At 40.8% G+C, this 72,089-nt stretch overlaps 1 protein-coding gene and 1 pseudogene across 1 annotated transcript; one reads left to right on the plus strand and one right to left on the minus strand.

The window, feature by feature from the left end:
- Positions 1 to 22,244: 22,244 nt before the first annotated feature.
- On the plus strand, positions 22,245 to 22,916 carry LOC145003110 (uncharacterized). The gene has a single exon (XM_078962253.1). The coding sequence runs from the start codon at positions 22,245 to 22,247 to the stop codon at positions 22,914 to 22,916; it is 672 nt and encodes a 223-aa protein (XP_078818379.1).
- A 9,141-nt stretch (positions 22,917 to 32,057) lies between these two features.
- Positions 32,058 to 43,705, minus strand: LOC145003112 (inorganic pyrophosphatase TTM1-like; annotated as a pseudogene).
- Positions 43,706 to 72,089: the final 28,384 nt, after the last annotated feature.

Here is a 72,089-nt window from a genome sequence, read left to right on the forward strand (position 1 = left end):
AAAATATTTCCCATGCTAACTTACCACTAGTGAATGCTATGGCTACCCTCGTAGTCTTACAACACTTTCGAAACCGGTTCGAACACGCACTCGACCTAACACATCATTGAACTTGAGTCCTAACTGGAACTCTAACCTGGTTCCCAAAACCTACTATCACGTGACCCCATTGTATCCGTATCGCACTCATGCCCGTGATCAAAGCATCATAGTATACCATGGAATCATCTACACCCTCTAGCAGGTTGAGAATCGGTGCATCGCACAACCGCTGTTTGAGAGTCTCGAAGGCTGCCTACTGCTTAGGCCCCCATCAAAAGGCCATTGATTTCTTGGTCAATCGGGTGAAACGGACCGCAATCTCGGAGAATTCCCCTATAAATCTTCGGTAATATCCCCCTAGACCCAGGAAAATCCGAATCTCAGATGGAGACCTCGGAATCTCCCACTGCATCACGGTCTCTATCTTAGCCGGATCGACTAGAATACCTTTCTGCTTGACAAGGTTCCCAAGAGATTGCACCATGCGCAACCAGAACTAGTATTTGGAGGACTTTATAAAAAAACAACTCCCCTAATTAGATTCAACTAAGTCTTCATGGAACCCGAGAATTGAAGGATTCCCAGTCCTTCTTGCTTTCTAGTATCCTATTGATGACAACCTGTGCTTACCAATGCTAGCGATTAATCACCGGTTATACCTTAAGATCGCCCATACTCGGAAATCTTGAAGAGTACTCTTGAAATCTGGTACATTCTGACACCTCAGTCCATCTCCCATGATGTAAACTGAAGGCCTTAATGTTCACTCTGGCTAACGAATCCTCATTCCCACTTCCAATCTCGCAGTACCACTAAACTCTATCTGTACACAACGCATGCGAAAATACAATTCTCTTGAACATCCGACTACCAACCACTTATACATCTAACACCCGTAGCTGACATCACCATCTTTGTGCTACTAATCCTATCTTATAAATAGTAGTGCCTTGAACTCCAATGTTCATCCATAGACAAATTCGACCATATACGAACAAATGATAGAATCACTAAACTCTGACTTCACTGGAGAACTATCGCTCTAATACTGACCTAATATTCTCTGAATAATACTCCAACACAGATCCCGACAAAGATCTGGCATTAGAACGGTACATGCGGAATCCACCCCGCAAGATACATCCCTCTGTAGGTTCATCAAGGACTTCCGACATGCAGATTAACATATGACAATCCTTGATAACCCAGATAGTGGCAGAAACCCGCTTAATATCTGACTTGTCCAATACTCACTCAAAATTCTGAAGCGTTACAGATTTCCCATATCCAATTAAAGTGGAAAATAATGACATACCCGTGAACATCTGATGAAATCCTGATCTTGATGGTAGGGACCAAATATAGGATCTTCCTTCCAGAAGGATTTTAAGGGTCCAAAGAACTTGGGTTCCAAATGAACCCCTAACTCCCCCTGTGACAAATCGGGCCCGAAAGCCCCTGAGACAACTATCGGGGGCTCCCAAAGTCCTTTCCCTGGCTGAACGAAAGACCTGAAACATCCATTTCCATAACTCCGCAAGTAATCTCCAATGCAATGAACTTGTGCGATTGCGCATCGACTGGTTCAAACCCTTCTCCTTAGCCGGAACCCAAATATGAGTTTCGTTCTTGGGTGCTTAACACCATACCAAATTGAATATACCCAAGAATCGTTATCACGTTTTGCTGACATGACCAACCCTGCCACACCTATACTAACCTAAACCATGTGAGCGACAAACTCCCTTGTGCACTTTCCCGTACGTGCTACATTGAGTCCGACCCTACCGGCCTTTCACCTGTTGATCAAGAATCATGTGTCTCTTCCAGGGACCTTTACTATATGCACCTAGCACTAACCCCTATTCTCAAAGTGCTCCAAATTGATCTCGCATCTGCAACTTCATGGAAATCATATCCCTCAGGGTATGACACCCTGTCACGCTCGCTAGCTCGCTTGCCAATGGCTAAGCTGCAACAACTGGAACATCCTCTATCCCTTAAACCAGGTCATAAACTCCTACCTTAAGCTTCTCAGATTCTCCAAGACTCTCACTGATTCGATTATTGATCAAATGCTTTCAGTACTACGAGCCCAATACTATCTCCCACACCTATCCATATTTTCCTTAGCAATCCCCCCGAATCATCCAAGTCACTTTCTCAAACTGGTACACCCATGTCTCACTGAGCCTCCCTACTAACCCACTGAAACGTATCCTAGGCTCTCCTAGGTTTCCGAACTCACCTAGTCCTTAGCTGTTCAAAGATTCTCAATAATGTCAACTAGCTATTTCATGAATATAGCTAGATCACATTACTAAGAGTCCTACGAAGCACAGAGCAAGCAGCATCCAGACAATGGAAAATCTAACCATCATATTCCAAATCAACCATTCTATCCTCTACCCAGGAGACTGTACATGCAATTCAAAGGCTAATACAAACAGGCATAACCTAAAAAGCTATCCTATTACTGACTGATCAGTACTAGCATGCAAGTCTACAAGCACATATAATAGACATATAAGGTATCGTTCATAGACCCTCAGCCCTAATCTAGCATGTTGTTCTCATAATCATATCATAACATAATATGTATGGGAATCTTGGGGAAAACTTACTTGAGTTTGGCTGATTGCACGCATCACACACCTTGTTCTTTTCAAAGTTCTCTTCCCTTTTCAAACTTCTTTTATAAAATGATTTTTACTTTTGAAAATTTTTATACCAAGTCCTTAGTTTGAGTTCAGACCCACCCGAGAGTGTAACCAAATCCCTCAAACCAAGTATCTGATACCAACTTGTAACATCCTGAAAATACAAGCCAAAAATTTCGTTTTTAATTAATTTATTACATAAAACCACCAGTATAAAAATGCTCATAATAATATCTCATATCAAAACCACAGTGTAAATAATAAACATATAGAATCGTAAAACCATATTAGAGTGTAATCCCAAGGATCCCGTGTGCGGAAAAACTAAAACCATAAGCACAATGCTTAGTGAGTTCCCCTATCATACCACATACCAAACAACGTACGTATTGCAAGGCAATTCTGGGGTGCCTGGCCTACCCATGTCAAGCCATTATGTGGTGTTGACCTACCCATGTCAAGCTATTATGGGGCGCTGGCCAACCCATGTTAGGCCATTCTGGGGTGCCGACTGCCCTCCGGTCTATCTTAACCGACAACGGGGACTATTTCACCCCTACCTCTATCATACAATAACAAAATATAATCATATAGTCAGGCATATCTGGGGTATTGACCTACCCTTCGGTCCTAACGACCAAGTCATGGAAAAGCTATTCCCTGCTACTACCACTAACACACATAGCATATCACATACGCATATCTCATAAGCATATGACATCAACATATCTCATAAGCATATCACATAAGCATATCTCATAAGCATATCACATAAGCAAACCAAGATAATTATAACAAAGACAATTATCTACCAATTACTCTTGTTGGTGGGTCGGCATTGTGGCCTTAGAGCCACCCCTACTAGAAAGTAACTTAACTCACACTGTCGAAGTCCCACAGACACAACCCCAGTTGCTGGATGACAGATTCCCGATCTGTCAACATCAAAATAACACCCAATTAATAATTGGGTTCCAACACATAACCATAAATACATACTTGGGTTAAATACTAATTTACCCCTAAATTAGCTTTATTTAATCCCTAGGCCCAATCCAAAGGCCGAAAAGTCAACTATGAGTCAACACCTAACATATGAAAATTGGACCCAAACCTTTGCATGGCCTCATTCAAAGGCCTAACCAAAAGTTCTGTCCATCATTTGGTATTTTTTTAATGGCCCAACATCTCATAATCACAAAGGCCCAAACTATGGCCCAATTTTCCAAATTGGGCCCAAACCCTCATATCGGTCTTATCCTAAGCCCATCAACATATTCTAGTCCATAAGATTATTCTTGGATGGACCATTAATAATCCAATTACAAAATCTCAATGGAAGGGCCCAACTCAAGGCCTCAGTGAAATTAGGGTTTTACATAAAATGGCGATTAGGGTTAAGTGTTTCTCACCTAACCCATTAAGGATTTAACCCACTAAGGAATTAATACACTAAGTCCAATACTAAGCCTATTAGTCACTTGCTTGGGCTTTTAGGTCCACTAAGCTTCATTGGATCCATTAGGGCTTACAAGGCCCATTAGGGTTTCAAGCATCCCAAACGAAACAATCTCAACGAGGCAAGCACACCGCCACCCGACACGGTGGCCGGTGGCGGCAGCCACCACCCTACGTTGGTGGTTTTCAGTTTTCTTTTCATTAGTTTTTTTTTCACATTTTACAATGATAAAACCCCAAATAATCAAACACACAAATACACTAATAAAACACATAAACATGGCAAGCTAGTGGTGGCCGATAGTGGCACGCAATGGCAGCCACCACCTCATGGTGGTGGCGGTTGGGGTCTTTCTTCGGATATCCAGCCAAGAAATGCTCCTGCAGCCTCATAACACCCCAATACACGAACACAAACACCATGACCGCCCACATCCACTTTTCACAGTGGCTAGTTGCGACAGAAGAGCTTTCCCGGCGACAACCACCATGGTTTCCTGCCATGGCGGTCTACTAGCATTTTCCATCCAACCTTTCACCCAAACTGTAACACTATAAAAATTTGAACAATTTTTCACTTTTGGAAACCATAAAAGATCATTTGTAATCATAAATAAAAACATTGTGTCAACATTGTATCAGTACAAAACCCAAGATCAAAATACATAAACTCCGGTGTGCGTGTGTACGAATCATGCCGGTGCCTTCCCACGATCATCACTCGTACCTGAAACACATAACACATAACACTGTAAGCATAAATACTTAGTGAGTTCCCAATATACCACTCTAACACATAATAGCCACTCAAGGTTGTAACTCTGTTGACCCTCAGGTCTATGTGTCTCAGTGGGGCCCTCCAACCCCAACTTTCTATGGGCCCTCTTGCCCTAACTCTGTGGACACGAATGTCCTAACTCTGTGGACCCGAAGGTCCTAACTCTGTAACTCTGAATCATGCATAGCACATATCACAATAAATCATAGAACATAAATAACATACAATTACACTGGCATATAACTCTAAAATACTCTATCACATAACTCTGTTACCACACTAGGTAAAGTATAGTGAGAAGACTCACCTTGGGTATCTCGGTAATCTCTTACTCGATAACGCTGGTCTAACCTCCGCCTAATCATATAAAATAAATATTCTAATTATTATAACTCTCAAAGGCTAGACTATGTCCTCTTATAACATTCTCAGAAGGGTAAAAAACCATTTTACCCCTCTCACGGCTCAAAAGGTCCCACAATAGACCATACCCTAAAAGTCAACTCAAAAGTCAACTTTCCGGGTTATGCTGCACGTACCAGATGTGTACGCTGAGCGTACCCGGCTGCATCTCAGGATCGGGGAACGCCACCCAGTACGCAACATGTACTGGGATTACGCCCGGCGTACTCCCCAGTTTCAGCGCCTTAGCTCTCGAGGTCTTAAACAGTTAAGACTCACGTCCAATTTCTAGATCTAACCACATTTAAGCCTCTTAATCCATAAAGTTGATGACTTTATGCCTTTGGATGGCTGAACAAGCCACCAACTCCCATAATATTCCATCCTCTAACCCTAGAGGGCTTAATACTCAAGCATGACCTCAAACTAACACTAAAGATGGAAACTTTATGGCTCTAAATCACTAATAGCACAAAATGGGGATAGATCTCCGACCATGGAGCACTTTACACTCATAATGTCTCCACCTTTGGGGTTTTTAGCCATAGCAAAAGCACATGCAACAACAAATCAATAGAAGAGGAAAGTTTTGAACTTTATACCTCTAAGTGTAGTCCCTTTCTCTGTAGATCTCAGATCCAAAATGGCACCTCAAGCTTTAGCTTCCAAGAACTCCTTTCCTTCTTCTTCACTAAGTCACCAAAGCACATTTAGCTCCAATACCACTCACACACACTAAGGACGGTGGGAAGCTCTCTTTTAGGGTTTCACTCACTGATATGGAGGCTGAGAAATGAGCCTTAGCACCCTTTAAATAGTGAAAAAGACGGATTAGGGTTTTGCACCTGGGCCGAGTACGCCCGGCGTAACTCTGGGTATGCCCAGTGTACCTTGGCGACACCGAGCCCAATTTAAGCGCATGAGTACGCGCAGCGTACCCCTCTGGTACGCCCAACGTACTTACTTGCTAAAGATAAACTCCACTCAAGGACTAAACATGACCAATCCACAAAGAACAAGGATGAAATAAATGTACCTGAATCTCAGGGTGTTACAATTCTCCCCCACTAGAACCAGACTTCGCCCCCGAAGTCTCATTACTCGAACAACTGTGGATGCTGCCCTCGCATCTCCGACTCTATCTCCCAAGTCATCTCAGACCCCTTCCGATGTCGCCTCTAAACCAAAACCAAAGGTACTTCCTTGTTCCTCAAAACCTTGATCTTCCGATCCCTGATTGCCACCGGTCTCTCAGCATAATCCAGGCTCGCATCCACCTGAATATCTTCCAATGGCACCACTACCGACTCATCTGTTCTACATTTTCGTAACTGTGGCACGTGAAAGGCGTCATGAATCTTACCCAACTCTGCAGGTAGCTCCAAGCGATATGCTACCCTGCCCACCCTTGCGATCACTCTAAATGGCCCAGTATAATGGGGTCCCAACGTGCCCCTCTTCCTGAATCGGATCACTCCTTTCTAAGGAGATACCTTAAGGAGCACCAAATCAATAACCTAAATTCGAGCTCAGATCGTCGCCTATCAGCATAACTCTTCTGGCGACTCTCAGCGGTCAACAACCTCTGCCTGACCTGCTGGATCTGCTCTGACGTCTAAAGCACTATCTCCGTACAACCCATCACACGCTTCCCCACTTCTCCCCAACAAATGGGGGTCCGACACCTCCTCACATACAACAGCTTAAAGGGTGGCATACCAATGCTCGAATGATGGTTGTTGTTGTAGGAAAACTCCGCCAAGGGTAAGTATGTGTCTCAACTCCCGCCGAAGTCCAACACACATGCCTGGAGCATATCCTCGAGCATCTGAATAGTCCGATCACTCTGTCCGTCAGTCTGGGGGTGGTACGCGGTACTGAAATGCAGTCTAGTACCCAATTCCTCATGGAATTTCTTCCAAAATCTAGAGGTGAACTGCACATCTCGGTTTGAGACAATCGAGATCGGCACTCCATGCCGTGCTACCACTTCCCTCACATACATCTTTCCCAACCTCTCTACGAAAGAGATCTCGCTAATAGCGAGGAAATGAGCGATATTCTTCAACCGGTCTACAATCACCCAAATTGCATCGACGCCCCTCGCAGTCCTCGGCAATTTGGTGATAAAGTCCATGGCAATCTATTCCCACTTCCACTTAGGAATCTCTAACTGCTGCAACTTGTCGTGTGGTCTCTGGTGCTCAACCTTAACCTTACAACAGGTTAGGGACCTCTCCACGAACCATGCAACGTCCCTCTTCATAAAGGGCCACCAATACTCCCTTTTCAGGTCCAAATACATCTTAGTGGCCCTGTGATGGATCGAGAACTTCGATTGATGAGCCTCTTCCATCAAAATGGTACATGTTCCGCCCACATGCGGTACCCAAATCCGACCCTGAAACATCATAAGCCCCCGACCATCGGTAACGAACTCCAATACTTGCCCGATAACCCGCTCTCTCTTCTGGTTTTTTGGTCTAACGGCCTCGGTCTGAGCTCCTCGAATGGTGTCCAACACCGGGGTCATCACTATCAATCTCATACAAATGTCACGCATCGGAACACTCTCCACCCTACGACTTAAGGCATCGGCCACCATGTTGGCTTTCCCCGGGTAGTACAGGATCTCGCAATCATAATCCTTTACCACATCCAGCCATCTCCTCTACCACATATTCAGGTTGGGCTGATCCATCAAGTACTTCAGGCTCTTGTGATCCGTGTATATGGTACACCAGACCCCATATAGATAGTGACGCCAGATCTTGAGGGCGAACACTATTGCCCCCAACTCTAAATCATGGGTAGGATACCTCGCCTCATGAGGCTTCAACTGCCTTGCTGCATACGCTATCACATGGCCTCTCTGCATAACCACTGCTCCCAACCCTGATATCAACGCGTCACAATATACCACAAAATCCTCCATTCCCTCCGGAAGGGCTAACACTGGGGCTTCGCATAATCTCTCGCGAAGTGTCTCGAAGGAGGCCTGCTGCTGTGGACCCTAAGCAAAAACTACACCTTTCCGAGTCAACTTAGTGAGTGGCATGGCAATCTTGGAGAAATCCCTGATGAATCTCCGATAATAGCCTGTGAGTCCTAGAAAACTCCTGATCTCCGTGGGTGACCTTGGCACCTCCCAACTCATCACCGCCTCAATTTTGGCCGGGTCGACCAATATCCCTTTCTGGTTAACGAGATGTCCCAGGAACTGGAACTCTCGTAACCAGAAATCACACTTGGAGAATTTGGCATAACGCCTCTCCGATCTCAAGACCCCTAGGATCTCCCTCAGATGCTCCTCATGCTGCTCTCTAGATCTCGAATACACCAAAATGTCGTCGATGAATACGATCACCGAGCGATCCAACATCGGTCTACACACCTTGTTCATGAGATCCATGAACACCGCTGGTGCGTTGGTGAGCCCGAAAGGCATCACCACGAACTCGTAATGCCCGTAACGAGTCCTAAACGCTATCTTCTGGATATCCTCATCTCGCACCCTCACCTGATGATATCCAAACCTCAAGTCGATCTTGGAAAACCAAGATTCTCCCTATAACTGATCAAACAAATCGTCAATCCTTGGCAACGGGTAACGGTTCTTGACCGTCAATTTGTTCAACTCCCGGTAATCAATGCACATCTGGTGTGAACCCTCCTTTTCTTGACAAAAAGGATAGGAGCTCCCCACGGCGAACTACTCGGCCGAATAAACCCCTTTCCCAGCAGCTCCTGAAACTGCGAGGATAACTCCTGCATCTCTGGAGGCGCAAGGCGATAGGGCACCTTGGTGATAGGCGTAGCCCCCGGAACCAAATCGATACTGAACTCCACATGCCTCATAGGAGGTACGCCCGGCAACTCCTCCGGAAATACATCCGGGAACTCACGCACTATCGGAACCTCTACCACAGACCTCGGTCTCTCCATCTCAACCCTCGCGTCCATCACATACGCTATGAATCCCTTACATCCCTGCTGAAGACTCTGCCTCGCCCTGGCGGCTGAGCAAAATGCTGAACGGGAACGTGTACCCTCTCCGTACACTGTAAGAACTCCCCCATTAGGGTCTCGTATGGTCACCAGCTGTCGCTCGCAGTCGATGATCGTTCCAAATCTGTTCAACCAGTCCATGCCCACGATGACACAGACATCCCCCATAGCAATAGGGACCAAATTTATCGGAAACTCAACCCTGAAAATCTCAAGTACACAACCACGAATCACCTCGGTAGCATACACCACTCTCTCATCCGCTATGGAAATTCTTAGAGGTCGACTCAACGCCTCTCGACTAATACTGATGTGTCGGCTAAAGGCTAACGATACAAAAGATCGACTCGCACTCGAGTCAAATAACACTAGAGCAGGTACAAAATTCACAAGGAAAGTACCTACCCATAACATAATATAAGCACAATATCACAAAATACAAAAGAATGCATGAAAGAGTACATACCGGCCACGACATTGGGCGCTGCGCGGACCTCCTCCGCAGTCAACTGGAAGGCTCTCTCGCGTGCCTTCGGTGCCTCGACCTTCGCAGGCTGAACATTTGCAGCTCCCATCGCAGCAGGGGCTGATCCCGGAAATGCTCCCTGCACTGACCCCCGCAACTGTGGACACTCTGCCTTCCGGTGTCCAGTCTGGTTGCAATGCAAACAGACTGAAAAACCCTTGGGGCAATCCTTGGCCATGTGCCCCTCCTTGCCACACTTGGGTCTCCAACTCTATTTCCCTCTTCCGGGCATTTTCCTGAAGCTCAGAAAATGTCCAGTACGATGAGTTCACCACGAACTCTCGTATATCCCTCCTCAACATGCTCAAATACAGGCTCATACGTGCCTGCTCGGAGGACACGTGCTCTGGGCAGAACATCGCCCTCTCATGGAACTTCCAAGTAATCGTTGTAACCGACTCAGTACCCTGCTTGAGGGTCAGAAACTCATGTTCCAATCACTCCGTCTCCACCGGCGTAACGTACTCATCTCGGAAAATATTAGTGAACCTCTCCCAGGTCACTGCAGCAAGCTCAGCAGGCGTATAGTGCGCTGTTACAAACTTCCACTAGTCCTTCGCTCCCAAGCGAAGCCGGTTCAGTGCAAATCGACCTCTCAAATGCTCAGGGGAGGAGAAGGTAAAGAAACACCCCTCTATGTCTGATATCCATCTCATCGCTGCAATCGGGTCCTGGGTCCCATCAAACTCTGGTTGTTTCGTGTTGCTGAATTCCCTGAACAGCAACGCATCACCACCCTGCAGTCTCGTCGCAGCTTTAGCTGCAGTGGCCGCAGCAACAGCAGCCTCAGAAAGAGTAGCATATTTCTCATCAAATGTATCAATCAGAGTGGTCTTTATAGAACCGAATATCTTTGGTATCTCCGCCCTGATGGCTGCAGCCACCTCCTCCTGAATGATCCTATGGATCTCAGCCTCGCTCATGCTACTGCTCTCTGGTGTGTGGCGTGTCCCAACCATGGTCTGCTTCTGAAATACAAAATAAGAATATTAGAGACCCCTTCGAGTATAATCACACTGGATAACTCCACCCTACTTGTTCCTTAGTGCCCTAAGGATTCTTACTTGGACTGCGCACCAACCCGATATCTTCAGTAGTATGGGCCCAATACTACCGTCCATACCGCATCGGCATTGATCCCAAGTCCTCCTCCTTGAGCCCCAAATCCCAAGTACTCTACTCTCTCTATCATGTGCTACTCACTAGCAAATCTCTCATCAGCACCTCGATGCTATCTAAATCACTCTTAAGCATCTCTAGCAGCAAAACCCCTAGACTATATCAGGCCACTCTAGTCCTAATAAGAATACCTACTCTACTCTAGCATGCATATCATAACTCATCATATAGCATAACATAACATATATGATAATCAATTATTATGAGGGTATTTTGGGAAATCACCGTTCAGGCGCTGGCTGATCGTACACACGGCTCTGCTCTATTTGTCTCAAGACCCTTTTAACTCTTTTTTTTCACAAAAATTTTTTTTTTATTATTAAAAATTTCCTCAAATCCCCAGTTTGAGTTCAGATACGCCCGAAGATGTATCTGAATCCCTCAAACTAAGGCTCTGATACCAACTTGTAACACTGTAAAAATTTTGAACAATTTTTCACTTTTGGAAACCATAAAATATCATTTGTAATCATAAATAAAAACATTATGTCAACATTGTATCACTACAAAACCCAATATCAAAATACATAAACTCCGGTGTGCGTGTGTACGAATAATGTCTGCGCCTTCCCGCGATCATCACTGGTACCTGAAACACATAACACATAACACTGTAAGCATAAATGCTTAGTGAGTTCCCCAATATACCACTCTGACACATAATAGCCACTCGAGGCTATAACTCTGTTGACCCTCAGGTCTATGTGTCTCAATGGGGCCCTCCAGCCCCAACTCTCTATGTGCCCTCTAGCCCTAACTCTGTGGACCTGAAGGTCCTAACTCTGTGGACTCGAAGGTCCTAACTCTATGGACCTGGAGGTCCTAACTCTGTGGACCCGAAGGTCCTAACTTTGTACTCTGAATCACGCATAGCACATATCACAATAAATCATAGCACATAAATAACATGCAATTACACTAGCATATAACTCTAAAATACTCTATCACATAACTCTGTTACCACACTAGGTAAACTATAGTGAGAATACTCACCTTGGGTATCTTGGTAATCTATGACTCGGTAACGCTGGTCTAACCTCCGCCTAATCATGTAAAATAAATATTCTAATTATTATAACTCTCAAAGGCTAGACTATGTCCTCTTATGACACTCTAAGAAGGGTAAAAGACCATTTTACCCCTCTCACAACTCAAAAGGCCCCACAATAGACCATACCCTAAAAGTCAACTTAAAAGTCAACTTTCCGAGTTACGCTGCGCGTACCAGATGTGTACGCTGAGCGTACCCGGCTGCATCTCAGGATCGGGGAACGCCACCCAGTACGCGGCGCGTACTGGGATTACGCCCGACGTACTCCCCAGTTTCAGCCCCTTAGCTCTTGAGGTCTTAAACAGTTAAGACTCACGTCCAATTTCTAGATCTGACCACATCTATGCCTCTTAATCCATAAAGTTGATGACTTTACGCCTTTTCATGGTTGAGCAAGCCACCAACTCCCATAATATTCCATCCTCTAACCCTAGAAGGCTTAATACTCAAGCATGACCTCAAACTAACACTAAAGATGGAAACTTTATGGCTCAAAATCACTAATAGCACTGAATGGGGACAAATCTTGGACCATGGAGCACTTTATAGTCATAAAGTCTCCACCTTTGGGGTTTTTAGTCCTAGCAAAAGCACATGCAACAACAAATCAAAAGCAGAGGAAAGTTTTGAACTTTATACCTCTAAGTGTATTCCCTTGCTCTGTAGATCTCAGATCCAAAATGGCACCTCAAGCTTTAGCTTCCAAGAACTCATTTCCTTCTTCTTCACTAAGTCACCAAAGCACAATTAGCTCCAATAACACTCACACACACTAAGGACGGTGGGAAGCTCTCTTTTAGGGTTTCACTCACTGATAATGAGGCTGAGAAATGAGCCTTATCACCCTTTAAATAGTGCACAAGACGGATTAGGGTTTTGCACCTGGGTCGGGTACGCCCAGTGTACCTTGGCGACACCGTGTCCAATTTAAGCGCATGAGTACGCGCAGCGTACCACTCTGGTACGCCCAGCGCACTCACTTGCTAAAGAAAAACTCCACTCAAGGACTAAACATGACCAATCTACAAAGAACAAGGATGAAAGAAATGTACCTGAGTCTCGTGGTGTTACACAAACACTCCCCGCGGTGATTACTGAAACACGCACAAACATCACCACCAACCTTATGGTGATTTGCGGCGAACAGAAGGGATTTCATCAAAAGGTGATAGCCATTGAGGAAGAGATGGCGACAGATGTGAGAGAAATCGCAGAAGAGAAGTAGAAAGAGAAGGGTTATCATTATCGGAGAAGACAGGGGTATGGAGGCCCTGACGTTCAACATCGACGGACGTTCACAGCTTTATCGAAGGTCTTCAATGGCTCCTTCTCGATGGTCCTCGCTGATGGCTCCCAGCTTTGTCGTGTACAGTGCAGCAACGATATTCGAGTTCTCAATGGAGAGGTGGCAGTTGGAGATTGGCAAGGTGTCGGCTGAAGTTAGAGATAGGATTAGGGTTTGGATTACTTAAATATGGGCACTACACAAGAGGGTGACGGGAGGGAAGGATGGCATCGGGTCTAAACTCGTGTTCATCCAAACTATAGCTCAGTTTTCTAATATTACTCCCTCCACATAATATTGATTTCAATTTAAATCCAAAACTTACACTTTAGCCCCTGCCTCCAAAATATCTTTACAAACTAATCCGAGAATTACATTTTAACCCCCACACTCTCAATTATAATGTTTAACCCCTAAGACTAACTCCTTGCAACACCATTCCTCATTTAGGGCAATTATTCATTTATTCATTTGTTTATTTATTTATTAAATAAACATGGTGTTACAACAATGTACCTAATTATGTAATAGTATAGTTATGATAAGACCAGGAGTCGAACACAAGAGGAATGATTGTTAATTAATTTTTAATTCTTGATTATATGTTACACTAAACACACAAAAAGTAAAGAAGGGTTTTATGAAATTAAATCTTAAATAAATATCTAAACAACAAATATCGATAAACAGAATGAAGACAAATCTCTTTAGGTACTTTAGTTTAGACTGATTTTCATCACAAGCTACTGCCTAACTACTAAGTGCAATGGATATTTATTCATTATTTAATATGACTAGAATCATGATCAGACTACTAATCCTTTGATTTTAACACAACTATTAATATAATGATCAAGTGAACAAACAGTTATGACAATCAGTATTTGGTTCGTGTTAAGCAAGATTTGATCATGCATGGTATGCTCATCTACTCACGCATACACATCAAAGTTTATCATTTTATTTCCTAACCCTAGGTTTTGATCCAACTCTAGTCATAATTACCAATCATCGTGGACAACTATGATTCAAATTAACACAGTCAGAACGATCATCTAAACCTTATTAGTTCGACAATAGGGAATAAAGTAACACTCTTTACCATATAGGGATCTTGCATTCAAACTTAACAAAATAAAGTTAATAAGAACAAATATTCCAAATAGCAGTTAATCCAAATTATCAAAGATTTGTTAAATCATAAACACAAAGTAAAGGGTTTTAACACCCAAGTCAGAAAGTAAACACGTAATGGAAACAAAGTTGAATGCTAATCATGATCATGACAACAAACCACAGGATTTCTAGCACAAATTCTCTCTCTAATCCTTCAGATATTCGCTCCTGTCAGCTTAGTGGCCTCCCGACCACCTTCTAGACCCTCAAAACGGTAGAAGAAGTGTTTCTTCTCGACCAAGGAAGTATAAAAGTTGTACTCTATAGTTAGGTTCACCCAAGATCACTATATATAGCTTTTTAGATCGACTTCGGTATGTTGGGCATAGTTTAATTATGTTGGGAGTAAAGTTTAAATGTGCGAGTTTAGATCCGAAGCCATCCAGCCCAATACGATGGGTGTACCCCCCATTACGCTGGGCATAATGGGCTTCTTCAGCCTTTTTTTTCACTTTTTGTGATCCAGTCCAATTCCAATCTTATTGCTTCCTTTTCGTTCTAATAACAAAGTATACCTGTAAAATATAAAAGAACATTTTAGTTATAAATGGCATAAAAACATAGTATAAAATAATAATAATAATAACATAATAAATATATGTATAAAATAGATGTTATCAGACCCCATCCTCGCCTATCCATAGTCCGTTCAAAACCTATTGACCAACACCCTCTGTGAAATCCAAAAAACACTAAACAATTTGAATGAGATACTGAAACAAAACTAGCCATGAGTGTCCATGAGGATGAAGAGGAGAAGTCTCTCAGAAAGTGGGTGATAGAAAATGTTACACAACAACCTTTGTGTATAACTTCTCCAGAAGCTTAGAACCTTGAGCTGAAGTCTTTTTTAATTCATCTACTCCCGACTTTCTTAGGCGTTGAGAACAAAGATCCGACCAAGTTTCTTAAGGAGTAACATGTAGTATGCTCTGGAATGAAGCCACACGCTACTATAGAAGATCAGATCAAGTTAAGGGCATTCAATTTTTATGTCCAAGACGTAGCAAAAGAGTGGTTATATGATCTCCATTCTGGATCAGTCACTACATGGAACGAGCTAGCTAAGCTTTTTCTAGAAAAGATACTTTTTAGAAGCGAAAGTGTCCAACCTTCACATAGAAATTATTTCCATAAAGCAAAGGAAAAAGAGATGCTTTCACACTTATCAGGAGCGTTTCAAGAAGTTGATTGCCCAGTGCCTACAATATGGGATCCGTGACTATATGTTATATCAATGTTTTTGTGAAGGCTTGAACCCAATGGAAAGGCAACTAATCAACGCTTTGAGTGGTGGTTCACTTTTAGATATGACACTAACCGAGATTCGGGCATTAATAGAGAAGCTGGAAACCAAATAAACACACTTAGCAAATAAAGAAGAATGGTATGCAGATTAGCTAGGAGGAGTAAAGGAAATCAAAAATACCCACCTTGAGTCTTAGATTTCAGAGTTGAAAAAGGTTGTTCTTTTACCAACGAAAAAGAAGGGTGTTGCATGAATAATGGACACCGAACAGACATGTGCCTAATATTCTAGGAAGAAACTGAAGTTGACCAGGCCATGGTAGGTTATCTAGCGCAGCTGAGACCATTTGACAAGCTGCACAACAATCAAGCTTGAGGAGGATTTTAGAAAAAATTTCAGCAATGACCCCAACAAAAATTTCAGCAGAGGAATCAGTAACAATATCCACCTGGCTTTCAACAATAATATTTTTAGCAAAATAAACATCAACCTAATTTTTAACAACCACCTATTCAGCAGCAAGCTAGCAGTTCCAACATGTCTCGAGAAGACATTGTTATAATGAGACCAAGTCTAGTATCACAACTCGCAAACTCTATAAGAAAACTAGAAGTTCCCATCTCAGATTGAGAAAAACCCAAATCATAACACTTGTGTTGTGCCTCTCAGAAGTTGTAAAAACTACAAGGGACCATATCAACAAGAATATGATGAAGAAGAAATTATAGTTGAGCAAGAATCTGAAGTAAGTAAAGAGGTGCAGAAAAAAGACAAGTCTGTTGAGCTGAGGTAAGAATTAGTCCTCCTCATTTTCCCCAATGACTAAAAAACACAAAAAAAGAAGAAGGAAGATATAGACATTATGGACTTCTTCAGAAAACTGGAGGTAAACGTCCCATTTCTTGATACTATAAAACAACTACCTGGTATGCAAAACTTCTAAAGGAACTTTGTACTTCTAGTAGAAAACTAAAAGATAATGAAACGGTTAAAGTTAGCGAGATTGTTTCAGCTATTTTATAGAAAATGTTACCCCCAAAATGTATGGAACTAGAGGTATTAACTATTCCTTGCAAGTTGAGGAATCTATCAATGCATCATGCCATGCTAGACTTAGTATCCTTAATAAACATTTTACCATATTCAGTTTTTAAAACTATCGGGGTATGGCCACTGAAAAAGAATAGGTGTTATCATCTAGTTGGTTGATCATTCTCTCTTACACCCAAAAGGTGTATTGGAGTACGTTTTGATCCAAGTGAATGAGATGATTTTCCCATATGATTTTTATGTCCTAGATATTGAAGATGATGAATCACTAAATTCCAATTCTATTCTTTTCGGGAGACCATTTTTGAAAACCGCAAGAAATAAAATAGATGTTTATGATGATACCATTTCCATGGAATTCATTGGTGAAGTTATCGAATTCAATATTTATGATGACATGCATTATCCAGACGATGTTTCAACTCTTAATTTCATAGGTGTAATCGAAACATTAACGGTTGAATATTTTAAGATTACTAACCGAGAGTCACTAACTTTATTACTCCATATAAATTTATTTGTTAATGTAGCTCAGGTTTTATCAGAAAAATATGTTTTTGACAAGAAAAAAGGAAGAAATGGTAGCTCACACAGATCAGTAGAAGAAACTCAGGTATGACAATTAGATTCTAAACTTTCCTGATTCTAACTCCAACCTTCTTCCTTCTATAGTGTAAGCACCCATCTTGGAGCTAAAGACTCTACCAGGACATCTGAAATATGTATTTCTTGGAGAAAAAGAAACACTTCTAGTCATTATATCCAACAAGCCTAACGAATCACAAAATACTAATGGAAGAAGATTTTAATCCCTCACGAGAAGCCTAACGAAGACTGAACGCTCCGATGATGGACGTGGTTAAGAAGGAAATAGTGAAACTTTTGGATGCTAGAATGATATACTTGATATCTGACAGCAAATGGTTCAGTCCATTTCTGGTTGTACCGAAGAAAGCTGGAGTGAAAGTGGTTGAAAATAAAGAAGGAGACTTAGTCCGACTCGAGTTCAGAGTGGATGACGCGTCTGATGTTGCTCCGGAAGATCGAACCCTCTGAGGATGGAAGTGGTTAAGAAGGAAATATTAAACACTGCCACCTGAAAGGATCACTTTCCACTTCTGTTCTTTAAATAGATGTTGGAAATACTTGTTGGAAAGTCACATTACTATTGTATGGATGGATTATCAGGCTTTCATCAGATTCTTTTTGCTTCGGAAGATCAGGAGAAAACAACTATCACCTGCTCATTTGGACCTTTCTCTTACAGACATATACCCTTTAGACTCTGCAATACACCTGCCACTTTCTGAGGTGTACGATAATTATTTTTTCTAAGTATGTAGAAAATATCATAGAAGTCTTGATAGACGATATTACTGTCTATGGAGATTCCTTCGACATCTATCTTAAAAACCTCATAAAAATTCTTCAAAGATGCATTGAAATTGACATGGTCTTAAACTTTGAAAATGTCATTTTATCGTCGACCAAGGGCTGTTATTGGGTCTTGTAGTGTCAAAAAGAGGTTTAGAAGTAGAGAGAGCTAAAATTGATTTTATCAAAAACTTACCCTACCCAAAGTGTGTTCGGGTATTGCATTCCTTTCATGGCCATGCAGGATTTTACAAAAGGTTTATTAAATAATTTTCAAAGATCATAGTACCCATGTGCCTGCTGCTGCAAAAAGATATAGACTTCGATTTTAATGAAGATGTAAAAAGGCTTTCGACTTGCTGAAAAATCTACTCAGTTCAACTCCCATTATTTAGCCACCATATTGGAGTCTGTCTTTCGAGATCATGTGTGATGCGAACAATTATTTTGTTGGAGTTGTACTGGGATAAAGGAAAGATCGAGTCCCTCATGTTATTGACTATGCCTCAGAAACCTTGGACATCACACAAGCAAATTATTCAACCATAGAAAAATAGATGTTGTCCATTATTTTTGCGCTGGAGAAATTCAAACAATACTTTTTGGGTACAAAAGTCTTAGTTTTATCTGACCATGCAGTCATTTGGTGTCTTCTTGCAAAGAAAGAATCAAAGCCAAGACTGATTAGATGGATTCTGCTTCTACTGGAATTTGACATAGAGATCAGAGACAAGACCGGGAAAGAAAATATGGTAATTGATCATCTAAGCCGAATTATCCTACCAGAAGACCCGACAACGATATGCGAAACCTTTCCTAATGAGCATCTTTTCGTTGTTTAGAATCTATCATGGTTTGCTGATATAGTGAATTACTTGCTCTATATAGGACTCCTTTCAGACTTTACTCCAGTCAAAAAAGATAAAATAAAAAAGGAGGCGAAAATATACGTTTGGGATGAGCCCTATTTATGGAAATATTGCATTGATCAATTTGTTAGAAGATGTATACCCTAGGGCGAACTTGAATCAATTCTAAACATCTATCATTCTAAAGTTTGTGGAGGGCATTACGGTCCACAATGAACTGCGCATAAGGATTTGGACAACGGTCTTTATTGGCCCCATATTTTTTGTGATTCATTCCTCTTTTGAAAAACTTATGACTAGCACTAAATGACCAGATCTTTGACTTTTTGGAACCAAATGTCGCTCACCCTAATTCTAGTATGCGATATCTTTGATGTTTGTGGCATAGAATTCATAAGTATGTTTCCACTATTATTTGGGTTTGTGTACATCTTACTAGAAGTAGATTACATGTCAAAATAGGTAGAGGCGAAGGCTACACAAACATATGACATGAGGGTTGTGGTTAAATTTGTTAAAACTAATATTTTTGATAGGTTGGGAACACAAAAGGTCATCATCAGTGACCGGGGCACACATTTCTGCAATCGCACGCTCGAGTTCGTTTTGAAGAAATATGGTGTTACACATTCGGTGCTAACTGCTTATCACCCACAAACCAACGGAGAAGTTGAGGCTTCTAAGCGATAAATCAATGGTATTATTGAAAAAACCATCAATCCAATAAAGAAGGACAATATTTTTCGGTTGGATGATGTATTATGGGCTCACCGAACATCATATAAAACTTCAATCAGAATGTCGCATTATCAAATAGTCTTTGGAAAACCGTGTAGGATTCTTGGGGAGTTAGAGCATCGAGCATACTGGGCTATCAAGAAGCTTAATAGAGCATGGATGAAGTCGTAAAGAAAAGAAGTTTGGATATTCAAGAGTTTGAAGAGATCTTGAACGGTGCTTATGAGAATGAAATGATTTACAAAGAGAAGACGAAAGTTAAATGAAGAACATGGTCTCACTCGTGCCCTCGGTGAGAGACGCGGACATATTCACGATGTTGTAAGGAAACTAAACTCAACAATAATTTATTTCCAAATGAACATTCCAAGCGTTCCAAAGCTTCTACATCCCAATCTTCAGATAATTCTCAAGATGCTGCATTAACCCAACAAATGCAATACATGCAACAACAAATCCCACATATGCAAGAAATGTATAATAACACATTCGTATCCGTCATTCCTAACTACCAACCACACCAAATGCTACAATTCCAATGCAATTCCAATACACCAACCAATGAGCTCGATGAGGAGGAGAATAATGACGACTAAGAGAACGACAACAATATAGATTATGATTGATCTTTTATTTTTTATTTAACAATGTTTGTTGAAGACTTTTTTTTGCTATGTAGTAGATTTTTTTTTTTTTGAGTTTTAATGGTTTGTTATGGTAATTAAGTATTTGATATTATTCTGCATATGTTGTTTAGATTTGTTTTAAAAAGCATGTTTGGTATATATAACAAAACCTGTGAAATATTAAAAAAAGAAATAAAAACACTCACACACACACACAAAAAATTATACACAAGACATGTCGTCGGTATAACATTATAACTATAATAATTGTTTCACATTTACAGACGACATGTGGTCTCTATTACTAAAATAGAAGTACTATGCACCATCTTTTCTAGACGACATGTCGTCTGTATTGCCTAAACATGTCCAAACGACATGTCGTCAGTAAATGTGAACTTTATACCGATAACATGTCGTCTGAATAAGTTTATAATAAAACTTTTTTTTCATCGAAAATCAATCTCGATGACCCTTTGACGAGGACATGCCGTCTGCATTGGTGGCTTTGTACTGACGACATTTATCCCGACGATATTGTCGACTTTTAGCAATGGGGCTATCTAGCTAGACGACTTTTTACCGACGACAAGTCGTCAGTATAGGCTTTGCCAACGACATGTCGTCTGCATAGCTGCTGAAAATGTCGTCAGTATAAGTCTCATTCCTTGTAGTATCGGTTAGCACTATAAAGTTGCATGCTAATGGAAAAATAGGAACAATATTACATGAGCTCAATATAAAAAGACTTTAATACTAAAAAGTTTACAACATCATTCTATCTACGATTCTATATATTATATATTTTTCTCTTTATTATTGATCCAAAGGAGAGATAATGTTCGAATGTTTTCGACCATTGAAGTAACATGTTGTGTGACCCCTTCGAAGTTCATCTTCTTCCTTGCTTTCCAGATGGATCATATAGTTAAACGAATGAAAGGCCCTGTAAAATGGTTTGGTCTAGGTATAGTAGCTAGTGATAGGGGTTGTGTATGAAAAACGATTTTGTAATAGTTTGCATTTTAATAGAGTTTACGGCCGTAAACTGCTCAAGGTCATGGGGTCTATAAATAGGGTGTTGTGTCAGATAGATAGGTTGTTGATGCCTTTCGTATTTTTCAGTTCCACCAAGTTGTATCCGACATTTTAAGGCTATAAAGCGTATGCAAGCTTGGTCTGTTCTTTCTTTGTTTATTATTTCGTATTGTGTGGTTGCTATTTGTCTTTGATCATTGGTAGATCCGATTTTGGACTTTACAATTGGTATCAAAGTGGGACCAGCGTCAAAGGCATATTACAGTTGCGTATTCGTGCTTATCGTACTTCACAGCAAATAGGGGTTTTCTGTTCCAGTCGAAATCTGAGATTTAAGAAGCTTTCGGTCCAAGCTTACGGTCGTAAACATCGAGTTCACGGCCGCAAGCTCTTCAAGCTCCTTACACCGCAAACGGAATTCTTTATCAGTACATCGAGTTTTGATTTAACGCTACAAATATTGAAGATCATATTTAGTCACATTAAATATATATATATATAAAATAAATTTTTGGAAATAAATTTTTGGCAGTAAATTTTTGACAGTAAACAATTGACCGTAAACTCAATTTCTGATTATTTATCGTTAAAAATTTTGTTCAGAAAATTGCCAAGTTCACGACCGTAAACAAGGAGTTTACGGCCGCAATCGCTTTTCGGCGGTAAATTAAGTTTTTCTCGACAGCAAATTAAATTTCATTTAATAATTAATTAACTTTAAATAAAATAAAAAAAATGGAATCACAAAATCACAAGCAATATCAAGAACTCGATGTTGTGATGGGTACAACCACGCGCATTCCAAGGCTTATGTCCGCTGATGGTTTCCCTGAGTGGAAATATAGAATTGAGAAGTATATAAAGATGAAAGACTTTAAGATTTGGAAATGTGTCATAAAGGATCCAGTCAGAATCACCACTATAGTTGGTGGGCAGGTGGTTGAAAAGAAAACTGAAAACTACACTGATGAAGATTTTGAGAGGGTAGAGGAACAAGAAAAGGCATTGGCCATTTTAACTATGGCTCTCTCACCAAACATCGCTCAAGGATTCAGAGAATATACTTCTGCTAAAGCATTGTGGGAAGCCCTGATTGAGGTGTATGAGGGAAATGAGGACATGCGAGAGAGTCACCAAGACATGCTACGAAAACTGTTTAACATGTTCAACTATGTGCCTGGAGAGACTCTTGAGGCTCAGCTGCAGGGATTCACAACTCTTAACATGGAGATGACTGTGGCAGGGATCTTCTATACAAAGTCAGAAATTAATAAGAAGCTACTAAATGCACTTCCAAAATCTTGGGACATGAATGTAGCAGTCATCAAAAAGACTAAGGATCTCAATCGCCTTTCTCTAGCTGAACTGATGGCAGTCATCAAAGCATGTGATATTGATGACAAGTAACAAGAAATGAATCATGTCAACTCATACTCAGCTGCAAATCTTGGCATTTCATCTAACAATGCTTTTTCTTCCTTCTCTTATTCATCTGCAGATTTATCCTTCACTGCCTCTCCTCAAGCTCAAATGATTTCTCATCCATCAGCTCCCTCTGCATCAATCATACCCCAGCCACAAAACACATCTTCAAATGTGGCTTCTTCTTCAAAGGGAAAGGAGTGTGAAGAAAACCTTGTCTTTGCTGCAGGCTTAGTAAATTGCTATAATGCATTTGTAGCTGGAGAGCTTCCACCTCAATTGTCCTTTGCAGATCTTGATCAAATTCATCCTGAGGATGTTGAGGAAATGAACATCACATGGAAGATTTCCATGGCAGTATTTAGGGCAAAACAGTTTGCCAAAAAGACAGGGAAGAGTAATTGTGGAATGAGCGTTGACAAGAAGGTTGGATTGAACAAGGGAAAGCTTCGGTGCTTCAATTGCCAAGAGCCAGGGCACTTTGCTCGTGATTGCCCACATCCCAATAGGAGAGTTAATAATGACAGAATGATGGTTGCAGTTAGGAACAGCCGAAGCAGTGGTCAAGCAAACAATGAAAAGGCTATGGTTGCGCAATCTTTCGACTAGGATGATCAAATACAAGCTCTCAACTTATCTGGACCAGAAAATGCTCATCTGGCACAGGTAAGGGATGATGCTCCAGCAGGAGTTGTAACAGTTGAAGACAGTGTGATGGAGCTACAGTTTGCATTGATGGTATCCTCTTCTCATTAACCTACTTCGTCCAAGGTAAGTCTCCCATCATGCTCTAAGGCTTGTATAGATTATGTAAAAACTCTACATGACAAAATTGAAACATTAGGCAATGAAGTAGAAAATCTTAGGATTCTTCGTGAACTTAATGATAAATTAATAAGAGATGTAGAAGACCTTAGATATGAAGGGTATCAACTTCGAAAAGGACAAAAACCACTTAAAGCTCAGTTGGAATCGAAAATTAATGACTTGAGGAGACTCCAGGAAGACTACAGTAACAAATGTAAAAACTATGATTATGTAGTCAAACAAAATGTTGAGCTAGTGGCTGAAGTTGAATCTTTGAAAGGAAAGTTTGAAACCGCCAAACTTGATGTTAGAAAATATAATTTCTCAAGTGAGGTGGTTGCAAATATGATAGACCAAAGCATGCAGTTTAAAAGGAATCAATCAAAAGGTCTAGGGTATAATAATGTACCCCCTCCCTTCAATCATTCATAAATGTCCAAGCCTTTGTCCAAAGAAGAAATTGCCAATGAATCATTTATGGTTTATGGCAAGCCATCCCATTTTATTTCGGAAGGATTTATTAATGTTGAAAGTACTAACATTTCTACTTCTCCTGCAGATCAATCCTTGAATCAGTCAAAGCACGAAGTTGAAGGACGTGTTTCTGATAATAAAACTGAGTCCAAACCTGAAGTTTTTATTTTAAATAAAGACAATTATTTTTCAAATATTTTAAGTGACAATAGTTCTTGTGGTGTTTTTGATTCTTCTGATATCGTTTCTGTTTCTCATGATATTGTGGTTGTTACTTCTGATACTGTCTTAAATGGTTGTCAAATGTCTGATACAGTTTTGAACAATTTGGTTGACAATTTGAATGTTTGTGATAAAGATGTTAAAACACCGCTAATCTCACAATCCTCCCCATCTAACACACCCTCACTTTCCTCACAACCTAATAATGTTGCTTGTTCTTGTGAGAAAAGCAAGGGTGTTGGTAGGGAAAACAAATCTGATTAATGCAGTACGAGTTCATAGGAAGGTCATATTGCTAGAAATTGTCTAAATCGTATGTTTGTGAGTCATAGTCTTCCAAGAGGGGAGAACGAGTTCATAGGAAGGTCTTTAAATAGAAACTCCTCTAGAAGTCGTTCTCAAAATGATGATTGGCCAGATGAACGGAAAAGAAAATGGGCTGTCTTTCAAAGACATAAAAGGGTTTTTCATCACCATGTCCCAGGCAGTCTGCCAAAAACGAGCACATCCAAGCCAAGGTCAAGCTCTTCACTAAGCCATATTGGGTCTTCAACCAATTCTGGTAGAAGTCACATCGGCCGTAAGCAGACTGACAAACACTCAATTTCTAAACTAAGCAGCACAGTTAGAAAACCCAATTATAAATGGCTGCCCAAACCTGCTCCCAATACATCATTTGTGTCCTCAGAAAAATCAAAATGTGATAAATCTGAAAAGGCATCGGGATCACCCAGGAAGATCATGACCTGGGTGCCCAAATATAATTAAACCCGCACATTTTGCAGGAACAGTTGTGGGGAAATGTCGTCAGACCCTGGTTCGTCGATAGCGGCTGTTCTCGGCATATGACGAGAGACATCGCCCAACATCACAATATTCAATCATTTAATGGGGGATATGTCTCTTTTGCGGGTGGAGATGGTGGTAAAATCACTCAAAGAGGAACCATCTCAAATGGATTTTTAAGTTTTGAAAACGTCAAGTTTGCTCCCGAGTTGAAACATAGTCTGTTAAGTGTTTCTCAGATCTGTGACAAGGGCTATTCTACTCATTTCACTGACAAGGAATGCATGATTCTAAAGTCAGGCTTTGTCATCCCAGAAGAATGAATTCTTGTAAAATCAAAAAGGGATGGTAATGCCTATATAATTGATATGAATAGCAATCTTCCAGATCAAGTTACTTGTCTTTTCTCCAAGATCTCCGAGCAAACTGCCATGCTGTGGCACCGAAGATTAGGTCATGCTAACGCCAAGAACCTAAATCGTCTTGCGAAGAATGAGATGGTCTGTGGGCTGCCTGTCAAGGACTTCATTACATTTGAGAAATGTGTGTCGTGCGCTCAAGGAAAGCATCATAGAAAGCCGCACTTGCCAAAACAGGTCAATTCAATTAGCCAGGTTCTTCAACTACTTCATATGGATTTATTTGGTCCAGTAAATGTTTTAAGCATAAACAGAAGATCTTACTGTCTGGTTGTGATTGATGACTTCTCTCGATTTACGTGGGTCTTCTTTCTATCCAACAAAGCTGGCATCTCTGAATTGATCAAGAAGTTCATAGTATTAGTTGAAAACCAGACCAACAAACGGGTGAAGGTGATTCGTACTGATAACGGGACAGAGTTTAATAATTCTGTTCTCAATCATTTCTGCACAGAAAAGGGTATTTTGCCTCAATTTAGTTCAGCTCACACACAACAACAAAATGGTGTCGTTGAAAGACGAAATAGAACGCTAAAAGACACAGCAAGAACAATGCTATGTGATTCAAAGCTACCAGTTTTCTTCTGGGCTGAGGCAATAAACATTGTCTGTTATGTTCATAATTGAGTACTTATCAACAAAGCTTAGATGAAAACTCCGTATGAAATCTACTATGTATACAAGCCATCAGTCAGTCATTTTCGTGTATTTGGCTATCATTGCACCCTCCTTCACTTAGATGCCAACCCGAAGTTTAATGCCAAGGTCGATGATTGTTATTTTGTAGGGTATGCTGCTCGCACTGCCTATAGAGTCTACAATAAGAAAACCAAAAAAATTGAGGAATCTTATGACATGCGTTGGTTGGAAGAAAATGAGACAGATGCCAAAGTGGGTCCGAATTGGTTGTTTGATTACACATCACTTTTTAAATCCTTAAATGAGTATTCAAGTAATATATCTGGAACTGATTTGCACTGGAAGAGTATCTCTAAAGATGAAGATGAAGAAGTTGTGTACAAACCTGTATCTAAATCCTATGCTTCATCGAAAGGGAAATCAAAAGCTTTGCTTGAGGGAGAATCCTCTGGTTCGCATAAGGGAGGATCTCATGCTACTTCTGAGGGGGAGTCTTCTGCTACACCTGAGGGGGAGTCTTCTGCGACCTCTTTGGTAGAGTCCTCTGCTATTCCTCAAGGGAGACTGTTCTTGGAACATGATAATCCTCAATCAATTCATACTGATTCTTCTGATGCTAAAACGACACCTCACATATCTTCAGAAAAAGAGTTCATTCCAAATGATGCTTCCGCTGTCTCTTCAACCTTTATGGAATTACTCTTTCCTGATCTTATTGCAGATGAGTATGTCACAGAACCATCTGGTGCTGCTCAACCAGCAAATGAAGGAGGTATCAACATTCACACTCTTCCAGTTTCTCTCAATGAATTCAGCCAAGAAATACCTTCAAGGATTCAACGCGATCATTCGATCGAAAATGTCATTGGCCAGCTAGATGATGGTGTTAAAACTAGAAGTTAGAGTGGAGACGTGAATACATGTCTGTACTCCTGCTTTATTTCTCAAATTGAGCCCAAGAATGTAGAAATGGCTCTAAACAAACCTATTTGGGTGGATGTAATGCATGAGGAATTACACCAATTTGAAAAACTCGGTGTTTGGAAGTTAGTTGAGTTACCGAAGGGCAAGAAGTCTCTTGACACAAGATGGGTCTATCGCAACAAGCAGGATGATTCAGGAGTTATTGTGCGAAACAAAGCTCGATTCGTAGTTCGTGGGTTTCGACAAGTCGTGGGTCTTGAGTACACCGAAGTTTATGATCCAGTAGCTCACCTGGAGGCTATTCGTATCTTCCTAGCGTATGTTTTTTATATGAACTTTACCGTCTTCCAAATGGATGTCAAGACTGCTTTCTTGTATGGCAAGGTGAAGGAAGAAATCTATGTTGATCAACCCCCTGGGTTTGTTGACTCGAAGTATCCTAATCATGTCTACAAGCTGGACAAGGCGTTATATGGGCTGCATCAAGCTCCTAGAGCATGGTATGCTACCCTAACAAAACAATTGCTCGAACATGGTTACTCTCGAGGCACTATCAATAAAATCTTGTTTATAAAGCACGTCAACAAGGACCAGATACTCGTACAAATATATGTCAACGACATCATCTTTGGATCAACCAGTCAACAGCTTTGCAAGGAGTTCGAAGGAGTAATGAAGAAACGCTTAGAAATGAGTTCTTTGGGAGAAATTACCATGTTTTTGGGGCTTCAGGTTAAACAGAATTCATTCGGAATCCTGCTACATCAAGCCAAGTATATGGAGGATATTCTTGAAAAGTTCGCGTTTCACGATGCTAAATCTGCGTCAACACCGATGGCTGAACGACCTCTTATGACTCCAGATCCTGAAGACGAATCCGTAGATCAAACTCTTTATCGATCGATGATTGGATCGCTGATGTATCTTACGGAAAGTCAACGTGACATTATGTTTGCAGTTTATCAATGCACACACTATCAGGCTAATCCTAAACTTTCTCATCTTATTGCTGTCAAAAGAATTTTACGGTATATCAAAGGAAGCCCTAAATTGGGTCTTTGGTATCCAAAGAATTCTGAATTTGATTTTTATGCTTTTACTGACAGTAATTATGGAGGCTGTGAGCTTGACAGGAAATCAACCTCATGAGGATGTCAGTATCTAGGTGACAGGCTAGTTTCGTGGCAATGGAAGAAGCAACACACTGTCTCGACTTCCACAGCAGAGGCGGAATACGTTGCTACATCAGTGTACTGCTCTCAAGTTATCTGGATCCAACATCAGCTGTTGGACTACGGTTTGAATTACTTTGAAACCCCTATCTATTGTGATAATGAAGCGGCAATTCAAATTGCTAAAAACCCAGTCCAACACTCTAAAACCAAGCACATCGACATTAAAATTCACTTTATCAGAGACTGTTATGAACGATCTTTAATCCGGCTAGAACAGGTCCACACTGATAATAATGTGGCAGATTTGTTTACAAAGCCATTTAACAAAGCTCGATTCGATGTGCTTGTGGGATTTCTGAAAATGATACGTTTTGAGGATTAAGTTTTTTTCTTTTTCTTTTCTTAATCTATTTTATTTTTTTTAATTTTATTTTTGTTTCTTGCTTTAGGATAGTTTAAATTTGCGCAATTTTTTTTTCGTATTCTCACCCATGCACAAATTTAGGGGGAGAAATATAATAATAATAAAAAAAACAAAAATCAAAAAATAAAAATCAAAAAATTCTGTCATTTCTGTTTTAGAAAATAAAAAATTTATTGTTGACAGTGTCAAGTTGTAGGTATGGTGATGGGAAATGAAATTATCAAGTGATAACGGGCAACCTGAATCGGCGTAACATACCTAAGTTGAATCATCTACGCTATGTACTCGATGTGCTGGTAGGCACGAAAGATTTTAAATGGACTTGACTAGGAAAGTTGAACTTAATGAATTTAAGGACTGAACAAACTTTGACCTAGTTAGATTCGTTTAACCTGATGTCACAACGCTCGGATAGGTTGAGCAGGGAGATATACATGAGAATCTACCCGTCACATTAATTGAACCCGTACTTGGAACCGTGGCTTAACTTTTCCTCGATGTGCGGATTCTGTCCTTAATTCCGGTTGGATGGGGCGATAGGTAAATTCCGATAAATTAGGTCTGTAGAATATCATTTTCTTTCTTTCCGTCTGTTAGTCATAGGTTGCACCCTTTGCGTGATTGGCAGAGCTATCTCAAGCTCCTTTCATCAATTTAATGAATAATCCACAAGTTACTCAATTCAAGCACATCCTTGATGATCAAGTTAAAAAGGGATTTCCGTCTATGCCCACTGCAGAATCTATCATATTTGAACATCCAGATGTTTTGGAACCGTCCACTGACAAGCCGTTGCAAATAGTGATGTGGCCCGCAACGAAACAGGTCAAGCAGTTTCCGATGCTTCAAGGCTTTTCAGATGGGTCTCTTAGTTCGTTGGAATGTTGGGTTTTTGATGAAACTACTTCTGGTGTCGTCATTAAGCTTAAAGATGGGTACATCAGGCTCTATGATCGTCGAGACTTGTTACAGTTCAGGAAATGGAATATTCACTATCTTAGCAACTTTCAGATTAAGGTTGTTGAAGATATACATGAAGAAGGTGCTAAAGTATACATGACAATGGTGGCTGAGATTTTGAGCAAGCGTATGAGGAATGGAGCCATGGGACAGATGGACGTTATGATTGTTAACAAGGGGATGGCCTCAAGCTAGTCCAAACCAAGGGGGAGATTGAAAGGCCCTGTAAAATGGTTTAGTCTAGGTATAGTAGCTAGTGATAGGGGTTGTGTGTGAAAAATGATTTTGTAATAGTTTGCGGTTGTAATAGAGTTTACGGCCGTAAACTGCTCATGGTCATGGGATCTATAAATAGGGTGTTGTGTCAGATAGATAGGTTGTTGATGCTTTTCGTATTTTTCAGTTCCACCAAGTTGTATCCGACGTTTTAAGGCTATAAAGCGTATGCAAGCTTGGTTTGTTCTTTCTTTGTTTATTATTTCGTATTGTGTGGTTGCTATTTGTCTTTGATCATTGGTAGATCCGATTTTGGACTTTACAACGAATTATGACATGCATGCTTGAACACACATGACATGGGACAAACGCAAAGTTTAAAGATACACCTCGCCTAATCAAGTTTTTCTTTAGTTGGGATTCAGTTCAAACAACCTACCAAGGAGAGCATTTTCAACTCTAGAGGGATGTTTATCTATAGTTCTAAACCATACTAAAAACGAGAAATATAACTAAATCCAAGTCTTATTGAACACTTATCTAATAATTCTTCTATGATCTTAAGCATATATTAATATTTATATAAACCATATTGGATTATCATGATATAAACATGGCAACTATGCATTAAATCGTAATAAATAATGACAACACATAAATAATTTTGTAATGAGAATATTTATGAATTGAAAGCCAGAAGTACATCAATCTTTTATTTTTTTTAATCTAAAAGTTTAGGCTTTGAATTATAAATCAGTATGGAGTTTTTAATTAAAAAAATCAAAAGTCAAATAGGTTTGAGAAATAGTTGACCAAGAAAGCATATATTCGAGGAGTATTTGGTACATGCACTTGATGTGAGACTATCTTAAAATGCCTAGGGTATTATGTGGGGTATTGGAAGAAAGAATGGAAATGATCAAATCCACAACTAACAATTATATATGCTAAATATTATCAATATTATATTTTGTCATCACTAATCTTTAAATTGTTTATCTATTAATATATTAATAATCTATTAAACAAAAAAAAAGTATAACTAAAACTTACTTGTATGCCATTGAAACTGAAACTAAAAGAGTATCTTATCATCATATCTGTACTCTTATTGAATTGTTTTCTCTAATATAAACTCAAATACGAAAACCTTTAACAGAATAAGACACCTAAAAACATAACCTAAATTTTTTAAGTTCCCACACTAAATAATAGAAGAGAGAAGAGGGTTCAATGTATCTAATTCAGAGACTTGGACTAGTAGACAAGTTCCATGTTTTGACATTATTTGCATGTGTTGATTTCTTCGATTTTAGGTATTAATGGAAACCCTAATGTTGGTGATTAGCAAACACCCCCATGTCCGATTCTTTTTTCTATTTAAGGTTGTCATCCAAGGAACTAAACTATACCAAATTAATCAAATCTAACCATCATGAACCTCTAGACATCCATATCTTTGACTGATTTTTTCTTAATATATATACCAAATCTCTTGATTTTGATGTCCATTTGGGGATGTAAAGATTCTCTATTTCTCTATTTTAAATCTTCATAAACTCGAGCATGTAAATTATAAATATTCAAACAAGTTGAATAATATGTCGAATCAAACAACTTTTTAACACTTTTTTTTTAATCAAAAGATATTTGGCCCCGTAATATTAGGAATTGACGGAAATTTATCTATCAATCAAAGGTTTAGTTGTTACACGTACAAAAATTGAAATGTTAATGATTTAAGATTCGATTAAGACAAAAAAATATAGATTTAAGACTGAATTAGTGGGTGTATGAATACACCAATCTAAAAGAAAACTATTTCTTATGTATTGAGTCACCCAAAACATTTTTGTTAAAAAAATTATTTTTACTTAATTAGTAAGCATCTTAATTAAATATAATTACAAAAATAATATGGCATTCAACTATTCGTTGAATCCTGATAACTTTGGAGTTCTTTTCTTTTTCATATTTTTACGGTTTTTCAATGTTTAAATATCTACAAATAAAATTTTCTCTTCTACTTTTGCTTGTGGTTGTTTTTTTGTCTTCTACGTCTCCTATATATCTTTTCATATCAATACTTTGTATATTTGGCGGCTTTGTATACTTGGCTACTTGCTAGCTCCACCCTAGCTTTATTATATATAATCTTATGAGAACACCTAAAAATTGAAAATACAAAAAGAATTATGGATCAATTATTTCATAAGGGCATAAAAGGAACTTGACAAATGTAATTAAATATGAATAAGTTATGATAATTAATTAGTTTCTATAATTATGTGATCCATTTATTTTCTCTGATATTAGGAATGTAGTAAACTTATATTTTAGTTAACAAAATTAATAAAATATCATTTAACATGATTTAAAAAAACATTTTTAATTTATATTTTATTTACAAATGACATATTAAAAATATTGAAGATTTATCATATTATCCAAATATTTTTAATGACACATGAATATTTTTAACGACATATTAAAAATACGTTTATAATCATATATGAATATTGTTGTAAGCTTTAATGTATAAAATATAATTTGGATATAAAAATTTTCTATACAATCATATTATAATCTTAAATGAATAAAACACAACTTTTATACAAAAAGCTTTCAATAAAATCATAATTATAAATGAATAAAACACATTACATAAATAAGTAGATTATATATCTCATCATAAATGTATAATACAAAACAAAATTACAATATACTAATAAACTATTTTCCCTATAACTAATGCAACTCAAACAAAAATTTGAATATAATAATTAACTATTATTCTATAATTCATAAATGAATAAGTCACTTTATAGTGTTCTCTTAAATTCGATAATCATAAATGAATAAGTCTTCAACATTTCCACTTTATAGTGTTTTCTTGAACATGACCATTCCAACATTACATTCCAGAAGATCTTGGATTTCATTGTACAAATGTAGAAACATAAATGTATTACAATTTTAATCATAAATGAATAAAATACAAGACAAAGATGAAAATACATAATAATCATAAATGAAAAAAATCATATTATTCAATTCATATACGATTAGAGTCTTATTTATATATGATTAAAGTCTTATTCATATAACTTGCTTTATATATTTTTATTAGCATCATTTGTATTTGACATACAAACGGTCTCTTCCTTGCACCTTAGCCAATCAAAATAAAGGAACATGAAAAAAAAAACTTTTTGCCAAATTAACAAGATTGTGTTCCAATAAGATACCCGAACATAGGTGCGATTAAGTTGCTCTAACCAATCGGTTTTCATGCAGACCTTTTCATCAAAGAAAACATTGCTACTATTTTTGAGAATGGCAGTAATGGTGTATCCTAATGCCATTAATCCACCAAGAAGACGTACACTCATTTCAAAGGTGATTCTAAGTGATTTAATAAATGGACTATGAGACACCCATGCTAAAAAAAATTACAAATAACAATTTACTTTATCCTTACAACTGATCTTTTAATATAAAAAATCAGGATTTAGAAAGGATACATACCTTAAACACAAGGTTGTACTTTCCATCCTTGTTTCTCATCCTAAGATATGATTGACAAGCTTCAAGGTCTTCACCAGGTGGAAGAAGATAAATGTCATACGTTTCTTCTTTTCTTTCTTGATGATCTAGAGAAAGAACTGTTTTCATTTACTCTGGTGTCACTGACTTTTTAGACTACAAAATTAAACAAAAACCAGTCACTAAAATGAGCCATGTAAATTCCCTTCTGAACTGTAAATGAGGAGCTAACCTTCAAAATATAACCGCGATTCTGAAATCCGGAGAAAGGATTGAGCTTGTTTATAATTTTTATATGTGCAGTTTGTAGATCAGGCTCAATGAAAGCTTTGTACATAGGATATACCTGAGTGCAAGGATAGCTTGAATCATGTAGAGAACAAAACTCGAAAAGATATATGATTAGTCGATTATAAAGATATTCAAACTGAAATATACGGTTTCAAAGATTTGATGAATGATTTCTTCAGGTTCTTGACCAACACGTTGAATGTCCCTTAAACCCTCTTGACAAGATCAAAGTGTACTATACTAGTTACAAAGACACGAAGATCTAGTAATGGTTGTAGCTTTTCACTTGGTGCATAAATTCCTTGTATAATGACTATCCGAGAAGAAGGAACTTCGACTTTAAGTAACGATGATCAAAGCAGGTAAACGAAAGGGTCGAGGAAGCGATGTATGGTGGTGACGGCTCGATTAGGGTTTAAAGGTTTGAAACTTGTATTTAGAGAGTGAGAGGAAGAAGGATACAATAGTGAGAGATAGGGGAGAGAGAAAGAGAGATTCCAGTAACTTGACAAAAATAGACTAACATTTAATGTAACACCCGAATTTCCAGGTATTATATTTTATCATTTATTTTTGGAGTTAAGAGAGGGACTCGACGAGTTGACGCCTAGACTCGTCGAGTAGGATCGCGCATTGTTGACTGATAAATGAGGGGACTCGACGGGTCGGTAAGGGTGGACTCGACGAGTGCATGCTGACGACTGAAACCTTAAATCCCTGGGCATGTGTCCTATTTAAAGGACCTTATAGCCCTCTTGTGCGGCTACCTGTCCAGAGAGTGTGCCCCTTGAGAGCTTGAGCGAGTTGAGAGAGAGATAACGCTATATTGATCAATTTTTGTGTGATTTAGCAAAGGAGAAGTTTTTTCCAACAAGAGGAGGTCAAACAAGCTGTGGATCTAGGGTTTTCAAGTTCAGATCTACACTTTTGATGTATCAAATCAAACTTCCTTTTTGTTATGGGTTAAGATCCATGATCTAGGGTTTTCTATAGCCTTTTTAGATTTTGATAAGTGGAGTTTATGGTCCTTTGCTATGTTAGACCTTAAATATGGACCCATAGAGGTCTAGAGAGCCTTCCCCATTCTGCTTTATGTTGGTTTATGGTGGAAAGGGGACAAAGTTGCCATGTTATAAGGAATTTCACCAAAATAAGACTTAGGTGCAATGCATGTGTAGCAAGATTCGACCATTACATGGTTATTGGCTATGGGGAAGTCAGATCTATAGATTAGGGAAGCAGATCTGACCTCAGAAGGTCAGATGGGTGTTGTTATGGGAGCAACTCGCCGAGTTCATGAGTGGACTCGACGAGTCGAAATGGGGTTGCCCCGCGATTTATTACTGAGTAACCCGACGACTAGAGAGGGTACTCGTCGTGCCAAATGAGGATTGGAAGGATCCATAGGACTAGTGTGGACTCACTGATTCGCCCGAGTGCACTCGACGAGTCTGGTCAAAGTTTAATCATTGACTTTTAGGGTTTAGTCAATGTTTGGACTTATGAGCCATTAGAGGGGTAGAATGGACTTTTACCCTTTTTAGAGAGCTTATAGAGAGGGGTTAGCCTAGCCTTTAGATGTTTTATTAATTAGAGTAATTATTATGTGATTAGGTAGAGGCTAGTGCTGAATTTCAGAGTTTAAGGTTTACCGAGTTATCCGATGTGAGTCTTCTCACTATACTTTATCTTGAGTGGTAATTAGAGTTATGTGATAAAGTATCTTGTATGTTAGTTATGTGATGTGTTGCACAACATTATTTCTATGTGATTTATGTTGTGTGTATATTAGAGTTACAGAGTTAGGACCAGAGGGTCCACAGAGTTAGAGCTAGAGGGCTCACATAGTTATAGCCTCGAGTGCTTGTAATGTGTTAAATGTGGTATTTTGGGGAACTCACTAAGCATTTATGCTTACAGTGTTTTGTGTTATGTGTTTCAGGTACCAGTGATGATCGCGGGAAGGTGCCGACATGATCAGTATACACCATTGGGGTTTTTATACATTTTGATCTTGGGATGTGTTTTATGGATTTGATATGTGGTACAATGAGATATGAGAATGTTTATGAATTAAAATTATAAATTTTAAAAGTGAAAAATTGTTTTGAAACTTACGTTGTTACAAGTTGGTATCAGAGCCTTGGTTTGAGGGATTCGGATGCGCATTTGAACTCAAACTAAGGATTTGAGGAATTTTTCGAAGTAAAACAAATTTTTTCCAAAAGAGTAAAATGGTTTTGAAAAGAGTAGAGCAGAGCAGTGTGTACGATTAGCCTGCGCCCAAATGGTGGTTTCCCAAAATACCCTTATATTATGTGTTATGAGATAGGAGATAAGATGTTATGCATGCTAGAGTAGGCTAGGTATTCTTGTTAGGACTAGAGTGGCCTGATTTGTGATGCCTTAGCTTAGGGGTTTTACTGCTAGGAGATGCTTGAGAGTGAGTAGATATCAGCGAGGATCTTATAGGAGATCTGCTAGAGAGTAGACTATGCATAGTGAGAGTAAAGTACTTAGGATTTAGGATCCTACGAGGAGGACTTGGGGTGAATACTAATGCGGTGTGGATGGTAGTATTTGGCACGTACTACTGTAGACACCGGAGTAGTGTGCAGTCCAAGTAAGAATCCTTGGGTTACCAGGGATCAAGTAGGGTTGAGTTATCGAGTGCGAGTATGCTCGAGCGAATCTCTATATTTTTATGTCGTATTTCAGAGACATCATGGTTGGGACACACCATAGACTAGAGACCAGCGGGGTGAGTGATGAGGAGCTCCTCCAGATGATGCATGAGGAGGTGGTTGCGGCTATCCATGTAGAGATTCCAGAGATGTTCGAGTCTGTTAAGACCATGTTGATTGAGACTTTCGATGAGAGATATGCAGCGGTTACTGAGGCTGCAACCGCTATAGCTACCGCAACTGCTGTTGCTGCCAGACCTTAGGGTGCTGATTCGTTGCTGTTTTGGGAGTTCAGTAACACGAAGCCACCATAGTTTGATGGGACACAGGATCTAGTTGTTGCAATGAGAAGGGCTTCTGATATTGTGGGATGCTTCTATACGTGTTCATGTCCAGAGCATTTAAGGGTCCGGTTCGCGCTGAACCAGCTTTGCTTGGGAGCGAAGGATTGGTGGAAGTTTGTGACGGCGGACTTGACGTCTACTAAGCTTGCTGCAGTGACCTGAGAGAGGTTCACCGCTATGTTTCGTGATGAGTACGTTCCCCCAGTGGAGAGGGAATGTTTGGCCCAGGAGTTTCTGACCCTCAAGCAAGGTACTGAGTTTGTTACAGTGATCACCAGGATGTTCCATGAGAGGGCGATGTTCTTCCCTGAGCATGTGTCTACCAAGCAGGCACGTATGAGTCCGTACTTGAGTATTTTGAGGAGAGACATATGAGAGTTCGTGGCGAAGTCGTCGTACCGTACATTTGCGGAGCTCCATGCAAATGCTCAGAAGAGGGAGATAGAGCTGGAGACTTAGACTAGGGAGGAGGCAAAGTCTCAGGGGAGAGATCGGCAACCGGCTCCGTCCCAGCCAGTAGCCAAGCGGGCCAATCCCGCCGATTCGAGATCAGGGAACCAGAAGGGTCGTACATATAGCAATTGCGGCAAGAGTCACGAGGGAGTGTGTAGTGCAGGGTCTTGCTACAAGTGTGGCAAGGAGGGGCATATGGCCAAGGATTGACCAAAGGGATTTGCAGTCTGTTTTCACTACAACCAGACTAGACACCAGAAGGCCGAGTGTCCGTAGCTGCGGGGATCAGCATAGGAAGTATCACAGGGATCTGTCCTCGCTGCTGTTCGAGCTACCGAGAGTCGGTCGGAGAAGGCCGAGGCACCGAAGGCACAAGGGAGAGCCTTCTAGTTGACCGTGGAAGATGTTCGCGCAGCGCCCGATGTTGTGGTTGGTATGTATTCTTTCATGTATTTACTATGATGTTAGAGATATTGTGTTTATATTATGTTATGTGTACGTACTTTCCTTGTGTGTTCTGTGCATGCATTGATGTTATTTGACTAGGGTGCGAGCCGATCTTTTGTGTCATTAGCCTTTAGTCAGCACATCAGTATTCATCGAGAGGCGTTATGTCGACCTCTGTGAGTTTCCATAGCTGATGAGCGAGCGGTGTATGCCACCGATGTGATTCAGGGATGTGTACTTGAGATCTTCGAAGTTGAGTTTCTGGTTGATTTGGTTCCGATTGCGATTGGGGATCTCTGTGTCATCGTGGGCATAGACTAGTTGAGCAGATTTGTAGCGTTTATCGATTGTGAGCGGCAGTTGGTGACCATACAAGACCCTAGTGGGGGATTTCTTACGGAGTATGGCGAGGGTATTCGTCCTGGGTCAGCATTTTGTTTGGTCGCTAGAGCGAGGCAGAGCCTACAGCAGGGTTGTGGTGGATTTATGGCGTATGTGGTGGATACGAGAGTAGATGCAGAGAGGCCGAGGTCGGTCGATGAGGTACCGATAGTGCGGGAGTTCCCAGACGTTTTCCCCAAGGAGTTTTCAGGTGTGCCACCCGAGAGGCAGGTAGAGTTCTATACTGATTTGGTTCCGGGGGCAGCACCTATCGTTAAGCCGCCCTATCGCCTTGCGCCTCCAGAGATGCAGGAATTGTCCTTGCAGCTTCAGGAGTTGCTAGGGAAGGGATTTATTCGGTCGAGTAGCTCGCCGTTGGGAACACCGATCCTTTTTTGTCAACAAAAAGGATGGTTCACACCGGATGTGTATCGATTACCGGGAGTTGAACAAGTTGACGGTCAAGAACTGTTACCCCTTGTCGAGGATCGGTGATTTGTTTGATCAATTACAAGGCGCTTCTTGGTTCTCCAAGATTGATCTGAGATCTGGATATCATCAGATGAGAGTATGCGATAAATATATCCAGAATACAGCATTCAGGACTCGTTATGGGCTTTACGATTTCATGGTGATGCCTTTCGAGCTCACCAATGCACCGACAACATTCATGGACCTCATGAACAGAGTGTGCAGGTCGATGTTGGATCGTTCAGTGATCGTGTTTATCGATGATATATTGATATATTCAAGATCTAGAGATCAGCATGAAGAACATTTGAGGGAGATCCTTGGAAATCTCCAAGTGCGATTATTGGTTATGAGAGGTCCAGTTCTTGGGGCATCTCGTTAACTAGAGCGGGATATTGGTCGATCCGGCTAAAAATGAGGCGGTGATGAGTTGGGAGGTGCCGAGATCCCTCTCAGAGATCAGGATTTTTCTGGGGTTGGCTGGCTATTATCAGAGATTTATCAAAGATTTCTCCAAGATTGCGGTTCCTCTCACCAGGTTGACTTGGAAGGGCGTAGCATTCAGTTGGGGCCTAGAGCAGCAGGCCTCATTCGAGACACTTCGCCAGAGATTATGCGAAGCTCCAGTATTAGCCCTTCCGGAGGGGATGGAGGATTTTGTGGTATATTGTGATGCATCGATATGAGGATTGGGTGCAGTATTGATGCAAAGAGGTCATGTGATAGCATATGCATCGAGGCAGTTGAAGCCTCATAAGACGAGATATCCCACTCATGATCTGGAGTTGGGGGCTGTGGTGTTCGCCCTCAAGATCTGGCGTCACTATTTATATGGGGTCCGGTGTACCATATACACGGATCACAAGAGCTTGAAGTATATGATGGATCAGCCCAACCTGAATATGCTCCAAAGGAGATGGTTGGATGTGGTAAAGGATTATGAGTGTGAGATCTTGTACCACCTGGGCAAGGCTAATGTTGTAGCCGATGCCCTGAGTCGTAGGGCGGAGAGTACCCCGATATGAGATGTTTGTTTCAGCTTGATAGTTATGACTCTGATGTTGGACACCATTCGGGAGGCCCAAGTAGAGGCCATGAGACCTAAGAACCACAAAAGAGAGCGGGTGAGCGGACAGATATCTGAGTTCATTGCCGATAGTCGTGGGCTTATGACCTTTCAGGGTTAGATTTGGGTGTCGTTTGAAGGCGGGCCACGTACCATTTTGATGGAGGAGACGCATAGGTCAAAGTTCTCGATCCATCACGGGGCCATTAAGATGTATTTGTACCTAAATAGGGAGTATTGGTGGCCCTGTATGAAGAGGGATGCCGTGTGGTTCATAGAGAGGTGCTTGACCTGTCATAGGGTGAAGGCTGAGAATCAGCGTCCACATGGAATCTTGCAGCCACTTGAGGTTCCCGAGTGGAAGCGGGAACAGATTTCCATGGATTTTATCACCAAATTGTCGAGGACTTGGAGGGGTGTCGATGCAATTTTGGGTGATTGTTGAACGACTGACGAAGAGCGCTCACTTTCTTGCTATCAATGAGAGCTCTTCTGCTGAGAGGCTGGTAGAGATATATGTTAGAGAGGTGGTATCGCGGCATGGAGTACCGATCTCGATCGTGTCAGATCGAGGTGTACGTTTCACTTCCAGATTCTGGAATAAATTCCATGAGGAGTTGGGTACGAGGCTGCATTTTAGTACCGTATACCACCCACAGATGGATGGTCAAAGTGAGTGGACGATTCAAATGCTCGAAGACATGCTGCGAACGTGTGTTATGGACTTCAGAGGAAGTTGGGACACGTATTTGCCGTTGGCTAAGTTTTCGTATAACAACAGCCACCATTCGAGTATCGGCAAGCCTCCCTTTGAATTGTTGTACGGGAGGAGGTGTTGGACTCCCATATGTTGGGGAGAGGTTGGGCAGTGAGTGATGGGGCAGTACTGAGTTAGTGCTTCAGATGACAAAACAGATACAACAGGTCAAGCAGAGGCTACTGATAGATCAGAGTTGCCAGAAGAGTTATCCATAGAGACGATGGTCCGAGCTTGAGTTCCAAGTGGGAGACTTCATACTCCTAAAGGTATCTCCATGGAAAGGAGTGATCCGATTCAGGAAGAAGGGCAAGTTAGGGCCCCGGTACATCGATTTGTTCAGGGTGACTACGAGGGTAGGCATGGTAGCATATCGTCTAGAGCTACCTGCAGAGTTGAGCCAGATCCATGATACCTTCCACGTATCTCAATTGAGGAAGTGTATAGCCGATAAGTCGGCGGTAGTACCGTTGGAGGATATCAGGTGGATGCCAGTCTGAATTATGTTGAGAGGCCAGTTGCGATTGTGGATCGGAGAGGGTCCGAGTTGGCTTAGGAGCCGGAGTCGGAGATGCGTGAGCAGCATCCAAAGTTATTTGCGGAGTAAGACTTCGAGGGCGAACTCTGATTCTAGTGGGGGGGGGGGGAATTGTAACATCCGGATTTCCAGGTATTATATTTTATCATTTATTTTTGGAGTTAAGAGAGGGACTCGATGAGTTGATGCCTAGACACACCGAGTAGGATCGCGTATTGTTAACTGATAAATGAGGGGACTCGACGCGTCGGTAAGGGTGGACTTGACGAGTCCGTGCTGACGAGTGAAACCCTAAATCCCCGAGCATGTTCCCTATTTAAAGGACCTTATAGCGCTCTAGTGCGACTACCTATCTAGAGAGAGTGCCCCTTGAGAGCTTGAGCGGATTAAGAGAGAGAGAGAGAGAGAGAGAGAGAGAGAGAGAGAGATAACGCTATATTAATCAATTTTAGTGTGATTTAGCAAAGGATAAGTTGTTTCCAACAAGATGAGGTCAAAGGAGTTGTGGATCCAGGGTTTTCAAGTTCAGATCTACACTTTTGAGGTATCAAATCCAACTTCCTTTTCATTTTGGGTTAAGATCCATGATCTAGGGTTTTCTATAGCCTTTTTAGAGTTTGATAAGTGGAGTTTATGGTCCTTTGCTATGTTAGACCTCAGATCTGGACCCATAGAGGTCCAGAGAGCCTTCCCCATTCTGCTTTATGTTGGTTTATGGAAGAAAGGAGACTAGGTTTCCATGTTAAAAGGATTTTCACCAACATAAGACTTGGGTGCAATGCATGTGTAGCTTGATTTGACCTTTATATGGTTATTGACTATGGGGAAGTCAGATCTATAGATTAGGGAAGCAGATCTGACCTCAGAAGTTCATATGGGTGCTGTTATGGGAGCAACTCGCCGAGTTCATGAGTGGACTCGACATGTCGAGGTGAGGTTGCTGCGCGATTCGTTACTGAGTAACCCGGTGAGTGGAGAGGGGACTCGTCGTGCCTAGTAAGGATTAGAATGATTCAGAGGACTAGTGTGGACTCGTCGAGTCGCCCGAGTGCACTCCACGAGTCTGGTCAAAGTTTGACCGTTGACTTTGTTGACTTTTAGGGTTTAGTCAATGTTTGGACTTATGAGCCATTACAAGGGTAGAATGGCCTTTTACCATTCTTAGAGAACTTATAGAGAGGGGTTATCCTAGCCTTTAGAAGTTGTATTAATTAGAGTAATTATTATGTGATTAGGCGGACGTAGTGCTGAATTTCAGAGTTCGAGGTTTACCGAGTTATCCAAGGTGAGTCTTCTCACTATACTTTACCTTGAGTGGTAATTAGAGTTATGTGATAAAGTATATTGTATGCTATTTATGTGATGTATTGCACAACATTATTTCTATATGATTTATGTTGTGTGTATATCAGAATTTACAGAGTTAGGACCAGAGGGTCCACAGAGTTAGAGTCAGCAGGCTCAGTGAGTTATAGCCTCGAGTGGTTATTATGTGTTAAATGTGATATTTTGGGGAACTCACTAAGCATTTATGCTTACAGTGTTTTGTGTTATGTGTTTCAGGTACCAGTGAGGATCGCAGGAAGGCACCGGCATGATCAGTACACACTATTGGAGTTTTTATACATTTTGATCTTGGGATGTGTTTTATGGATTTGATGTGTGATACAATGAGATATAAGAATGTTTATGAATTAAAATTATAAATTTTAAAAGTGAAAAATTGTTTTGAAATTTACGTTGTTACATTTAACGACCATATTACCCTTTAGTCTATTAAAAATTTACAATCTCATCCTATGACTTTTAGAAATTTACAATTTTATCTCATGACTTTTTTAAATTATATTTGCCTTATATCATAATATTTGAAGAGCTCAGTTATGTTCTCGCGTTCTCAACCTTTTTGGTGTTTTCATTATATATATATATATATATATATATATATATATATATATATATATATATATATATATATATATATATATACACACACACTAATTTACAAGTGCAAGGTGAACAATAACTCTTTCCTATTGGTGATTTTTTTTTATTTTCTTTTTGTCTAAATTTGTTAGTAGAGTGGATGACACTAACTCCAACCAACGTGTTCTCTGCCTGATTGCACCGCCTGTTTCGCCAATAACAATGAGATTAGTGTGAGTATCCAGTATCCACTGCTTCGTTCCTCTTCAACGATAAACCCAATTCAGCTCCTTCCACATATTTTCTATTAGGTCTGGGATCTATTGTTCAGCCCTTGATTTGGTTTTACCGTTACACCCCCACTCCCGTCTTCTACAAAGGCACAGTCTGATGAACGACCCTTCCTTAAATTTTCGTCTTTCCTTTCATAACTTCACAATCATTGCCCTTATTATACATACAATCATATTCAGAACCTTCAACCCTTAATTTTCGATCAAAGCCATATTCAACTCTTAATAAATTGCATCGACTTCAGTTATCTAGATTCCTTTAACATTTTCACGTCCTAAATTGACTGTCCGTTTTGTTTTTTTTTTGTAGATATGTATTGTACGATTCATAGGTGGTAGTTGTTCCACCTTCTCACCACCAATTGTGGATGTACCAGAGATATCAACCGATGAGACCCAACCCAAATAGGTTTGTTCATTTTTCTTGATCGTACATTCTCTTTCATTATTCTTGCTTTTGATTTTGATATTACTCTGAGCGACGTTGCGTCGCTGCTGATGGTGGTTAGTGACGGCGTTGTCAGAGGTCATGTTTGTTGTCTTCTATGTCTTTTAGGGTTTGGAAAAGCCTCAATTCAAATTAACGCATCAGATGCACCACACAAACACCGTGTACATTTCACACATACACCCCTCTCCTTCAATCGGAAACACTATCGGTGACACCTTAGGAGCGATCGGTGTAGCATCTTCCATTCATCTGTGTCGTTCAATTAGCTTTAGTGGAGCCACTAGGTTAGTTTTGAATCTTTGTATGTTAAAGCCCCAGTAATCTGTTCCCTTTTTTATTCCTTTACTTTGTGAAAACTCTTTCCATTTAGCATTTAAGAGTTGGAATTCAAGGTATGGAATAGAATTGAAGCTCATTTAGTTACAATTTCTAGACTGATTTAGTTCCCTTTCCAATTTCAATGTGAGAATCTAATAAAATGGTCACATCTGTGATCTTTTACTGCGAGGAAAAATGGGTCCCTATTAATGATGTAGCCATGAAATTCGAGACCTTAAACATAACATCACAGATGCTTTTCGTGGGATATAGTTACAAGTTCTATATTAGCCTTGATTAACACTTATGTTTTCAATTAGTGGCATCTGTGGTTTTCATGTGTTGAGTTCTTAAAGGGAATTAGGTCACTACAGATAAATTGGTAGCCTTGATTAACAAGTATTTATAAATATATGTGCAATGTGTGTGGTTTTTTTACCTGATGTTTGTAAGTAATCAGATCATCTCTCACTGTGAAATTTAAGTTTTAGTATAGTGAAATGTAATTTATGGCTGTACATATATCATTGAAGGTATCATTAACCGGTAAATTATGTTTATATACAAATTAATGGTTTGCTTCCATATACATTTCATGTATCAAAACTTCACTTCTGGGTATGACACACTTAATTTTGTTGTCATTGAGATATGGTCTATCCCATGTTTTTACAACTTCCATGAGATTTGACAATAGGATTGGTTCACATTTACTCTCTGATATTATGGTTCACCTATACATTCAAGGTATTTGAAAAGTTTTAAATGCGATGATTTTTTATTTAGTGTTTGATAGTTGAAATTCGGATGTGGCCAGTTTTTATTCAGAAGGCTAGAGAAGGAAGGAAATGTATATCTCAGTCCCTATTTTACATTCTCTGTTAATGACACCACCTTTTAATAACATCAACTTCTCTTATAAATCAGGTCCCTCTCATTCTATTTTCTGAAATTTCATGATCTTATAGTGTTTTTATATTTTATGAGATTTAATAAAGTCATTTATATTTTTTTCGTTTATGAATGAGTTCGATTGGTAAGGGTATTTATCTTCTGTTTCTTCTCCATTTTGTTTATGGCTATTATCGAAATTTGAAGACAGTTTGAAGAGAGTCTAGAAGCACACCAGTCCATCTTCCCCTTCATATGGAAAAAAACATAGAAAGCATCAACAATGGTGGAAGATCATTTTGGTCATCAATTACAGGCACAATAACAATTCAAGATTTTATGTTCATGAATCATGATAATCTAAATGTCATTTGTCACTGTAATTGTAACGGTGTAATATGGGAATAAGATGTTGTAATTTCTGATTTTACTCTTATCTACCAATGGGGAAGCAAAGAGTGCAGGAGTTTGAATTTATATCTGTTATCTCACTGTCTTATCCTAATCTTCCAATAGCTTATTAGAAACTTTTCATTTATGTATAAGTTATTAGACTACAGTTCGTTATTTATGTATTGTCTTTCTATTATAAATTGTAGGTCTAGCAACATGTTATTTAAATTGTTACCCACATAGCTTCTACAACATCAAAGTTGGCAAAAAAATGTTTTCTACTTTGCATATTAGCTAATTTTTAAATTGTAATTATAATTTCATGAATGTGAACGATTATATATTCATGGTTATTCGTTCTTTTTCTTATAAAAGTATTATAACGTACATTCGATATCTGAGGTTCTATCTCATCCAAAATTTAACCAAAATATGATATTTCCTAATATGCTCTTCCTTCCTTTCTTTGTATCCGTAATGTTAATTACTAACTTTTGAAGGTATCTGTAATTTGGAATCATGATCATGCATCTGATTCAAAGTTTGACAAAAATACCCTTATTAAGGAGTGTACGGTATCATAGAAGTGTGTTACCAACTTCTGATTCATTTTTTTTTTTGTTATTAATGATGTGTGATTTCTTTGTTTCCCAATAACCACATGCACTATTGTAATTGATTTGTTTATCGATTGCTTAAATTTTTTTTCAATTGAATAGGGGTATCACAAGATATGTAATTTCCATTTCAAGGTAAATGAAAACATATGTATTTTTTGATATCTAGGAATACAGTATTGAAAATGGGCATTGTTATCATTAAAGTTGTATGGTTTTTTTATCATGTAGAATGGATATAGCTCCCAAATTTGTGATTGGGATATTTCCACCAGCTTTCTCTTAATTACATGCAAATGATTAATTATTTTTTGTAAGCATTGGAGGTGCTCAACACATTGGGATTATCTACAAGATAAACATTATACTTTTCATTGATTTTACTTGAGCATTTTCATATGTGTGGCATTGTATTTTTTATAAAGTTTTTGTTATTTCATGTTTCTTAATAAAAGACTATAAAATACCCTCCAACCTCCTCAACTCCAACACCCACAACACGGGATTGTTCCCTAGTTTACTATAAATTTAATTGCATAACCTATCAATCATTATGAAAGGTGAACTATGTGTAATCTAACCGATATAAACGACTTCATTAATAAAAATAACCCTTTTTTTTTGAAAAATAACCACTTGCTCTGGAATATTGTATTTTGAAGTTCGCACGGCCATTTTAGATTTTGTTCATTTAACGAATTCTGGGATAAGATATTGTAACGCCATGTTCCGAATCGTTAGCCATTTGGGTGTGGGTGATGAAATGTAGATGATTCAGGTGTTCGGATTTGGTTTTGCAGCTAAGGGGTATTTTGGTAAAATGATAGTGGGCTTTTATGGAAATTGGATTTCTGTTCGGAGAACTTTATGGAAAGTATGAGTTGATAAAAGTGTAGAGCTACTCGTTACATTTTCATGGATATAAGGATCTTCGAAATCGGAGTTGTATCGAACAAGTTATGGCCTTCGGAGTCTTTTAGGGTTTTAGGAGAAACCCTAGTACGCGGGGTGTACATAGGGAGTATGCGGGGCGTACTGATACGAATGGTGTTATGTCATGCATAAGGGGTGTATGCTTAGCATAGTGCAAAGTTTGGATCGGGATACGATAGGGAGTACACGGGGCGTACCAGGAGTACGTTGTGCATATGAGGGTGAGTAAAAAACCCTAATTTTTCATAATGTACCCTATAAAAGCTTTATGTTAACCCCTTTTGTTCATTTCTATGAGAACCTCCATACCCTAAAAATCCTAAACCCACCCTTTTATCCTCTTGGTGGTGTTCTGGAGTTATTAGAAGGCTTTGGTGCACATTTTTCCCATGGGAAAGAAAGAAGAGAATTTTTATGTGCCATTTGCATGCCATGAATCATTAGTAGGTCAGAAGGGTTGCATCTTGTTGAGCAAATTTCAGTGTGTTTGGTTCTTATTCTGGCTCTTAGTTAGGATTAGTTCAGGGGTATTGTGTGGAAAGTCTATGGCCAGGTTCATCGGTTAGTTCTCCAGTATCACTAGGGTTTAGTGGTTTTAGCTTTTGTGCTTGGTTGGCCACTAGGAGCATCAAAGGAAGTGGTCTATTGATAAGGTTTTGGTCTTGTCATCAGTGTAAGGACTTCAAAAGTTAGGTGTTGTGTCATAGAAAGCGTCAAGAGTTATCAGATATGCTGGGATTTCGGGGAGTGTTCATCCGGTCTTCAAGGGTTGTGTGGTTTTTGGGTCTGGCTAGTAATGGAGCATTAGCATTGGTAAGCGTAGGTTACCAGCAGTTCGATCATTAGAGAGTATTATGGATTAGGAATCCTTCAAACCTTGCATGATGTAAGAGCTTAGTCGAATCAAAGTGGGGGAGAACCATTCAGATATCTAGGAGCGGAATCAGGTGTGAAACTAGGATGAGTTACACATCCTCTTGGGGAGGAAGGTAGCCCAAGTGGCCGTCTGGGTTGAGGATTGTACGAGTTGGTAGTTCAGGAAACTTCCCACCTGTTGATTAGCGCCTTCTTGGTGTTGGATAAAAGGCTTTTAGTGGACCCAGGTTAGGGTTCCAGTCATAACTCGTGTTCAACTATGTGCTTGGTCGAGTACGTGTTCGACTATAGATGTGTTCGGATTGATAGATGAGCGAGAGGACCATGGGCGGTGGCCATGGAGAATAGAAGTGTTGTAATCCTACGGGGTGTCCCGTAGCATTCACTAGTTGGCAGTTAGTATGGGAGTGTTGTAAGACTGTAGGGGTGGCCTGTAGCATTCATTGGTCCCTGTGCAGCGGTGAGGGTGTGGCAAATCCATGATTGGTCACAAGTTTCCTCATGTGGATTAGACCGGGGTGGGTCAGTTTTTAAGATGTGGGAGGGCCATAGCATGTTTGGCATCAGAAAGTACTAGTTCATTGGAGACCAAGTATGATAGAAGACTATAATTGGTGATGTAGCATTCATTTTAGCATTAGATTTGGTGGCAAGATGGTTTGGGCAATTATTGTCAGATGAGGTATTCTTTCTAATGTCACGTGGGGAGATTGTGTGTGTGTCTTTTGACTCAGCAACCAGGCAGGAGTTCCATATTCCAGTTAGTTGGCAGATAAGTTGGGACCAGGGAGGTCTTAGTTGCTTTTGGAAAGCAGCTAGGGGCAGCGAGATGAGTCGGGGCAGTTTCAGTAATTTGGGATTCTTGTGTGGAGTCGCTTGTTATTTGGTGCACATGCTATGTCGCTTGCAGTTGGATTAAATAATCTCAGAGTAGTTGATTTGACCATGTTGCATAGCTCTCATTTGAGTATAACTGTTATAGGGATGAATGTTCTACTCGAAGGATTATCTGAGCCTTCTGTCAAGTATAATTGTTCCACATCAATGACTTGTTATTGGTTTTGTTCTTGTCAGAATCATCAAGAAAATCAAGTGTTGGGGAGTGTTTGTTTAAGTTTTGAATTCAATTAAGTTTTGGCTTGGTAGTGTTTCAGTGTGTGCGGTTAGTCGGGAAGTCAGACTAATTTGAGATTTTAGGTTTCAGAGAGGTAGAAGTGGTTTTCTGCAAGGGATTAAGGATTCATTCTTCTTTGGGTTTGTAGAGTTCTGCTAAGGTTGGTTTCAGTTGCCTTGGGAAGGCTATGGTATATTAAGGATTGTAGTCGTGTTGCTCAGGATGTTCAGCATGTCTGGAAAGGCAAGGACTACTTTCGAGGGCTAAATCTAATTTAAGTGGGTTAAAGTTGTAACACCTTGTTCAGAATCATTACTCATTTAGGTGTGGGTGATGTAATGTAGATGATTCGGGGGTCCAAATTTGGTTTTGGAACCAAGGGGTATTTTGATAAATGGCAACAGGCTTTTATGGAAATTTGATTTCCATTCGGTGAACTTTATGGAAAGTATGAGTTAATAAAAGTGTAGAGCTTCTCGTTACCTTTTAATGGATATAAGGATCATCGAAATCGAAGTTGTAACGAAGAAGTTATGGCCTTTGTATTATTTTAGGGTTTGAGGAGGAACCCTAGTATGTGGGGCATATGGAGAGAGTACATGGCGCATATTGATTCGAAGGGTGGTACACCATGCATAATGGGGTGTATGCTTAGCATTGTGTGAAGTTTAGATCGGGGTGCGAGACCTCATATGCTCGGTATATGAGGAGTACACTAGGCATACGAAGGTGAGTAAGAAAACCTAATTTTTCGTAATGTACCCTATAAAAGATTTATGTAGCCCGTTTTATTCATTTCTAAGCCAACCTCCATCCCTAAACCGACCCTTTTAGCCTCTTAGTGGTGTTCTTGAGCTATGAGAAGGCTTTGGTGCACATTTTTCCTTTGGGAAGGAAAGAAGAGAAGGTTGAAGTTGTTTTGCTTGGTGGAAAGGCTTTGGGTCCAGAATCATCATCTTGCGGGGAAGCTTTCTGAGGTATTAAGTTTACATCTTGGCTTGTTTATGTCTAGATCTCTTCATGGTTAGTTTTTATGATTTTCGTCTTCTTTTTGGGTCTGGATGAGTTAGGTTGTTTATGGGCTTGTTCTTTCATATCTGAGTTTGTTTTGGTATCCTTGTGCATAAATGTCCAAGCTTTATGTGAATTTTGGTGTCATGCATGCATTAACTCATCTATTAAGTCCCTTTTAAGCTTAAGAGTTTCATTTAGCCATGAATGAACGTAAAGTTGGCAACTGTACGTGAAAATTCAGCTCAAGGAAGTCAGATATATGTTTAGGAGCTTTGTCTTAATGGTTTAAGTGAAAACTCATGTTTCGGTTGAATAGAGTGAGTAGGTTGGGCGTACAAGTAGGTGTGCTTAGCGTACTAGCCTCCAAGTGAGTATGTTGTGCGTACGTGCTTGTACGCCCTGGGTACTCAGTCTGTTGGGCCTTGTATGTTTGGGCTATCTTTTGGGCTTGGTTGTTTGGGGCTTTGTTAGGCCTACGAGCCAAAAATTTCATTTTTGAAAACATATTTTTAACAAACATTTGAATTAAAACATTTACTGCTCATAGTATTTCAATAAGATGTCACATGTCTGGAAAACATTTCAACAAACATAATAATGTCAGAGTACAAATCCCCAGGAAGGTCTCATGATGCGGAATACGAAGCATGTGTGTGATGGGCCGTTACCGCGCCAGCTCCTTCCCCTTCGAAGAAGAGGTACCTGAAACCAAAACTGAAAACTGTAAGCACGAAGCTTAGTGAGTTCCCCCAACCTACCACATACCATACAATCACATAACATGCATATATCGTCAGGTATATCTGGGTGCCCGACCTACCCCTTCGGTCCTCTCGACCGGGTACTGTCTAGCATAACTGGGAGCTTGCCTCCCCTTCGGTCCTCTCGACCGGATACTGACTAGCATATCTGGGTGCTAGTCTCCCCTTCGGTCCTCTCGACCGGATACTGACTAGCATATCTGGGTGCTGGTGTCCCCCTTCGGTCCTCTCGACCGTATACTGGGGACTATTTCACCCCTACTACTACCACATGACACATATATCCCGTAATCTATCTAGCATGGTTGGGCATGATCGCCCCTTCGGCCCTATCGACCGGTAATCTGGGGACTGTCTCCCCCTACTGTCACTAACACATAGCATCATATCATACTAGCACATAAACATATCACAGGTAGTAACAACCTTAGATGAATATCACAGAGACAATCATCCATCATACAACTCCTACTGGTGGGCCGGCATTGTAGCCGTAGACCCACTGCTACTGGAAGGTAACAAACCTCGATGTAACTGCTGATCTGTGTGGGAATTAACTGTCTGCTGCTGCTGCTCTGGAAATCCTCCAGCCATAATTCCCACAAAACACTCAATCAATCACTGCTAACTGACCCTTGGGGTAAAATGACCATTTTACCCCTGACCAAGTCATAAGTCAAGGTTAGAGTCAACTTTCAGTTGACCCGACTCACCGAGTTTCTATCCAATCCATTGACCTGTATCCCATCTCTACTCGTCGATTTAGGCGTTGACTAGATGATTTCTCCTTCTAAACTGATGTCCAAGTCCTTCATCCTACTCGCCGAGTTGTATGAACAACTCATCGAGTCTGTTCTTGATCTATGAAGATTGTCTTGAACTCGCCGAGTCATGGCATTGACTCGCTGAGTTACTTCATGAGTGAGTCTGGCTTCCAACTCACTGAGTCATACCCTATGACTCACTACTCCAACTTGCAGACACAAAAGGGAACAACCCTGGGACTCGCGACCCGACTCACCGAGTCAGATGAACGACTCGCGGAGTCAGCCCCATGCAAAAACCATACACGTGATTTTGCTTGGATCTAGCTCATTCCATTCATAGATCTGGGTTCCTAGGACCTGGTTTACACGTAAAGTTTCCATCTTTACATGTAGAAATGCATATAATGGGGATTAGGGGCGAAATAATGGCTAAGAAGGTAGATCTAGGACATTCCAGCAATTTACTCCCATAAAGTTTATAGATCTGAGCTTCTGGAGCTCAAACAAGACTAGTTCTAGTGGATACTCAACCTATTACGAATTCCACTTTATGCACAAGCTTGGAAAAGGTTCAAGAAGAGCTCAAAAGGTGCTCTAATGGGGTTTTAAGCATGCAAACAGAATAGAGTAGAGATATACCTCAGAGAACTCTGAAATAGCACCAAGATATCTGGTCTCCTTCTCCTCTTCTTGCTCCACTCTCCTTCTTCTCCAAAAACTTCAAGGAATCACTCTAATCCCTTCAATCTCACAAGAAAGGGTTTGATGTAAGGCGCTCTGAGGGTGAAAGGGGGCGAGCTTGGGTCGCACAAGCTAGCTTAAATATGGGGCAAATCCTTGGAATTAGGGTTTCATCAAACAACGATGACTCGCCGAGTCCAGGATATGGACTTGCCGAGTCGCCAACTTAAGTGTGCCCCTGGACCGCGTCCCTACTCGGCAAGTCGGACCTACAACTCGCCGAGTCCAAGGCTAAAATGACAATTACTTAGATAAATTTTTACGTACCAGGAACCAGGTGCTACAAATCTCCCCTTCTTAATTTAGACTTCGTCCTCAAAGTCTACTGCTCGATCCTCAAACAGCTCGAGGTAATGCTCCATCATTTTCTTCCACCGGCTCCCAAGTTCACTCGGACCCCTTTTGGTGCTGCCACTGCACCTTCACTAACTCCACTCTCTTGTTCCTCAGATCCTTCGAATTTCGGTCGAGGATTGCGACTGGGCGCTCAATGTAATTCAGGCTGTCATCAACCTGTATATCCTCTAATCGTACCACCGTTGAATCATCCACGAGTCACTTCCGCAGCAAGGAGACATGGAAGATGCTGTGGATCTGGCTGAGCTCGGCTGGCAGATCCAGCCTATATGCCACCTTGACCACCCGGGCTACAACCCTGAATGGACCAATGAATCTCGGGCCCAACTTGCCCCGCTTCCTGAATCGAATGATGCCTTTCCAAGGCGACACCTTCAGGAAAACCATATCCCCGACCTGGAACTCCAGGTCTGATCGATGCTTGTCGATGTAACTTTTCTGCCAACTCTACGCAGTATGTAGCCTGCTCCGAACCTGCTAAATCCTCTCGGTAGTCTTGAGCACCACTTCGGTGCTCCCCATAACTCTCTGACCGACCTCTCCCCAGCATATCGGGGTCCTGCACCTCCATTCGTACAACATCTCGAATGGGGGGATACTCGTGTGGTAGCTGTTGTTGTACGAGAACTCAGCCAAGGGAAGATAAGTATCCCAGCTACCACCGAAGTCTAGCATGCACGCCCGCAACATATCCTCCAGAGTCTGGACGGTCCGCTCGCTCTGACCATCTATCTGTGGGTGAAAGGCGGTGCTAAAATGCAAACGAGTACCCAACACGTCAGGAAACCTCTTTCAAAACCTGGAAGTAAAACACACATCCCTGTCCGAGATAACAGATACTGGCACCCCGTGCCGCACCACAATCTCCCTAATATAGATGTCGTCCAATTTCTCGGCCGAAATGCTCTCCTGAATAGGAATAAAATGAGCACTCTTGGTCAATCGATCTACGATGACCCAAATCAAATCTACTCCACGCACGGTCCTAGGAAGCTTCGTGATATCTTCCCATTTCCACAACGGGATGTCTAACGGCTGCATCTTTCCATGCGGTCTCTGATGTTCGGCCTTAACCTTCATGCAGGTCAAGCACTCTCGACGTACAATGCCACATCTTGCTTCATGCAGGGCTACCAATAGTCTAGGCGAAGATCCCGATACATCTTCGTTGCCCCTGGGTGAATAGAGAATTGGGACTTGTGCGCCTCCTCCATCAAGATCTGGCGCACGCCTCCATGATACGGCACCTACACCCTACAGTGTAGTGTCAATAACCCTGGCTATCATAATCGAAAGAGGTGACTTGACCCAGTATTCGCTCACTCTTCCGATGCTCCTCCTTCATAGCCTCCTGTTGGGCCTCTCGAATCTGCTCCAACAGAGGAGTCACCACGGTCAACCTCATGCAAACATCCCTGATCGGCGCCGCCTTGCGGCTAAGCGCATCGGCCACCACATTGGCCTTCCCCGGGTGGTAAAGGATCTCGCAATCATAATCCTTTACCACGTCCAACCACCGACGTTGCCTCATGTTCAGATTCGGCTGATCCATGAGGTACCTCAAACTCTTGTGGTCCGTGTAAATGGTACAACGAACCCCGTAAAGCTAATGCCGCCATATCTTGAGGGCGAAGACCACCGCCCCCAACTCCAAATCGTGTGTCGGGTAGTTCGCCTCATGAGGCTTCAACTGCCTCGAGGCATAAGCAATGACATGCCCCCTCTGCATCAACACTGCGCCTAAGCCTGAGATCGACGCATCGCTATATACCACAAAATCCTCCATGCCCTAGGGCAAGGCTAAAATCGGCGCCTCGCACAATCTCTGCCTCAGAGTCTCGAACGCTACCTGCTGCTCAGGCCCCCATCGAAATACCACGGCTTTCCTAGTCAACCGTGTCAGGGGTACGACTATCTTGGAGAAATCCTGAATGAACCTCCGATAGTAGCCTGCTAATCCTAGGAAACTCCGAATCTTGAATGGAGACTTCGGAACCTCCCATCTCATCACAGCCTCCACCTTGGTCGGGTCTACTAAAATCCCGTTCTGGTTGACAAGGTGTCTGAGAAATTGCACCTCGCGCAACCAAAACTCACACTTGGAGAACATAGCATACAAGCTCTCCCTCCTCAGGGTCTCTAAAACCTCTCTCAGATTCTCCTCATGCTCCTCCTGTGTCTTGGAATAAACCAAGATGTCGTCAATGAAAACTATCACAGACCGATCCAGCATCGGTCTGCATACGCGGTTCATGAGGTCCACGAACGCGGAAGGAGCATTGGTGAGCCCAAACGGCATCACCATGGAGTCATAATGGCCATAGCGCGTCCGAAACGTGGTCTTTTGCGCATCCTCCTCTCTGACCCTCATCTGATGATAACCCGAACGCAAATCGATCTTGGAAAATCAAGATGCTCCCTGAAGCTGGTCAAAGAGATCATCAATCCTCGGGAGTGGGTATTGGTTCTTCACCGTTACCTTGTTCAGCTCCCGGTAATCTATACACATCTGATGCGACCCGTCCTTCTTTTTCACGAACAGAATCGGGGCTCCCCAGGGTGAACTGCTCGGTCAAATGAATCCCTTGACTAACAGCTCCTGTAGCTGCGTAGACAACTCCTGCATCTCAGGAGGAGCCAACTGATACAGTGCCTTGGCTATTGGAGCCGCACCAGGAATGAGGTCAATCCTGAAATCCACCTGTCACTCCGGAGGTATCCCAGGAAGCTCCTCTGGAAAAACATCTGTGAAATCTCGCACCACCGGAACCTCGCTCAACGTCATCTTACCCGCCTCCTGGGTATCCATCACATACGCGACATAACCTGTGCATCTCTGCTGAAGGTAGCGCCTAGCTCTCGCTACTGAACATACCATAGGTCCATGATGTGGCCTCTCGCCGTGGATCACCAACTCTCCCCCACTTGGGGTCCTGAACCGCACTAGCTGTTGTGCGCAATCTAACACCGACCCATTAGGGCTCAACCAATCCATGCCTATAATCACCTTGTTCCCTCGCAACGGTATGGGAACCAAATCCACCAGATAACGCTCCTCAAATAACCGCAAAACACAATCCATGAACACTGCTGATCCTCGCACCGATCGATCATCGGCAATCTCTACCTCTAAAGGGCAATCCAACATGCCCGAAGACTCAGCGAACTTCTTGCTGAGCACAAGGGAAACAAACGATCGGGTAGCACCCGAGTCGAACAACACCTGGACTGGGATGCCGTTCACATGGAACGATCCTACCAAATATAGATACATAAACCAAGTACATATCAATATCATAACATCATATAAATAAGTGAGAAGGAAAGAATCATACCCGTCACCACATCCGGTGCAGCGCGTGCCTCCTCAGCGGTCAGCTGAAATGCCCGACTCCTCACCACTAGAGCCTCTGCCTTGCCCTACCGGCCATCTATGATCCGCAGGGTCGCTGGAGCTGGCGCCTTTACCGGCGCTGAAACTGTCAACTGGGGGCAATTGGCCTTCTTGTGGCCCCTCTGGTTGCAGTGGAAACATAGCAACTCAAACATCTGAATAACTGCTGCCGGGGCAGTGCAATCCCGGCTATAGTGCCCGGACTTGCCGCACTTGTAGCAGCCTGATGATCCCAACCTACACGCCCCCTCGTGCGTCTTGTCGCATTTTCTGCAGCGGCCCCATCCCTATTGGCCTTTCGGCCCCACATCTGATCCCTTGGGCTTCTTCCCCGAAGCCCTTCCTGACTGTCCCTCCTCAGCCTTCCATTTCCGGATGTGCTCCAAATCTATCTCCCTCCCCTCGCCCTGGAAATCATGGAGTCCAAGGTGGGGCAAGCTGAAAAACTAACGTGCTCCCGGATATCAGCCCAGAGCATGCCATGATAGCGAGTCCTCCTCATGTCCTCATCGCCCGCATATTGGGGCACCAACAGTGCCCTCTCCCGGAACTTGGCGGTGATCTCCGCCACAGTCTCCGTCGTCTGTCTCATGTCCAAAAACTCCCTGGGCAGCTGCTGAAGCTCGACAGCCGAAGCAAACTCTACCCTGAATCTGGTCACAAAATCTGACCAAGTCATAGCCTTGATCGCTGAGGCTCCCAACGAGTCACCCACTGACTCCCACCAGTCTCGAGTTCGGTCTCGTAAGCACCCTGCTGCATACCTCACCTTCGACCCCTCGGGGCAGAAGCTAATCAACTGTGCAGACTCGATGTCTGTAATCCATCGTCTGGCAGCTATGGGGTCCTTCGCTCCATGAAAGTCCGGTGCACCACTGCCCCGAAAGTCCTTGAAGGACAGTGTGCGAGATCCCAAATGGCTAGATGCCATGTCCCTCCTGAATGCCCGGAGGTGATCCTCCATCATCTCCAATATCCCCTCCTTGATTGACCCGAAGATTATGGGGTTGACTCAAGGATACCTCTGGTGATCTCAGACGCGATGAACTCGTGCAGCCTATCATCTACTGGCTCGGAACCTGATCTCGAACCCGATCCCTCTCCTGTACTGCCAACTGCTGGCCTCGGGCGTAGTACCACCATTCTGTAATACAAAGAAATAAAAATTGTTAGCGATACTGATACCCCTGTATGGATCCCACCCACTACAAGTTCCCTGGTCTTATCTTAGCCTTCCTCGGTTCAGGTACGGATCCTCTGCTTTCAGTAGTACGGGCCCATACTACCTTCCACATCTATCCATACCTTCCCCAAAGACTGCCTCGACTCAACCAGGTCCCTTCCACTACCGCTGATCACTGCTACTCTTTATCCTAGGCTTACCCTAGGAAGCCTCTGACTCCTCCCAACCCAGTCCTCAGCTGCTGAAGGCCTCTTAGTGATACCAATTAGCTATTACCTGAATACAATCACATGTGAAGAGGCTCGGATAATCCTCGTGTAAGGGACTCATCCCTACAACGGTTAGGACTCAAACAAGAGCTACGCAATACAGTCAAATCTAATACTCTGAGATTATTCAACCCTGATCACATGTGACTTTAACGTATTCACCTAACAGCTAACTCCCATCACTTCAAAGCCCACATAGCACAAATCAAGCAGCATTTGGCCATAAATAAAACAATGTCAAGCAACTCTATCCTCGTAGAGAAAACTGAACTAGCATCCAATGCTAAACTCATACTATCAGGAATAACCTAAACAGGCTACCCTACTGTTGTCTACTCAACTCTAGCATGCAACTCTTTCATATACTGAAGCACATAAAGCAGGCACATAAGGCATCACTCCTAGATCCTTAGTCCTATTCTAGCATGTTGTTCTACAGAAACTGCTAAACATAAATAAACTTGTATGGGTACATTGGGGAATACTTATATGATCTCGGCCGGTCGCATACATCACACACTTTGTTCTTTCTTAAAACCCTTTACTTAGCCTTTTAGAAAACATTTTATCTTTCCAAAATCTTTTAATCCCTCAATTTGAGTTCAAACACCCCCGAAGGTGTGTCCGAATCCCTCAAACCAGGGCTCTGATACCAACTTGTAACACCCCAAAATACGAGCCAAAAATTTCATTTTTGAAAACATATTTTTAACAAACATTTGAATTAAAACATTTACTGATCATAGTATTTCAATAAGATGTCGCATGTTTGGAAAACATTTCAATAAACATAATAATGTCAGAGTACAAATCCCCAGGAAGTTCTCATGATGCGGAATACGAAGCATGTGTGTGATGGGCCGCTACCGCACCAGCTCCTTCCCCTTCGAAGAAGAGGTACCTGAAACCAAAACTGAAAACTGTAAGCACGAAGCTTAGTGAGTTTCCCCAACCTACCACATACCATACAATCACATAACATGCATATATCGTCAAGCATATCTGGGTGCCCGACCTACCCTTCGATCCTCTCGACCGGATACTATCTAGCATAACTGGGAGCTTGCCTCCACTTCGGTCCTCTCGACCGGATATTGACTAGCATTCTGGGTGCTGGTCTCCCCTTCGGTCCTCTCGACCGGATACTGACTAGCATATCTGAGTGCTGGTCTCCCCCTTCGGTCCTCTTGACCGGATACTGGGGACTATTTCACCCCCTACTACTACCACATGACACATATATCTCGTAATCTATCTAGCATGGTTGGGCATGATCGCCCCTTCGGCCCTATCGACCGGTAATTTGGGGACTATCTCCCCCTACTGTCACTAACACATAGCATCATATCATACTAGCACATAAACATATCACAGGTAGTAGCAACCTTAAATGAATATCACATAGACAATCATCCATCATACAACTCCTACTGGTGGGCCGGCATTGTGGCCGTAGACCCACCGCTACTGGAAGGTAACTCACCTCGATGTAACTACTGATCTGTGTGGGAATTAACTGTCTGCTGATGCTGCTCCGGAAATCCACCGGCTATAATTCCCACAAAACACTCAATCAATCACTGCTAACTGACCCTTGGGGTAAAATGACCATTTTGTTGGATAAGGTGTCTAAGTCCATAACTATTTCTGGTATGTACTTGACCCGTCCCGGCATGGTCCATTTGGGTTGCATGGCACCATGCAATTGGATAAACTAAATGAGAGAAATAACACTTGGAGATTATTAATATATTATAAGTTCTAATATATTAATAATAATATTATTTGATTAGTTTGATCAAGAATTAATTTAGAATTAATTAAGTGATCAAAAGATAACTAATTAAATATATGGGTTGATTAAGTAAATCATCCATATCTTTTATAGTGGGCTAAAAGGCTCCATGGATCATCAAGTTGGGTTCCACCCATAGGATGCTCCATGGATGCTCCATGGGAGTTACAAACCCATGGGTCATGGAAATGAAGAGTCATGACACATTAGGGTTTAACCCTAGATGTGTCAACACTATATAAGTAATATGATCTCCTCCCAAATCGGTTACACACATGTACACTAAGTAATAAGGGGGCTTGGCCGATTTTGAAGAGTGTGTATTCTCTCATAAGTTCTTCCAAGAGCATTTGGTGTTGTGTGAAGCATTTGAGGCATCACCACTTGAGGTGCTAGGCTCACAAGGTTTCAAGGAACACAAGCAACAACAAGGTAAGTTATTCTATCTATACTTTATGTTAAAATTGTTCCCCATGTATGCTAGATAGGATATAACCTTGGAATTCAACTTTGCATGACAAATTAGACAAACATAGATCCAAGGTTATTAGGGTTGCATGTACACTTAGGAAGTGTTAGAATGCTCAAAACCCATCAGTGGTATCAGAGCCTAGGCTTGTTTGTTCTTATTTGTGCTTAAAAGTTGAAAACAGAATCGGAAATTTGCTGTCTGCGATCGGACTCGTCGAGTCTATAGGGGGGACTCGTCGAGTCCATGTGTATCTTCAACCAACTCGGCGAGTCATGTTCATGCACTCGGCGAGTAGGGTCGAATGAGTGCAGAATTTCGATTCAGTTGCTGGAAAATGAATTAGAAACATTACCCTAAACTGTTTTAGTAAATATAAACTTGTTTTTGGTGGTGTAATGTTTTGCTAATTCATTTACAACAACTAGTTATCAAAATTACAAAGTTTTATGTAATTTTTGATTATGTTCATATTCATGTTCTTGTTCTTATGATGTTTTAGATGATCATAGGAATTATTTGTAACCTATTTGGTAGTTTAATTGTTGATCATAATGTGTTTTAATGGAGTCCATAACTTATCCTTAAGTTATGGAAAACCAAGAGTCACTTGAGTTAAAAACCATTAAGAAAACACAAGAGTTATAAAAATGAAGAGTCTTCATTTTATGACTCTATTAAACTCATAAGTTACAAGAAATGAAAAGTTTTGAAAATTACAAAACTTGCCCTCAAGTTTTGGAACAAGTAAAGTTAAGTTAAAACTTTAGTTCCAACCCCTAGAATTTTAAAAGTTAAAATTCAACCCTTATACTTATATTATGATAATTTAATAATTATATATATATGTATAAGAACAAGTCGTCTTACCGCTAGTACGCCTCATTCACGAAGCCGGTCTATAAGGTGGGTATAAGGTTGTTGCCTATAAAATGGTGACTTAATGGGTGTATATTCTCACCCACCGCTTGCTTGACTGGTGGAGGGTCGTTAGCCGAACGGGTAAGACAAGGACTTATAAATTCTCATTCAAAGTATGATGAATATAATAAAGTAACTAAATGTTTATTAAATTCCCAATCTTAGTTACTTTAGGAAAAATGTGAATAAGGTGCTAATCCATAAAATTACACTTTACACTTTGTCAAAGTCGTTGGTGGAGCGTGTGTGGTTAACCGGCACACTAACTTGGACTTAACAAGGTAGGTAAAGGGTGACTTAAGGTTTATTATAGTATCGGTGGAGCGTGTGTGGTTTACCGGCACATCGATTGAGTGATAAACTTTAAAGGTACCAAGTGATTTGCATGGTTACTTCACACCTCGTTTTGTGATCCTCGGCATCCCAGTCACAAAACCTGGAGGGCACTCCCGAGATCGAAACATGCCTTTGAAAAGTTCATTGGATCTCAAAGAATCTAGGAATTTCTAAAACCAATAAAAACTAAATATTTAATATTTCGGTTTTCGTGGTGGAAATTGGTGAATCGTCATTCACCTACCTTTCAAATATGGTATAGCTTAGATTACGGCATACCTCTTCTAAGTTATATTATATTGTGATTGGATCCTAGCCTTAATATTACATTTGGGTGTTTTATTAAGGACTCTCTTAAATCTAAACTAAACTTGTTCTTCTTTTCAGATGTCTTCAAACAATGCTTCTGGCTCGAATCCTAATGGCTCCTTTACTCTTATGAGTCTATGTGGGAAAGTCACCTTTGATGGATCCAACTTCAATAAGTGGATCAGAAACATCAGGATGATTACCCGCTACGAGGACAAAGAATATGTCCTTGACAAGGAGCTTAAGGAAATTGACGAGTCCACTGCAACTCCCCAGGAGATCGCTGACTTTCATACTCATGAAAGAGATGCAACCAAGGTGGCTTGCATCATATTAGCCACCATGACAGCTGAACTCCAAAAGTCTTATGAAGACTTCTACCCTTATGAAATGCACCAAGATTTGATGGAAAGATACCATCAAAGTGCACGACAAGAGAGGTACGAAGTCATCTGCTCCATGATAACAACCATGATGAAGGACGGAGAGTCCGTCACGAGCCACATGCAGAAAATGCAAAGGTATGTGGATCGGTTGCTGAAGCTCAATGTGAACTTCCCTGAGGAGCTTGCAATAGATATCATTTTGCACTCCTTACCATCGTGCTATGATCAATTCCGCATGACATATCACATGAACAAGGAAGAGGTCACCCTCAGCAAACTTCAGGGACTTCTCAAGACCGCAGAAACAGGTCTTAAGGGGAAGTCAGTTGCTATCACTCCTACTCCAGAAACTACTCCGGTCTTGGCAATCGGGCAAAGTCGAGGGAGGAAGAGAAAGAGATCTTCAAAGGGTACCAAGGTTCGGACCCTTGATGGCTCTTCTTCAAGTGGAACCAAGAAAGGTTTCATTACTCCTTCTTCTGACCCAAAAGAGGCTGAATGCTTCTATTGCCACGAAAAAGCTCATTGGAAGCGGAACTGCCCAAAGTACCAGCAAGATGTAAAGGATGGGAAAGTCAAACCCAACCATGCAGGTATTTACACTATCATTTCTAATAACTCACCCCATTCGAAATCTTGGGTCCTTGATACAGGTTGCGGTATTCATATTTGTTGTGACTTGCAGGGACTAGGAAGAAGTGAGAATGTGGAGCAAGGAAGAATAAACTTAATCATGGGGAATAGGAAAGTTACACCTGTCACCAAGATTGGAGTTTATACTTTATCGCTAAGTAGTGGGTTAAATTTAGATTTGAATAAATGTTGTTATTCGCCAGAAATGGCAAGAAATATTATTTCCTTTCATGCATTGTACAAACAAGGTTTCACCTTTTCGTTTGATAATGAAGTTGGTTCGATTAATGCTTTCTTTAATAATGTACTTTATTTTAAAGCATTACCTTGTGATGGTGTGTATGAAGCTGTATCTATTGTAGATAACTTAGGAAATAATGTTTTGTGTATTGATTCTACTAATAATAATAACTTGGATAAAGCATCGTTATGGCATTGTCGTCTTGGACATATAAGCAAGAAACGCATAGGCCAACTCCAAAAGGATGGAGTCTTGGAGTCGTTTGACCTAAAGTCAAATGATAGTTGCGAATCATGCTTACTTGGAAAAATGACAAAGTCACCCTTCACAGGCTCGTGTGAAAGGGGTGAAGGTTTGTTGGACCTTATACACACGGATGTGTGTGGACCATTCAAACATGCCACAAGAGATGCTAATCGTTATTATTTGACTTTTACCGATGATTACAGTAGATATGGATATGTCTACCTAATCAATCATAAGTCAGAGACTTTCGAGAAGTTTAAGGAATTTAAACAGGAAGTCGAGAATCAATTGGGCAGGAACATTAAGATGCTTCGATCCGATCGAGGTGGTGAGTATCTTAGTTCAGAGTTCCTCGACTATCTAAAGGAATGTGGGATTGTCTCACAATTGACACCTCCCAGGACACCGCAGTTGAATGGTGTGGCTGAGAGGCTTAATCGAACCTTGTTGGACATGGTTCGTTCCATGATGAGTCGAGCTTTGCTACCAATCTCGAGCTTTGCTACCAATCTCATAAGTTCTGAGCATTGGACTCAACCCACGCTCACTGGAATCACTTCATGGAATTCTATCTCAAGTGATCGTGAGACGGTAATATCATATAAATCTTTAAACCTAGAGATATGATTTGTTACTTACAAGTTGGTTATGCATTGATTGTACGAAAAACGCATTGGTAACTCGATGTTATAAAATCGTGCTCTTATGTGTAATTCAATGAGTAGTAGAACAAACATATGAGTCGAAGTTTATCTGTTCCTTCTTGGATTAGAAGCTGATATATGGGCCCCTCGATGATTTTGTTTTGACCTATGTACCGGGCCCGGTCAGAACTAAATTGATGTGTTCAATAAAGTTCTTTGTCAAACAAATCGGAAATCGGGAAACAAATGTTGGACAATAAGTAAGACATTGTTCCATGTATTTGTCCGACTGATATCTAGAACAGAGGATTATATGATCACTTATCTTAAATGGCGTACCATCATCTTCTCAAGTTTCGAGAAACCTTGTAAAGAGCTACGATTGCCGATCGGTTCCTGAAGTCATACTTGCAATAATAGTTACTAGACTTAGGCTCCATGGATCATCAAGTTGGGTTCCACCCATAGGATGCTCCATGGGAGTTACAAACCCATGGGTCATGGAAATGAAGAGTCATGACACATTAGGGTTTAACCCTAGATGTGTCAACACTATATAAGTAATATGATCTCCTCCCAAATCGGTTACACACATGTACACTAAGTAATAAGGGGGCTTGGCCGATTTTGAAGAGTGTGTATTCTCTCATAAGTTCTTCCAAGAGCATTTGGTGTTGTGTGAAGCATTTGAGGCATCACCACTTGAGGTGCTAGGCTCACAAGGTTTCAAGGAACACAAGCAACAACAAGGTAAGTTATTCTATCTATACTTTATGTTAAAATTGTTCCCCATGTATGCTAGATAGGATATAACCTTGGAATTCAACTTTGCATGACAAATTAGACAAACATAGATCCAAGGTTATTAGGGTTGCATGTACACTTAGGAAGTGTTAGAATGCTCAAAACCCATCACATTTTACCCCTGACCAAGTCATAAGTCAAGGTCAGAGTCAACTTTCAGTTGACCCGACTTGTAACACCCCGTTCTTCAAGTGTTTAATTATGAGACCCTGAGATTCAAGAGGAAAGGTAATTCTAGTCCATTCCGAGAAATGAGCTTCATCCGAGTAGGTTTCGGGTGGGTGTATGTGTAGAAGTTTTGGGCTTCTCGTCACCCTCGTGTAAATGTAAAGTTATTTGAGTGTGGGTTTAGATTAGAGGAGTTACGGTGCTTCGAAGTTGATCATTGTTTATAGCTCTTTGTGGTACAAGTGGAAAAAGGATCCCATGCATGCATGCCATGCATGTAATTTTTGGAAGGTGGCTGGGTACGCCCAGCGTAAGCTGGACGTACGCCCAACATAATGGGACGAAAGGTTGCTGGTGGCTGGGTGAGTACACCCAACGTACCAGGGAGGTATGCCCAGCGTACTCTCAGAAACCCCAAACCCTATTTTTAGGGTCAGCCACTATATAAGGAACATGTTGGCTCACCCCTCAGCCCCCTTATGCTCATCTTCAACCTCAGAGAACCCTAGATCTCGTATTCTCTCATATTTGGGGTGTTTGACCTTGGAAAGCTCTTGTTGACAAAAGAAAGGCTTAAAGGAGAAAAGGGAAGTTGTCAAAGAAGAAGAAGAACGTGTGGAACTTTTGGATCTGATGAAATACCACCCTTTGGAGCTGGTTTAAGGTATAAAGCTTCTTGCTTGACCTTCATATTGCATAGATCTATGTATTTTGAAGCTTTGTCTCCATTCTTGTCCCAAAAGTCCTCTCCTTGTTGTATAGTTCGATTTGGTCAAGATTATCTGTCCTTTCAGACCTTTGGAGAGGTCTTGAGTGATAAAACTGAGGTCCCAAGGGCTGTAGTTATTCCATGTATGAGTTATATAGGTCTTAATGGATTAAGACCTTGGATTAAGAGCTTAAGGACGTCCCAAGTGATAAAGTCTAAGACTTTATGAGTTCTAATCATATTTGACCTATGGATCTGAAGTTTGCGCTTAAGAGCTTAAGCCATTAAGATGTTAAAAAGGACTTAATGGATCCCGCACTTACGCCCTGTTTAACCTTCGAGTACGCCCCGCGTAGTGGGCCAGTGCCCCGTTTTATTTTGGTGATCATTGCAGTACACCCAGCGTACCAAGGAGAGTACGCCCAGCGTACTCCTCCTGTGGACTTTCTGTTGGGCTTTTGTGTTGGGCCATTAGTGGGTTGTTGGTGTTTGGGCCAAGTCTGTAAATTATGAATAGAGTATTTTGGGCCCAATTAATATTATGGATATTGGATCTAGGCCTATTTGGTGAGGTGGGCCTAATTTGGTAAATTGGGCCAATGTTGGACTTTGTGTGAGATTTGGACTTTGGTCTTGGTCCGATAAGTGGAAGTATGTTTGACCTAATGCTTATGCTTGTTATGTTGGTTAGTTCGCGATCTGCGGTGAGTTGGTGGTTCGAGAGTCTGCTTCTTCCATTCAGAGTATCGGCATTCGCGAGGTGAGTTCTCACTATATCGACAGGGTCTAAGGCACTAAGTTCGGCCCTTTATTTGATTGTGATTCGAATATGGTTGTTATGTTATTGCTTGATATGTCTGCATCCTGGTCGCTAGGAGGGTATATGCTAGAGACCTGATTAAGGTCGGTTTCCCGATATGTAGAGTGATGCTATGCTAGTGACCGGTTAGGTCGGTAACCTAGTTAGGGTAATGATATGATATGTGATCTGCTTGATCGGTTTGTTGACTATGACTGTCATATGATTGTATGTTATGTGCACATGGTTGGTTGGACTTCAAATGGGTTGAGGCGGGTCCTGCTTTGTGCTGTAGGCCAAGATACCCAGGGCGGACCGGTTGTTCTGAAGTCCCAGCGAGCGGTCCGGATATGCTGTAGGCCCCACGAGGGCGGACCAGATGTGCCGAGGCTCGGAGAGTGGACCAGGCCGACTGAAGGCCCGATGCGGGTGGACCAGTCATACTGTAGACTCAGAGAGTGGACCAGGTGGGTTGAAGGCCCGGTGCGGGTGGACCAACCACACTATAGACTCGAAGGACATGACTAGACTCGGAGGGTGGATCCGGTGGACTGAAGGCCCGATACGGCGGACCAGTCACACAGTAGACCCGATATGCGTGGCTGTTCTATGTTCTGTTATGTTATGTATGCTTTTTATGTTATGGGCCGGAAGGCAAAATGTTGTTGGACCAGAAGGTCATAGCCTGGAAGGGCGTATATGTGGTTGGTATTTGGGGTTATCTCACTAAGTTTTCGGGCTTACAGTTGTGGTTTAATGTTTTTCAGGTTCTTCAGGAGACTGTGGCAAGGCAAAGCCGTGATCGTACCGTTCCTCACGTTTATGTTTTAGGAAATGGACCTGGGAATACTCTGATAAACAATGTATTGAAAACCTTTTTGTAATGATGTATTAAAATGAATTGTTTTGAAAAATTTAAATTATGTTGAAATTTTTGGTCGCTACACGACTCGCCGAGTTTCTATCCAATCCATTGACCTGTATCCCGTATCTACTCATCGAGTTAGGCGTTGACTCGACGAGTTCTTCTTCTAAACTGATGTCCAAGTCCTTCATCCTACTCGCCGAGTTGTATGAACAACTCGTCGAGTCTGTTCTTGATCTAAGAAGATTGTCTTGAACTCGCCGAGTCATGGCATTGACTCGCCGAGTTACTTCATGAGTGAGTTTGGCTTCAAACTCACTGAGTCATACCCTATGAATCACTACTCCAACTTGCAGACACAAAAGGGAACAACCCTGGGACTCGCGACCCGACTCGCCGAGTCAAATGAACGACTCGCCGAGTCGGCTACATGCAAAAACCATACACGTGATTTTGCTTGGATCCAGCTCATTCCATTCATAGATTTGGGTTCCTAGGGCCTGGTTTACACGTAAAGTTTCCAACTTTACGTGTAGAAATGCATATAATGGGGATTAGGGGCGAAATAATGGCTAAGAAGGTAGATCTAGGACATTCCAGCAATTTACTCCCGTAAAGGTTATAGATCTGAGTTTCTGGAGCTCAAACAAGACTAGTTATAGTGGATACTCAACCTATTACGAATTCCACTTTATGTATAAGCTTGGAAAAGGTTCAAGAAGAGCTCAAAAGGTGCTCTAATGGGGTTTTAAGCATGCAAACAGAATAGGGCAGAGATATACCTCAGAGAACTCTGAAATAGCACCAAGATATCTGGTCTCCTTCTCTTCTTCTTGCTCCACTCTCCTTCTTCTCCAAAAACTTCAAGGAATCACTCTAATCCCTTCAATCTCACAAGAAACGATTTAGGGTTTGATGTAGGGCGCTCTAAGGGTGAAAGGGAGCGAGCTTGGGTCGCACAAGCTAGCTTAAATAGGGGGAAAACCCTTGGAATTAGGGTTTCATCAAACAGCGATGACTCGCCGAGTCCAGCATATGGACTCACCGAGTCGCCAACTTAAGAGTGCCCCCGGACCGCGTCCCTACTCGGCGAGTCGGACCTACAACTCGCCAAGTCCAAGGCTAAAATGACAATTACTTAGATAAATTTTTACGTACCAGGAACCAGGTGCTACAATATGTTTTGGATTTGGGAAATTTTAATGGGCCTTAGGGTAAGGCCTAAGTAAGGTTTGAGCCCAATTTGGAAATTTAGCCCATAAGTGGGCTTTGGATGATTATTAGTTTATGGGCCTTTATGATTGGGAGTTTGGGCCTTAGTGTATGACTAAACTAGTGGAGGGGTAAAATGGTCTTTTTATCCCATATATGGATTGCTGGATTTTGATTGGAACCCAATTGTTAATTGGGTATTAGTTGTTTGATAGCACGGGAATTCTAGTGTATCTACTCTTAGAGATTTATTTCGTGGTTTCAGCTATTGAGGTGAGTCTCCTCATTGTACTATGGGTTGAAGTCACAAATGTCAACCCATTTGGTTTATGTATTGTAGGAAGACCAGGGGGTGGCCCTTGACATTTGCATGAAAGACCAGGAGGTGGTTATTGGCAGATCTGTATGCAAGACCAAAGGTTGGACTCTAGCAGTTAAATAGATAAGTAGTGGTGGATTATAAGCTAGTTATCTTTGTCATGCTTGCATGGAAGACTAGGAGGTGGCTCCTGGCACTTGTTTGTAAGACCCAAGGTTTTGGTCCCCAACTTGGCAAGGAAAGACCATGATACGGCTCGTGGCATACTGGCAAGACTATCATTGGCACATAGCACTTCCTATTACATGTTGATATATATGACTCGTATGTTATGTTTGGTATGTTGTATTTGGGGAACTCACTAAGCTTTGTGCTTATAGTTTTTGGTTTTTGGTTTCAGGTACTTCTGGTTCGAAATGAATGGCCCGACTTGATCGTAGCGCATACACCCGTGGTTTCCTCGTGATTTTGGGAATGTACTCTCATAATTGTTTTGTTTTGAAATACTTCTAAATGTTTGAATAATGTATAATTGAGTGTTTTGATTTTATTAAAAATGAAATTTTAACCTTTGATTTTTAGGACATTATAGATATTTTGTAGTGTTTACATTCCGGAGTTGGTAGGTGGTTGGTAGGGTTTGGGTCCCGAATCTCACATTGTCGTACGTTTCGAACTAAGTAATGCACTCGGAACTCTAGTCTACAATTCCTGTACATTCCAATGGGAAATTTTGGAGAGACAAAAATAGGGTATTTTTGTGTTTTTCTACCTTGTATGCATTCCATTTGTTTTTTTGGTAGTTTTCTTATACGTTCCAGAATGAGTATACATACAAAATTCTTTCAAGTGTAGTTTCTAGTGGAGGGAAATGACATTGTATTGACGGATCTATGCAATATATTTCTCTAGAATACACATGCTTTGGTGTAGATATAATAAATGATATCAACTTCGTTAGGTTAATTACGTTGATTGCTTCCAAGTCTAGGTTACATAGTAATCAAACACTTCCATCTTTTCAATGTTCTAGATCTAATATAGTTATGCAGATTGTTGACGATAGTGATTTCATTTGTTTTATTAGTTTTTTTAGTAGTATGTCTCATAACATAATACAAATTGTTTTTTGTTAATAACGTTATGGAAAGTGGTATTCACTGATTTGCTGGGGAAAATCGTTCTAGGGGAAATGGGTCTTTCGATGGTGGAAGTAACCAAATTTGTAATTTATTACCTATGACAACCAACCATATTACTTCTTAAAATGTCCCTGTATATGGAGGTGATTATAGGTATAAAGATAAGGTTGTTGATGAATTGTAAAAGCAAAAACTAATGTTGGTGGTTGACGATGGTAATATAATTCCACATGGAGAGCCACTTGAACATTTTCAAAGTTACACTAAATTTGATGGGGATGATACTGAAGGTGAATAGGAAGAAACTGAGCCCTTACAACCCTAAACAACAAAATAGGTAAGTGGTAAATATAATCAATGATATCAACTTCGTTGGGTTAATTACGTTGGTTGCTTCCAACTCCAAGCTACATAGTAATCAAATACATCTATCTTTTCAGTGTTCTAGATATAATATAGTTATGTAGATTGTTGACGATAGTGATTTCATTTGTTTTATTAGTTTTGTTAGTAGTATGTCTCATAATAGAATTAAATTTTTTGTTGTTAATAATGTTATGGATAGTGGTATTCATCGATTTGCTAGGGAAAATCGTTCTGGGGGAAATGGGTATTTCGATGGTGGAAGTAACCAAATTTGTAATTTATTACCTATGACAGCTAACCATCTTCCTTCTTAAAACGTCCCTATAGATGGAGGTGATTATAGGTATAAAGATATGATGGGTTTTATACAAACAATCCTATGTGTGCATGCAACCCTAGAGTTGGATCTATGTTATCACTGTTAGTTATACGACACTATGAACACTTGAAGAACCCTAACAAGATTCTACGAATTTTCGAAATTCATAAAGAAGGATGAAAAACATACCTCTTGTTGTTATATTGTAATAACAACTTAAATCTTGAATCTTCTTGTCTTTGAAAGCAAGTACCACAAGTGTAGCACCTCTAATGGCTCACAAACAAACCTAGCAACCAAGGATTACTATCGAGAGAGACGGGAAGTGGAAAATTCGGCTCTAAGCCACTCTTGGAGTGCCTTAGACAAAATCCAACCCTATAGGGGTTTATATAGGTGATAAGGAAGGTTCAGGATAAGCCAGGTGTATCTTAGATAACCCTAATCCCTTAACTTCCTCCCTAAGGCTTTCAAGACACCCTTAGAGCCCAAGGAAACCCTAGGACACTCTAGATTTCGTTCCCCACCTCTAAGGGAGGTTCTAGAATGCTTCAATGCTCAACTTTTGAAAATTGTCACCTTTAGTCCGTATAGTTTCAATTAATTCCTTTAATCCTAAAATTAATTCCAAATTAATTTCTGATTAAATATTAATTAAACAATATGATTTCTAATCAATATATTATATCCATAATACATTAATAAATCATTTATCTTGATTTCAAATTAATTTATTAACAAAGTAATAAATTAATAAATCATTCTTCTCTCTCCAACAATTATCATATTCCATTGCCAGGTTTGTGGGCAACCCAAAAGGACCATGCACAACCCGGTCAAGTACTTACCAAATATGGTTACGAGCTTAGACACTAATCCAACAGTCTCCCACTTGGATAAGTCTAGTAACCATAAATGCAAGTACAACTCGATTGACAATCGTAGCTCTCAAAGACGCTGTCAAACTCTGATCTTATCAGTAACTTGTCCTTTAGATAAGGGATCATATATTCCTCCATTCTAGATATCGTATAGATGTGAGACATGGATTGAAATCATTCTCTCAGTCTATGTGTTGTTTCCTGATTTCCGATTTATGACGACTGACTAATTGAACAAATCAAATTAGCCCTAGCCCGGCCGAGCATTTACGTTTGTCATCACTAAATCATTGAGGGGCCCACGTATATCGCTTTTATCCCACTTTGGGTAAAAGGAATGGATAAACTTCGACTCAATGCTTTCTTGCACTCACCACCAAATCACACATAACAATATGTTTTATAATACCAAGTTATTGGTGCGTTTACATATTATCAATGTGTAACCGATTCGCAAGATACAACTCACACATCTCGGTTTCAAGAATACAATATATTATTGTCTCACCAATCGCCCGTGATAAAATCCATGAAGCTGTCCAAGTGAGTGTGGGTTTAATCCAATGCTCAAAATCATATTCATAAGCACTCATGAACATTGCAGCAAACCTTTGATATGTGTAATACACTTTAGACAATCTACAAACCAATTGATGACAGTCTTTATTCATACCTATTTCCAACATATGAACGACTATGGACCATTCGAATAATTTGATTATTCTGAAATAATTAATTGTTCAGGAAGTCAAAACATGCAAAGTGAAACACAAGAATAATACTAATCATATATGGTCCCAAACCTTTGAGTATAAATACGACACCTTTTATTTATCTCCATATCGATTACTCATTATTTGTTGTTTTAGTTAATTAACTTATTACTTGAATTATTACTACAATTGTCCCATGCTCTTAGCATGCACACAATGTTTATCTATGGTCCTTACTTTGTGAAATAGATCAAATGAACACATTTCCAATCATACTCATTTCACAACTCCCAATCCTTATCACAAGTGTAAGAATATCAAATTCTTGCCACTTACAGAATATATTATATTCTAACGTTTTATGCAATGATCCTTTCGTAATGTCACTGCACTAAAGTCACAAAGACTATTGCCAATGAAATTACAAAGTCCTCTATTAGATAATGCTATCTTTAAAATCTCTCTTTGTGAAAGCGTTTCCTCACAATCATTTTCATGAAGGAGAGAAACCTTATGACACTTACATTTTATTGTGTATGTGCCCTTATACATGTGAGTT

This window comes from Lactuca saligna, chromosome 6, assembly GCF_052625555.1.
Source record: "Lactuca saligna cultivar CGN05327 chromosome 6, ASM5262555v1, whole genome shotgun sequence".
NCBI lineage: Eukaryota > Viridiplantae > Streptophyta > Magnoliopsida > Asterales > Asteraceae > Lactuca > Lactuca saligna.

What these genes read in the sequence shown, in the direction of transcription:
- LOC145003110 (XM_078962253.1), top strand. Translation starts at nt 22,245, where the DNA reads ATGGAATCACAAAATCACAAGCAATATCAAGAACTCGATGTTGTGATG.